Source organism: Thalia democratica, chromosome 9 (assembly GCF_965202585.1).
Source record: "Thalia democratica chromosome 9, ktThaDemo2.hap1.1, whole genome shotgun sequence".
Taxonomy (NCBI): domain Eukaryota; kingdom Metazoa; phylum Chordata; class Thaliacea; order Salpida; family Salpidae; genus Thalia; species Thalia democratica.
In genome coordinates this window covers 18,482,901-18,554,787 of record NC_139173.1, presented here as the reverse complement: position 1 = coordinate 18,554,787, position 71,887 = coordinate 18,482,901, and the positions used below count along the sequence as shown (strand labels likewise).

The 71,887-nt window shown below is 26.2% G+C and overlaps 6 protein-coding genes across 6 annotated transcripts; 2 read left to right on the top strand and 4 right to left on the bottom strand.

The window, feature by feature from the left end:
- Nucleotides 1–92: 92 nt before the first annotated feature.
- On the bottom strand, nt 93–1,433 carry LOC145844876 (adhesion G protein-coupled receptor L1-like). The gene is made up of 5 exons (XM_082952297.1): nt 1,334–1,433; nt 873–1,014; nt 630–808; nt 341–494; nt 93–225 (listed from the first exon to the last, which is right to left on the bottom strand). Exons 1-5 carry the CDS (start codon nt 1,413–1,415, stop codon nt 93–95), a joined length of 690 nt encoding a protein of 229 aa, XP_082808423.1. The 5' UTR covers nt 1,416–1,433.
- Nucleotides 1,434–3,855: 2,422 nt separating this feature from the next.
- On the top strand, nt 3,856–5,198 carry LOC145844532 (adhesion G protein-coupled receptor L1-like). Its single transcript, XM_082951931.1, has 5 exons — nt 3,856–3,961; nt 4,269–4,410; nt 4,476–4,654; nt 4,790–4,943; nt 5,060–5,198. The coding sequence occupies exons 1-5, from the start codon at nt 3,880–3,882 to the stop codon at nt 5,190–5,192; spliced, it is 690 nt and encodes a 229-aa protein (XP_082808057.1). The 5' UTR covers nt 3,856–3,879; the 3' UTR covers nt 5,193–5,198.
- A 14,468-nt stretch (nt 5,199–19,666) lies between these two features.
- Nucleotides 19,667–34,404, bottom strand: LOC145844875 (rhamnose-binding lectin-like). Its single transcript, XM_082952296.1, has 10 exons — nt 34,298–34,404; nt 33,839–33,980; nt 33,594–33,772; nt 33,330–33,483; nt 29,160–29,394; nt 28,644–28,761; nt 20,451–20,592; nt 20,208–20,386; nt 19,919–20,072; nt 19,667–19,799 (listed from the first exon to the last, which is right to left on the bottom strand). The coding sequence occupies exons 1-10, from the start codon at nt 34,377–34,379 to the stop codon at nt 19,667–19,669; spliced, it is 1,518 nt and encodes a 505-aa protein (XP_082808422.1). The 5' UTR covers nt 34,380–34,404.
- Nucleotides 34,405–36,786: 2,382 nt separating this feature from the next.
- LOC145844874 (latrophilin Cirl-like) lies at nt 36,787–38,104 on the top strand. Its single transcript, XM_082952295.1, has 5 exons — nt 36,787–36,868; nt 37,174–37,315; nt 37,381–37,559; nt 37,714–37,852; nt 37,972–38,104. Exons 1-5 carry the CDS (start codon nt 36,787–36,789, stop codon nt 38,102–38,104), a joined length of 675 nt encoding a protein of 224 aa, XP_082808421.1.
- Nucleotides 38,105–41,173: 3,069 nt separating this feature from the next.
- LOC145844528 (actin, muscle-type) lies at nt 41,174–45,177 on the bottom strand. Its single transcript, XM_082951926.1, has 6 exons — nt 45,039–45,177; nt 42,843–42,992; nt 42,299–42,623; nt 42,031–42,192; nt 41,771–41,962; nt 41,174–41,690 (listed from the first exon to the last, which is right to left on the bottom strand). Exons 2-6 carry the CDS (start codon nt 42,972–42,974, stop codon nt 41,365–41,367), a joined length of 1,137 nt encoding a protein of 378 aa, XP_082808052.1. The 5' UTR covers nt 42,975–42,992; nt 45,039–45,177; the 3' UTR covers nt 41,174–41,364.
- An 11,374-nt stretch (nt 45,178–56,551) lies between these two features.
- Nucleotides 56,552–69,334, bottom strand: LOC145844522 (UDP-N-acetylglucosamine--peptide N-acetylglucosaminyltransferase 110 kDa subunit-like). The gene is made up of 21 exons (XM_082951921.1): nt 69,235–69,334; nt 66,428–66,578; nt 65,758–65,877; nt 65,357–65,480; nt 64,804–64,872; nt 62,615–62,731; nt 62,262–62,341; nt 61,963–62,153; nt 61,504–61,832; nt 61,203–61,376; nt 60,863–61,042; nt 60,514–60,672; nt 60,342–60,449; nt 60,034–60,141; nt 59,486–59,656; nt 59,199–59,366; nt 58,948–59,079; nt 58,416–58,568; nt 57,973–58,183; nt 57,580–57,748; nt 56,552–57,263 (listed from the first exon to the last, which is right to left on the bottom strand). The coding sequence occupies exons 1-21, from the start codon at nt 69,302–69,304 to the stop codon at nt 57,101–57,103; spliced, it is 3,147 nt and encodes a 1,048-aa protein (XP_082808047.1). The 5' UTR covers nt 69,305–69,334; the 3' UTR covers nt 56,552–57,100.
- Nucleotides 69,335–71,887: the final 2,553 nt, after the last annotated feature.

Below are 71,887 nucleotides of genomic sequence, written 5' to 3'. Positions count from 1 at the left end.
AGTGTCTAATAACTTATACAATAACAACAACATATAAATGAATTATTTATTTATACTGACAAAGTCATAACATTTTTTTAATGTTAATTAGTTCATGCAGTGCACAAAAAGCGAACTTTAAAGTCTTTGCAGTATTTCGAAAGTTGATTTTTCTGCTTGATGTTTTGGCAAACCAAACCTTTTGTAGGGCTCATTTCTACATAGTTTCCTGATACTGAGATCGGGCTGCAATTTTTGAATTATTATTTGAAAAAAAAGTAGCTTGAACTAAAACTTATTTATTTAAAACGATCACAGAGTATGTAAAAAACTGTGGTTCAATAATTTATTTCAAAATTACCTTCCGTTAGTGAGTTGACCTTCTACTGCAATTGGATTATCACATATTTGTCCAGGATACTGTGCTTTTAGACTACTGAGAGTTTCCCAGTCGCCTTTACCGCTCGGGTTATCTCTATCGAAGAACTTTGTCCAATAGACTTTGCACTTTTGTTCTGAAAATTGTTTTGTATTTAAAATTTTAATAATGCTTGTTTACTTGTTTCTATTTTAGCTTTAAAACTAACTTGTAGTATTTCCTTTATTAATTTTATTTTTAATTTTTGTAAAAGTATTAATTGTCAATTTACCACATCCCCATGTAACTGTTAGGTATTTGTAAGTTCCAACACATGGATCTCCACCTAAAGCAAAGTTAGAAGCAACTAAAACACAGCTGCTTTTACCATCGCAGTTTTTTTTGACAATAGTCGGAGCTGTTTTTGAAACACAACCACCGGCAGGAAACTTGTGGTATTTAGAAGGACATCTGAAAATAAGTCACTCAAGTAACAACTTAAAGTTTATATTATGTTTATTTTCACTTCACTAACGTGTTATGGTTGTTTCTTCCATAGAAAACACTGAAAATTTTTATCTTCTCATTTGCCTTGCAACCAATTTTTAGAGACTTTCCTTCGCAAACAAGACTACTTTGAGAAAAGGGAGGATAAATTGGAAGAGGAAACTTTGAAACTGATAAAGTTGTTTATTGATAAATTATGTATCTTTTTGTAAAATTTACAAAAAATAATAGTTTTAGTGTATGATCAGTAATATTCGTTTAAATACATACATTTATACAAAAAAAAATTGAGTTTCGAATTTGAAATAAATAAATCAATTTAACAGTCTTAAAACAAAAAAAGTTTACCATATTTAATTTTCAATATTTAATTAAATAAAAAACAAATCATCCAAATACATTTAATTAGATGAAAAATCAATAGCATACAACTTGAAAAATACAAATTTATTCAAAGATTTTTCAAAATATTGAAAATATTTTGCTTACTTTCTAATGGTGAAAATAATTTTTGTGAAACACATAAGTTTGCAAAAGCTATAGACAGTATTGTCAGCAAAAATATCTTCATTTTTTATGACTAAATACTATATAAGATAGAATACTTTTATGTAGCATAGAAAAGTGTGTCGTTTATATACTTTTTAAAAGCAACGAAAAAAAAAAAGAGTTCGACCTACTTAACTATTGCCCCTGGCAGTTTCGACCACAATAAAATTTTATTTCTTTAATTAGCTGTAATATTCCTTATAGTATCAATTTGGGTATTTCCTTGTATAATTATACAAATTTAAAAGTAATATGCTATACTTTTTGAATGTATCGTAATTATAAATTTTGAACCAGCTTTATTAGGTTTTTAACTTATTTATAAAATAAAAATTTTATTATAGTCCATTTTTTAATGTTTTATTATCGATGGCTACTTTTGACTACTTAATGTAGAATTTTTTCAACTAACTTAGTACGAGTAAATATAGTTAAATGTTTACAAAAAAAGTGAAAGTTACTATAACATAGTTTGCATACTAGTGTTTGTTCTTTTTCTTAGGAGCTTAATTGTAAAATTTTGCTAAATATTTTGTTTTTATAATAAATTTATAATAGAGCATTTAAACACAATTTTTAACTAACAACTTAAACTAAATATAAAAGAATATTCTTGGATATATACTAAAATACTTCAACGTTTTTGTTTGTGTTGCTAATTACGATAAAAGTTCTTGTTTATCCAGAAGTAAATGTAAAGTACTGAAAAGTATTACACATTTTAAAACTTACTTTTATTAACAAACTATTATAAAGTAAATAAATGTTTTTTTAAATATTTTATAATATTTATGATGCTTCTTAAATATATTTTTTAAACAATGCTACTTTTTTTTTAATTAATGTTGTTCAAACTGAAAAATTATCTGTAAGACTCTCAAAATCATGTTTATACTTTAACAAGTTTAATAAATCTTAAAAAATTATATTAATACGCTTTTTTTTTAAGTTTGTTTCAAGAAAGTAAGATACATTAAATTTAAGAACTATCAATAATAAGTTTTTCCTGTAAGCATTTTTGTAAGATTGTACCGTTTTTCTCAATTTTGTTTAACTTTATTTCTATTTATGTGAAATAATATTTTATAGTTATCGTGTTTATAATCTTCGATTTAAATCTGTTTTTGAAAAATCTAAATAGTTAAATCATAAAAAAAACTAGGTTATCATTAAAGTACAATTTATTTTGTATACTAGCTAGTTTTTTTTTACGTCTAAGGAAATTATTGGCGCATATTTTTTAAGTATATTTTCAGTCTCTTTTCATTGTTTATTCAGTTATAATTAAACTTACAGTCAAATTTTGATATATACAATTCAATATATAATATTAGCTTCAACCAAGTTAAAACTACTTTCTACCGAAAGCACATCGATTTCAGAATTACAGTATGGTCTATATCATAGAACTTATAACAAGATATAAAGTTTAATTATTTTAAGTTATAAGTTTATTATTACTAGCGATTTTTTCTACTATATAAATAGCATTTTTTTATCATTTTAAATTAGTCACATATAAGTTATTTTTTTAGTTTTCTGTTGTTTTTCTTGTTTAACATTTTTATTCAATTTATTTTAATGTTAGTAAAAATAAACAAAAACAGTTTAAATAAATGATTGGTGTGTAGCTCGATGACCGAAAGTTCACTATATAAATCATGTGCTTATAACAAATTTTTGAACGTTGATTTTGTCGTTGTGTTTAAATTAAATATTAATTTCAAACAGTTTTCAGCTCTTAAACTATAAGCTATTTTTTAGACAGCAATAAAACACATATATTCATATAAAATTGCTTTTCAAAGATACTGTAACAAAAGTTATGAAAACAATTGTGGTTGTTTATGTTATACAACTAACTTCATTATTTACGTTACACTGCATTAAAATGCAAACAATCTCGAAACAATTTTTAATAAATTTCTAAATATATTTCGTTTATTTTTAAAATTATAGCTAATTCATTTTTAACATTTTCAAGTTAAATTTTCGAAAGTCTTTTTAATTTAATTTTAATTTAATAAAGAAAATGATTAAAAAACTTAAAACTTTTATAATATGTATTTTTTGATATCTAGTTTAAAAAATTATAACTAAAGTATGTTAAAATGCTGTAACATAGTAAACATTAAAAAACATTTTATCAATAAAACTTAATGGTTAAAATCATATTTACAATAGCTTTCTATAACAAATTAAAAGTTGTTTCTTTGATTTTTTAAAAGACAAAATGTTCTTGTACTTATAACATCTAATACTTATAAATTAAGGGCTAAAGGAGGAAATACCCAAATTGATACTACGTAGAAAAATTAAAGCTAATTAAAGGAGTAAAATTTTATTGTGGTCGAAACTGCCAGGGGCAACAGTTAAGTAGGTCGAACTCTTTTTTTTTCGTTTTTTCTAAAAAGTATATAAACGGCATATTTTTATATGCTTCATAAAAGTATTCTATCTTACACAGATTCAATTAGTCATAAAAAATGAAGATATTTTTGCTGACAGTACTGTCTATAGTTTTTGCAAACTTATGTGTTTCGCAACAACTAATCTCTTCATTAAAGAGTAAGTAATTAATTTTTAGATCATTTTGATATAATAAATGTAAAAATTGTACTTTATAAGTTGTTTGCTACTTCTAATCAAGTTAAGTGCAATTTAATACTTATTTAAGTTTTTTAATAAAGAACAATAAAAAAACTGTTTGGTGATTTTCTATAAAAAATATTTCTATTTAAATCGAAATATATAATTATGTTTTTATTTTTTTAATTTTCATTACAAAAAAAATTAAAATCGTCGCATTAAACAAGTATATTTTATAAATTTACTTTTAAAAAATTAGAAAGTTGCTTATAAACAACTTTAACAGTTCCAAAGTTTCCTCTTCCAATTTATCCTCCCTTTTCTCAAAGTAGTCTTGTTTGCGAAGTAAAGTCTCTAAAAATTGGTTGCAAGGCAAATGAGAAGATTAAAATTTTCAGTGTTTTCTATGGAAGAAACAACCATAACACGTAAGTGAAGCAATAAAAACAGATAATATTAACTTTAAGTTGTTACTTGAGTGACTTATTTTCAGATGTCCTTCTAAATACCACAAGTTTCCTGCCGGTGGTTGTGTTTCAAAAACAGCTCCGACTATTGTCAAAAAAAACTGCGATGGTAAAAGCAGCTGTGTTTTAGTTGCTTCTAACTTTGCTTTAGGTGGAGATCCATGTGTTGGAACTTACAAATACCTAACAGTTACATGGGGATGTGGTAAATTGACAGTTAATACTTTTACAAAAATTAAAAATAAAATTTATAAAGCAAATACTACAAGTTAGTTTTAAAGCTAAAATAGAAACAAGTAAGCAAGCATTATTAAAATTTTAAATACAAACCAATTTTCAGAGCAAAAGTGCAAAGTCTATTGGACAAAGTTCTTCGATAGAGATAACCCGAGCGGTAAAGGCGACTGGGAAACTCTCAGTAGTCTAAAAGCACAATATCCTGGACAAATATGTGATAATCCAATCGCAGTAGAAGGTCAACTCACTAACGGAAGGTAATTTTGAAATAAATTATTGAACCACAGTTTTTTACACACTCTGTGATCGTTTTAAAATGAATATGCTTAGTTTAAGTTAATTTTTTTGTTTCCAATATATTTTTAAATTACAGCCCGATCTCAGTATCAGGAAACTATGTGGAAATGAGCCCTACAAAAGGTTTGGTTTGCCAAAACATCAAGCAGAAAAAACAACTTTCGAAATACTGCAAAGACTTTAAAGTTCGCTTTTTGTGCATTGCATAAATTTATCAACATTTTACAAAATCGTTATGATTTCTTTAGTTGTAAATAAAACAATTTAGCTATACGTTGTTTTTATTTTAGAATTAAACTATTTCTTCGAGTTTAATAAAAAGATAATGTCGACTTTTTAAATCATGATTGACCACTAATAACATATTTTGTCTAAAAGTTTATACTTTAATCATTAGCATTTTTTATAATTTCTAACTACATTCTGTAGTGTAGATTTGCAAGTTAAAAAAGTTAATAATGGCTTTAAGTGAGATATTTTCACTTGAAAGATGTCGAAACAGTTTAAAATAACAAAGGTTTAAAATCTATTAATGATTAATTATTGTTTTTCCTAAATACACAGACGACTCATTTTAAGAACTGTGCTGTTAGCATTATTCTAAGTTCAATTATTTGAAAATAATCTAGATATTGATATAATATTGTTTAAATACTTGCCTTTCTTTAAGTATTGAATTAAGTTTAATTAAAAAAATTCTATATAACGTCATGATTGATATATTTCATACTTTCAGTATATTTTAAAGTATCAACATAATGCATAAACAGTTTATGGGTTCAATTGACAACAGCTCTAAAAGTTATTTACAAGTTAAAACCAAGTGATAGGAAAATAATTAAATTCTATCTATTGCAGTAAAAAAAAAATAAAAGATATACTACTAAGAATTTTTTAAAGTTGAGAAAAAATAGAGCATATTGCATAAGAATGTTGAACAGAACTGGTTCTATTAATTTTCAGTTTTTGAAACTGCTTAGAAAACTTATTATACATTTTAAATCTAACCATGCTTGCTTTTTAACTGATTAGGCTATTTCAATGACGTAATTCACGGTTAGCTTTTTAAAAACGTTTGGAATTTTAAAAAATTCAAACAAATACAGCTTAAATAACAAAGAAAAACAGAATAGCGGATTTAGTTTAATACTGTTGCCTTTACTTATAACAATAATAACTAAATTTTTTGATCTTAAACGTCATCAAAAAATAGTAAATACATTTCAAAAGTGAACCTTTTTAAAAAAAAAAAACATTTGACTAGTCTTCAAAAGTAGACTTAGGTCATCAGTTACGAAAAAACGTTGTATTGTATATACATATATATCTAAAATATTATCACAATAAACAAACTGAAAAAATTGTATTTGGAAAACGTTGTGTTTTACTAATACATATAGATAGAAATAAAATACACAAAATAAACTTTTGCTTGGGACAGCTGTTTCTGCGTTTAATAAGCGTCTTCAGCCAAGTTTTATTCGATGAAAAGCAAACTTGTAAGTACTGCAATAAAACTATACAAAATTATTTATTACGTAATAATAGAATACTTAGTTGATTTTAGACAACATTATCAACCGAGCTTTTAGATAAATTGTTTTCGATAGTGTATACAGCCAGTTTGTAATTCGTTTCTTTTGTTTAGATATTCAGATTTTTTAACTTTTAAAATTTCGGTTATTTTCGCATTGCACAATTTATATCCATTTTTTAAACTATATTTATTTTTCGTTCTTGTTAATATTTACCACTTAAATTTAATATTAACTTTGTTATTTTTTAGTTTCCAAATTTACTGCGATAAAAATGTCGTACTTCTATGTTTTTTGTGTTTGAAGCTGTACTTGTGCTTTGTGTAGCGATTCTTGAACGATAGTCCAGTAGAGCCTACATAAAACTTGGTCTGATTTTCAGTTATGACTGTCGCTTTATATATAATATTTTTTATTAGGAAACTCTCACAAATTCGCCTCTCTTTGTCCTGCGTGTCTAACATCTTTCGATTGTGTGCCATTATAAGTTGTTTCATGTTTGGCATGCAGGAATTTTGGCTTTTAGTGTCTTCCTGTTAAAAACTTTCAATATGGATAGTTTTCAGTAAAGTTTTTGTCCACAATCTCTAGGAAGCACTTCGCAAACCGCGTTGCCACACTTTTACAGAATGGAGCATTGAAGTATAAAATATTCCTTCTTTTCTTGTTCTTACCCTTCTCGTTTTTGTGGCTATAGGCTAACTCGTGATCGTACCCTGTTTCTCTTATAGCTTCCTGGTATTGTTGGGTTATTTCCTTGAAATTGCTTTGACTGCTAGAAATATTTTGGAGGCGGTTATTTACTGCGACCGGTATGTGTTTTAACACATGATCTGGGTGGTTTGACTTGCTATCCACATAAACCGTATGCGCATTTGGTTTTCTAAACGGCTTATGGCTTTCATTTTGAAGATCTAAAGTTACATCTAAGAAGTCTGTTACAAACAGATTAACTTCGATGGTAACATCAAAACCAATGTTTTTAAAAACTTTTCTTAGATGTTCGACTTTTTTCTCCATATCTGGTCCCGGTAGAATGTCCACCACTGCTAAACCATCGTCACGGTATATGCCAAAGTTACCATCTCTAAAGATCTGTTCCAAAATATATAGGCCAACCAGTTCGCAAACTTCTGTGCCATGGAAGCTACCCATTGGTACATCAAAGCTGTTCTTATTATGCTTTTTCGACCATGGTTCACCTTCGTGGAACAGTACTGATTTGCAGCAATGTCTGATTTGCAGCAATGTCTGATTAGCTCTTTTTCATTTTCCGTGATTTCAGTTAGGTCTGCAGCAAAATTGAAGGAGTTTTCCAAAATTGTTGCTGAGATGGCTGGATAAAAGCTAACTATATCAAATTTGATTTATTACGTAATTTATTGAACCAGTTAAATACCTCATAAGTATTTTTCCATTGTATTATATTACTTTTTGATCTTATAAAATTGTTGATGTTATATATATACATACATATGAAAACTTATATATATTAAAGGTTTTATAAAAAGTTCTGGTCAATAGTGCTCGACAAATTAAATTGGAGCTAAATATTTATCTAATAATATAAAAACTATAATTTATACAGCTGTTTCACACATGAAATGTAAAATTTCATGTGATCCTCAGTAAGTTACAGTTTATTATAATAATGAACAGAAATTTAGATTTCAAATTTTTTATAATAATTGTGACGTAGTAATAGTACAGTTTATTGTACGATTAGCTGAATTTGAAATAATACGATGTAATTGTTAATTTATGCTTTTTAGGAAAGTTTAGAAAGGTTATTTTGGAAAAATGTTTTAATCTATTGCTTTAATCCAACATTCTAAAAAAAAATTCTTAATAGATTAAAACATTTTTCCAAAATAATCTTTTTAAACTTTATTAAAAAGCATAAATTAACAATTACAGCGTATTATTTCAAGTTCAGCTAATCGTACAATAAACTGTACTATCACTACGTCACAATTATTATAAAAATTTTAAAATATAAATTTCTGTTCATTATTATAATAAACTGTAACTTACTGAGGATCACATGAAATTTTACATTTCACGTGTGAAACAGCTGTATAAATTATAGTTTTTTATAATTAGATAAATAGATATATGTATATTTATAATATAAAAAAAAACTAGTTTTCAAATCGTTTACTTAGTTTCGATGCTTTATGCATCTCCTCAGAACGATAATAAAGAACAAAGTAAGATTTTTAAAGAATAAAACAAAAAAACACATTGTGACGTTTCAACTAAAATTAAATAATTTTAGTTAGCCTATTTTAAAAACAACTTATGTACAAGTTAGGTTATCTTTGCTTTGTTTGTTCTTGTTTTTAGATTTATTTTGTTGTTATTTTTTTGTTATTATTTAGTGGTTTTTGTTCTTTTGAAATACATATTTTGATTATGTAGGCAGGGTTGCTGCCTTTCTTTTCTTTTATTTAATGATAAATCTTTTTTAATTTTTTCGATCTCGTATTTTTCCAAGCAACATAAATGGCATGTTTTTTGGTTTTGTTTTGGTTCTGCAGAGTATTTCCCATTTTAAATTATAGTCTTTTTTTGCGTCTTTTGATTCCCAAATATAGTTCGGTATTGTGTCTTTTTGATTTGTTGGTAAAGCTTGCTTTATGGTTGCTATATCTGTTTTTAAATGTTGTACTGGTGGAACCTACGTAAAATTTTGTTATATCATCTGTTTTTATAGTTGCTTGGTAGATTATATTTTTTGATAGGCAATTATTATTTAACGGGCATTTTTCTTTCCTGCAGTTGCAGGTTTTTTCTTGTTGTTTGAGGTTTAGGTTGTTTAATATTTTGTTATTGTGTTTAAGAATTTTTGTTTTAAAATTTTCCATACAGCTATAAGAAATTTTGAGTGTGTTCCTGTTAAAGATTTTGTGATATGGGTGATTTGTGTCAAAGTGTTTATTTGTAACAAAATATGCATTTTGTTGTTTTTTAAATGACCGCCAGGGGGCGTTAGACGATTGTTTATCAAATCAACACACAATAAAACTTAAAATATGTCTGTTATTACGCTCAGTTAAGCCATAAGACCGTGCGAGACTCACACGAATTCATTATAAGAACTTTTTTATTATTTTCGTTCTATAAGATCTTGATGCTTATTTGCGTTATCGTATTATATTGTGCTTAGTTTAGCCATCGTTGTGCATGAAGCACGATATATATTAAGACTCTGTATTATTAGTAAGAACTATTTTAGTATTTAAGATTTTAAACACTTTAAGAACATTTCTATTTGTAGAACTTTGTGTTTATTTATTGTGCTTATATTCGCAGTTTTATTCAACTGATTTATTAGCTGCTCTATCATTTCTACTTCCTAATTTTCACATTAACATCACGTTTTTAATAAACTCACTTCATTAAAGAAATTATATATATTAAGTTTATTACATACTTATTAAGTACTAAGTAAAACCTAATGAGTAAGGTATGTTCAGTAAAAGCCTTAAGAGCTAAACGCGCTAAGCGTTTAGCACAAAAATGGGGACTTCCCCCAATTAAAGGTAGTTCCTACCTCAGGCCCTGGAGGACTACAAATGGTGACCCTGTGTTTAATATGAGTTTGCAACCTTCTAATGCTGCTGAAGTAAATAGACTAAATTCTTTAAATTTAAGAAATGCCAATAGTACCATGATGGCTGACCATATACCACCACAACATATTTCTTCCAGAGAAGCATCTCGTTACACAGAAATGCTAAAGCGTGCAACCAGTCCAAAAGAACACAACACCTTGCGACACAGAATGCTTCAAATGGAAAATTACAGCATTGATTATAACTCATACTCAAAATCAATTGATTATGGAGACAGTAGACTCAACTGGCTGAAGTCATTTAAATTTGACATTGATGATTCAAAGGCACAATTTATTTATTTCGAAGAACGCTTAGCTGACCATGGCATTATTGAAAATGCTGAAAAATACTGGGTGATTCGTGAATTTTGGCCAAACAAAGACATGTCAGACTATAATTTGTGCACAGCGCCTAAAGATAGAAACTTTGGAAGTTTACGTAAATATCTTTTGGAAAAAGATGGAGTTTTGCCACAAATTTTACTGCCAAAGAAAGATTTCAAGTCTGTTAGTGGGTACGACCTCAACGCTGAAGTAAGTAGGTGTTTACTCGACTTGAAAAACGACGAAGTACTGCAAAAAATTTTATACTTACACTTAGTACCAAATCACTTAAAAAACAGGGTGTCCAGTAACCTTACACTAAGATTAGCAGATTTCAAAAGGTATGTGATGAACGTTTGTGATATAGATTTAAGACAAACACGGGATAAAGCAAAAAATATAAGTTATAGTTGTAACGGATTTGATAGAAAACGATCTAAATCAAACTACTATATTAACAACCAAAAAAAGTTTAGTCAAAGCAATTAATACAACAACATAATTAAAATTGACAACTATCATGTAAATACCTACACTCAAAACCAAAAAACTTCCGTACATGAAGATAATGACAAAATTGTAAAACACTGTTCGTCCGCTACCAGAAAAGCTCCTTTATTTAGAACGATTAGAACGTTTAAAACAGCTAGACTTAAAAAAACAAGATCTAAAAAGACTTTAGAATCTGGAATTACTGGCCGAGTGGTGTGGTTTAATGTTCGCAAAAGCTACGGATTTACTCATCGTGACGATCAAAACACTAATATTTTTGTCCATCAAACTTTCATTACCAAAAACAACCCAAATAAATTATTAAGATCAGTCGCACAAGGCGAAGTTGTCCAGTTCGATATTGTTATGGGTAATAAGAACATGCCTGAGGCCTCAAACGTATCAGGTCCGAACGGCAAACCTGTCCGGGGATCCAAGTATGCCCCAAACAGATGGCCAAGCTACAGCCAGCAAAGGCCTCAACAAAACAATTATATAAGTAATGGTTATTGCAAACTAAGAAACTATCATCAGTATAAGAGAAGACCAAGCAACTACAGAAGAAGATACACATACGAGCATGATCCTAGAGTAACAAATAAATATTATGAAACGTACGAACAAAACTCCGGCTGCTACGAATCTTCTGAAAACAGTGAATCTGGATATGACTCAGATACCAAAAATTTATTTTACAACTATGCAGAAAGTATAGATTCCAAACCTTATTAGTCTCAAAAGCTTAAATATTGTAAATAATGTTTTTTTATCAGGCAAGCAACCTTAAAACCTTTTTAAATCTATTAAAAAACTTTTAGAAAAACAGGATAAAAATTTCGAGAAACACTCATTAGAACGTTTGACTGAATTTCATTAAAATCAATTAAACAATATTCTATATAAATTTAAACAAGTGATATAGCAACAAATTTGTTGGTTGTGACAATAACTTGTATTAAAACTTTGTTGAATTTTAAAATTTTGAGGTTTTTAGAAGTAGTTCAAGTAAAATGTAGTTTTTCATTAATTTCTGTTACTTAAATTTTTTTTCCTAACCTTCATAAGTTCAATGTTATTTTATTTTAAAAGCTTTCAAACTACAATTTCGAAATTAAAAATAAATTTTAAATATTTAAAAAAAATTTAAACAACTATACTAAGAAAAACATTATCAGTTTAAATTAAAATTAAGTTTTGTTAAAACGTTTTTTAAATTTAATGTATTTTTAAGAATCTATGTAAACCTTAGAACTTTTTAATTGATATTTTAAAATTTCATGGTAATAAGTTTTATAACTTCTTGTAGTGAGAGGTTTTATAAAGTTTTTACTATGAAGTTTGTATGTATTTGAGCAAGTTTATTTTTAAAAACATCGTCTAAAAAAACAATGTATAAAGTTAGTTTTAAACTAAAAGTTTTATGTAACTGAAAGATTTATTACTGCTTACAAGTGCGAGTAATAATGCAGCTGAAAAAAAGTTTCAAAAATGTTTCCACTAAGATTTTGTGAAATAGCAACTCGGTTTGAAAATTATAACGGCTTGTGAAAATGTGTTTTGAGTGTAATTTAGGTCAAACTTTACGACTATTAATAAAAAACTTTTTTAAGCTATTTTAAGAATAAAACTAAGTTCATCTGTATTTTTCTTAAAAAAATGCACCTTTTACCTTATTAAACTTTGGCCATTTAATTTTTTATGTCAATTTTTACAACTTTGAAATAAAAATATGTGTAAAATTATTTTAAACAATAAATTAATCTGTTCTCTTAAGCCAATATCTTTTTGACCTCTAAATTTAGAATGATTAAAAACAAGTTCAAACTTGGTTGCTCAAAATTGAACTTGCTCAGAAGAAACTTGCTCAAAATTGTTTCGTAAAGTTTTACTTTAAAAATTAAATTTTAAAGCTAATTGATTTTTTGCTTAGCGAGCTGGGAAGACGTAAAAGTTTTACAGTTGGCTAATCACGTATTTTAAACTCGGGTAATTAAACTTAACTTGTAGAAAATTTTTACGGAAAGCATTTGCGATTTAAGAAAAAATAATGTTGTTTATTTTGCATTATGCATGGAGATTAAAATAATTAACTTTGCCACAATTAGAATTTGAATTGCTTTCACACATTGTTTTAAAAACTTGTTTTTTATTAATTCGTTTATTTTAATAGTCAAGATTTAAGTCACTTTAAGAGGTTTACTGTATTATGTTCTAATAAGTAACTTTAATAACTTTATTTTTTTGACAATTAAAATTTTAATAACGTTGTTTTTGAGCAAAGCTGTTAACTATTAGAAATTAAAAAAATATTAACACTTTTTTTTTAAATTAACCCCAAACGAGTTTTGAAATATTAAAAGCTAACCTTTTTATCGATATCGCTATTTATGTTCTTTTATTGCTTGCCTTGTGTGTATATAAAAAGACTTTTGTATTTGATTTTTTGTAATTAATGGTTGAGCAAGAAAAACTGTTTGATACACATGATCATGTTATATATTAATCAAAAAAGTTGATTAAAATTGTACAAACCGTCTCATAACGATGCCAGTAAGCAAGACAGTTTATATACGCAAGACGAAAATACTTGCTTTTGTGCACAGCCTAACGGAGAAAACATCAATTACGTCATCAGATAGTAAAAGAGACGCAAAGCAATGTTTCTGAAGTGTGAAGTCACTTGGAGCGGTTACACACCACAGCTGATGTTACAAACAGATCGAACCGAGTTGAAGAGAGGTATACAACAGACAGACAGGCTTAGCGCCTAAAAGTGGTCAGATTGGAGAGGCAGGCAGAAAACGCAGCAGCTGACGGCCGCCGATGGAGTGAACACTTATTAAAATTTTTGACAGAAAGTATTATCTACTTTTTCACTATTGTATAAGCACTTGTAAGAACCACTTGAACTTAAAAATAATACTATCTAAAGATTTCGTACAATTGAAAATTAATACTCATAAATTATGCAATAATAATTGTAAGAAACACTTAAAAACGTTGCAAGACCCCATCAAAGGTCTTTAATTGAAGACTTTTAGATGGGAAAATGTAACAAAATATGCATTTTGTTGTTTTTTAAATGACTGCCAGGGGGCGTTAGACGATTGTTTATCAAATCAACACACAATAAAACTTAAAATATGTCTGTTATTACGCTCAGTTAAGCCATAAGACCGTGCGAGACGCACACGAATTCATTATAAGAACTTTTTTATTATTTTCCTTCTATAAGATCTTGATGCTTATTTGCGTTATCGTATTATATTGTGCTTAGTTTAGCCATCGTTGTGCATGAAGCACGATATATATTAAGACTCTGTATTATTAGTAAGAACTATTTTAGTATTTAAGATTTTAAACACTTTAAGAACATTTCTATTTGTAGAACTTTGTGTTTATTTATTGTGCTTATATTCGCAGTTTTATTCAACTGATTTATTAGCTGCTCTATCATTTCTACTTCCTAATTTTCTCATTAACATCACGTTTTTAGTAAACTCACTTCATTAAAGAAATTATATATATTAAGTTTATTACATACTTATTAAGTACTAAGTAAAACCTAATGAGTAAGGTAAGTTCAGTAAAAGCCTTAAGAGCTAAACGCGCTAAGCGTTTAGCACAAAAAATGGGACTTCCCCCAATTAAAGGTAGTTCCTACCTCAGGCCCTGGAGGACTACATATTTACCAGGTTTAAGAATTCTTTGCCTATTTTAGTTGCTACAGTTAGGGAAAAAGGTGGGTTGAAATAAATAGTTTTTCTTTTTCTTTGCTTTTTTGTTGTTTTTTCATTTGCTTTTTGGTACGTTATGTTGAATTTGTAGTTGGCGGATTTTAGTGCTGATTGATAACTGTTTTTTATACGGTTAAATGATTCTTCGTTACTTGATAAATTGTTTAGTCTTTCGTTAATAGTTATAGGTAATTGTTTTAATATTTGATTAGGGTGGTTTGATTTGTTGTTTACGTAAAGGATGTCCGAGTTTGGTTTTCTGAATGGGATGTATGTTTTGTTGGGTAAGTTTAGTTCGATATCTAAAAAATCTGTTATAATTAGGCATGCATCTACTGTTAAATTATCCCCATTTGTTAAATATTTTGTGTATTTTTTTTTGTGGTATTTTCTATGGTTCTCGGCGATTTAGATTGGATGACCGCAAGGCCATCGTCTCTATATATGCCGAATTCTTCTTCATTGAATATATTAGTTTTTTTTTTATCTCGCTTAGCATGAAAAGTCTTACCATGTCGCACACTTCGGCTCCATTGTAGGATCCCATGCTAACATTAAATAGGTCAGAGGTGTTTATTTTTTCCTATGTTTTGTTTTCGTGAAAGATTGTAGATTTGCAGGAATGTAGTATTAAGTTTTGATCGTTGTTAGTGATTGGTGTGAATTTTTCAGCTCAGTTGTTTTTGTTATAGATGGGTAAAATTCAGTGATATCGAATTTTATGAATCGGGTTTTAGGGGTTATTTTTAGTTTATTGAACCAGTTTATAACGCTGTCAGTGTTTTTCCATTGATTTAGTTTTGAGCCTGTTATTGTTCTTTTATTTATTGTGTCTAGTTTAGCTTTTATATATAAATATATATATATACATGTTTAATGCACAAAACGACTTTTTCCTCGTACGGCTATTTCAGCGCAATACACGCTATTTTTTGTTTGAAACAATTTTCTTAATTATAACGGATAATTAAGGATTAAGTTCATTTTTGATAGAACATATGTTTATAACTTAAACGGTCTTATTATAAAAAGCGCATGCATTATAAGTTTAATATAACTAAGTTTTCTTCATTGACCATGTACATAAATTTCTCAAAAAATTAAGAGCTACTGGTTTTATGAAATTCTTTCATTGAATAAAAATATTTATAAATGAATACCAGCAGTAGTAATTATTTGACGCTGGAGTGATAATAAATCATCTATTAAGCAAAATAAAACTCTTGTTTTACAAATGTTAGCTATTAACTAATAACAATGAAATAAATTAAATTTCAATATACTCTGTTATAAAAACAAACAAATTACAATTTTTCATGTGGTTAATTTTACCATAAACTTAACTTTTATGAATTGAAATACAAAATTTAAGTACTGTAACAATTATACACTAAGCACTTAATGAGAAAAAACAACAATAACAATGAATGATGATAACAAAAAGGAGTTTTCTTCTATTATGATTTTTTTCTGAATACTTTTTGAAGCTCAAAAATGTAACTATAAAAAAGCAAATAATATTTACAAACACAAAAAAAAATTTCTAGGTTTCCTCAGAAAATTAGATTATTTTTTTTAACAAGCTAACTTGAGACAGTAGTCTCAGCTTACCACTTATTTGTATTCCTAACTCTCTGTTAAAAAGTACATTTATAACTTCATTTTTATATGGGCATACTAGAGTAATATATATATGCATATAAAGTAGTTAGTAAATATTCTGAAGTTAGTTCAAAATAATATCTTAATAAACAATCTAAAGAATAGCCAGGTAGAAAATGCTGCAATTTAGACTAAACCACTGTTATTAGACCAAAAAAATCAACTTTAGAACTAATTTTTTTGGTATTAGATGAAAGTTATGATTAAATCCCTAAACAAAAGTAAATAAACAAGTAGCAATAATCTTTTATGACCTTAATAATCTTTTTTTGATAAATGTTTTTTTAATTTCATCCTGGAACTTTCCAAAATGAATTAGATTTTTCAAATATAATATTAGCTTAGTCAACAATTTACTACCTTGGTAAGCTAGCAATTCATACTACTATAACTTTTCATAATTTATGTTGTTTTAAGTCTTAATGTTTGGATCGCCAGCAGTTTTTAATTTTTTTAATATAATGTATAATGTTAACTTCCTAACAAATGAAATTAAAAAGTTAAATAAGATGTTTTTATAAAGTGAACCATAATAAATCAACAAAGGTTTTAAGAATCATTTATGACAATTACTATTTTCCTTAGAAAACACTGACCACTCTTTCTAAGAGCTGTCATCTAAGCATCATAATAAAGTAAGCTTATCAAAAACTCTAACTGTTGATATAATCGTATTGAAGTTTTATCAACTCTAACATACTTTTATATGTTAATCATTTTGATTTATGTAATAGCAGTTTTTAGAAGTTTCAAAACTTTAAACATATCACTTAAGCACTTAATTAATTTAGATGTCAATATGCGTGAGATTTTTAAGTTAAAATCAACTGATTAGAAAACAGATTGACTTAATTAGTTGTGTTGAAAACATTTAAATATTAGTTTTACAAATTATTTAAAAGCGTTAAAAAAAACAGCTTTTTGCACAAGAACTGATCTAGATCTAAAAAAATCAAAAATAAAACTTATAGCAAACTATCGCTTTAAAAATATAATTAAACTTTCCGTAAACGTTTAGATTACGTTATTTTAGTTCTACATAGTTAAACGTATTGGAAAGTTGTATGATTTTAAACAAAAATATAAACAAATGCAACGGAAAGAAAATAACGAATTGTTTTTTTAATACTATAACTGTCATAGTTTCAAACATATTACGATTAACTAAAATATAGTTTTAGCTTATAAGTGTTTTTAGACTTAACTATTATTGTCACATAGTCCAAACAAGTTAAAACCTGTTTATCAAAAAGTATACTTCATAGCTTTTTTGCTTTGTTTTAGTTTAAAACAGTAAACTTTTGACTTTAAATTATTACATAAAACTTAAGTTAAAAAAGCGCTAAAAAGTTATAGCACAATTTTCATTTTAAGGATGATTAACTAATAAATGTAATTAATTATAACGTAACAAGCTCCTTTAAAATTGCTTTATGAAACATTTGTTTTTACTTATTCAAGTTTGATGTAAATATCTAAAAAAAAAATGACTTCAAAGTAAAATTGGTTTTTACAACTTGTTTAACTCTTAGTATACAAGTTGTTCAACTACTTCAAAAACTACAGGACAGTGAAGTTTTTCTTACAACTCGTAAAAACCTTGAAAAAATCACTTTCATAATAAAATTGCAAGCTTTAAAAAACCTTTTTAAATTGACGTAGTTCTGTATAAAAAATACTTAATTATATTTTGTAGCTAACTTTTTTTTTTAAATACATAACTTTCAAAAACAAAAATTTAATTTTTTTCAGAATATGTTTAAAAAAATTATAATAAAAAGGTTGTTTGTAAATTTATAATATAAATTTAAAAACAAATTGTACAGTAATCTTCCTTTATTGTACCAACATATGTTTCTGTGTGTTAACGAATCAACACACTTCAACTGAGTTGTTAATGGAAATAATAACATAAATGTACTAATTATAAAAAATGTATTTATACTGAAGTTTGATATAACTAAGTTTTCTTCAAAGACCATGTACGCTTTTCAAAAATTAAAGAACCGCTAATATGAAGTTATATTTAAACTTATCACTTTAATTTTAAAACATCAGAATTTCTTAAATCTAAATAGATTGCGAACATCACTAACTTGTTTACCGGCTAACAAATTGCTGCTAGTACCAAACACTTCAGGTAAACATTATTTTAAAAACTTACGATAGGCTTGCTAAGTTTTTTAGAAAAAAAAATCTTTTTTTTTCATTTTAACTGTGAAAATTTTAAACATATTTCGATAAATTTAAAATATAACTTTAATTTACAAGTGTTTTTAGACTTAACTATTACTGTCAAACAGTCCAAACTAGTTAAAACCTGTTCATTAAAAAGTATACTTAAAAGTTATTTAACTTTAATTTATTACAAAAAAACCTACTAAACAACGCACCTAAAAGTTATAACAAAATAGTAATTTCTAAGGATGAATAACTAAAAAATGTAGTTATCTATAACGTAAAAAGCGACTTTTTAAATTGCTTTATTAAATATTTGTTTTTACTTATACAAGTTTGAAGTAAATAACAAAAAAAAAATTGACTTCAAATTAAAATTGGTATTTACAACTTAGAGTTCCTTTTAGTATACAAATTATTTAACTATTTCAAAAATTACAGTACAGTTGAGTTATTCTTACAACTCGTAAAAATCTTTAAAAAATAACTTTATTAATGAAATTTAAAGTTTAAAAAAACCTTTTTAAGTTAATTTAGTTGTATATATAACTATTTAATTAGATTATGCGTTTAACTTTTGTTTGAAATACATAACTTTCTAAAACAATTTTTTTTTTTCAGAGTATGCTTAAATAAAGTATAATAAAAAGGTTGTTTGTAGAGTTAAGTTGTCTAAAATTTGAACGAAAAATTCAGATTGAAGGTTAGTTTTTAAATTATCATTAAAATAATTTTTAATGCAATAAACTTTTACGTTAAAAAACTCCTTTAATGTTTAATTATTAGTTGTTTAATTAATTTTTACATTTCTGTACAATTTTAAACATTCTAATGAATGTTAGTATGTCTTGCATAAGTTTAAGTGCACAGAAAAATTAATTTGAAACAAACCAAATTTAAAGTATTTGTGGCAGAGTTTGTATAAATGCCTTATGTTTTTTTATAATAATTCATGTTGGGCACGTTGTTTTGATGCATGAAGTTTATGATCATAACTTTCTATAAACCAGGTCTTAGACCACACTTTTGAAGATCGATTATTTTACAGTGTCTAAAAACTAATACAATAACAACAACATATAACTGAATTATTTATTTATACTGACGAAAACATAACATTTTAAATTTTAATTAGTTCATGCAATGCACAAAAAGCGAACTTTAAAGTCTTTGCAGTATTTCGAAAGTTGATTTTTCTGCTTGATGTTTTGGCAAACCAAACCTTTTGTAGGGCTCATTTCTACATAGTTTCCTGATACTGAGATCGGGCTGCAATTTTTGAATTATTATTGGAAACAAAAAATTAAGCTAAAACTCAAACTTATTTATTCTAAAACGATCACAGAGTATGTAAAAAACTGTGGTTCAAAAATTTATTTCAAAATTACCTTCCGTTAGTGAGTTGACCTTCTACTGCTATTGGATTATCACATATTTGTCCAGGATACTGTGCTTTTAGACTACTGAGAGTTTCCCAGTCGCCTTTACCGCTCGGGTTATCTCTATCGAAAAACTTTGTCCAATAGACTTTGCACTTTTGTTCTGAAAATTGGTTTGTATTTAAAATTTTAATAATGCTTGCTTACTTGTTTCTATTTTAGCTTTAAAACTAACTTGTAGTATTTGCTTTATAAATTTTATTTTCAATTTTTGTAAAAGTATTAACTGTCAATTTACCACATCCCCATGTAACTGTTAGGTATTTGTAAGTTCCAACACATGGATCTCCACCTAAAGCTAAATTAGAAGCAACTAAAACACAGCTGCTTTTACCATCGCAGTTTTTTTTGACAATAGTCGGAGCTGTTTTTGAAACACAACCACCGGCAGGAAACTTGTTGTTTTTAGAAGGACATCTGAAAATAAGTCACTTAAGTAACAACTTAAAGTTTATATTATCTTTATTTTCACTTCACTAACGTGTTATGGTTGTTTCTTCCATAGAAAACACTGAAAATTTTAATCTTCTCATTTGCCTTGCAACCAATTTTTAGAGACTTTCCTTCGCAAACAAGACTACTTTGAGAAAAGGGAGGATAAATTGTAAGAGGAAACTTTGAAACTGATAAAGTTGTTTATTGATAAATTGTGTCTCTTTTTGTAAAATTTAAAAAAGTAATAGTTTTAGTGTATGATCAGTAATATTCATTTAAATACATACATTTATACAAAAAAAAAAAAGTTTCGAATTTGAAATAAATAATTCAATTTAACAGTCTTAAAACAAAAAAAGTTTACCATATTTAATTTTCAATATTTAAATTAAAAAAAAACAAATCATCCAAAATGCACTTAATTAGATGAAAAATCAATAGCATACAACTTGAAAAATACAAGTTTATTCAAAGATTTTTCAAAATATTGAAAATATTTTGCTTACTTTCTAATGGTGAAAATATTTTTTGTGAAACACATAAGTTTGCAAAAACTATAGACAGTATTGTCAGCAAAAATATCTTCATTTTTATGACTAAATACTATATAAGATAGAATACTTTTATGTAGCATAGAAAAGTGTGTCGTTTATATACTTTTTAAAAGCAACGAAAAAAAAAAGAGTTCGACCTACTTAACTGTTGCCCCTGGCAGTTTCGACCACAATAAAATTTTACTTCTTTAATTAGCTTTAATATTCCTTATAGTATCAATTTGGGTATTTCCTTGTATAATTTTACATATTTAAGTGTAATATGCTTTACTTTTTAAATGTATCGTAATTTTAAATTTTGAACTAGCTTTAATAGTTTTTAACTTAATTATAAAATAAAAATTTTATTATAGTCTTTTTTATAATGTTTTATTATTGATTGCTACGTTTGGCTACTTAACTTAGAATTTTTTGAACTAACTTAGTACGATTGAATGTTTACAAAAAAAGTGAAAGTTACTATAACATAGTTTGCATACTAGTGCTTGTTCTTTTTTTTAAGAGCTTAATTGTAAAATTTTGTTGAATATTTTGTTTTTATAATAAATTTGTAATAGAGCATTTAAACACACTTTTTAACTAACAACATAAACTAAATATAAAAGAATATTCTTGGATATATACTAAAATACTTCAACGTTTTTGTTTGTTTTGCTAATTACGATAAAAAGTTATGTTTATCCAGAAGTAAATGTAAAGTACTGAAAAGTATTACACATTTTAAAACTTACTTTTATTTACCAACTATTATAAAGTAAATAAATGTTTTCTAAAATATTTTATAACTTTTATAATGCTTCCTAATTATATTTTTAAAACAATGTTACTTTTTTTTTTAATTAATGTTGTTCAAACTGAAAAATTATCTGTAAAACTCTCAAAATAATGTTTATACTATAACAAGTTTAATAAATCTTAAAAAATTATATTAACACGTTTTTCTTTTAAAGTTTGTTTCAAGAAAGTAAGATACATTCAATTTAAGAAGTATCAATAATAAGTTTTTACCTGTAAGCATTTTTGTAAGATTGTACCATTTTTCTCAATTTTGTTTAACCAAATTTTCGTAAAAATGTTATTCTATAGTTATCGTGTTTTTAAATCTTTAATTTAAATCTGTTTTTGCAAAGTATAAATAGTTAAATCATTAAATAAAACTAGGTTATCATTAAAGTACAATTTATTTTGTATACTAGCTAGTTTTTTTTTACGTCTAAGGAAATTATGGGCGTATATCTTTTAAGTGTATTTTCTGTCTGTTTTCATAGTTTACTTAGTTATAATTAACCTTACAGTCAAATTTTGATATTTACAATTCAATAAATAATAATAGCTTCAACCAAGTTAAAAATATTTTCTACCGAAAGCACATCGATTTCAGAAATATGGTTTGGTCCATATTTTAGAACTTAAAACTAGATATAAAGTTTAATTATTTTAAGTTATAAGTTTATTATTATTAGCGATTTTTTCTACTATATTAATAGCGGGTGGGTGTCACTTTTGCACGAGCGTCACTTTTGCACGAGCGTCACTTTTGCACGAGGGGACACTTTTGCACGAGGGTCACTTTTGCACGAAGGGTCACTTTTGCACGAGGGGACACTTTTGCACGGCGACACTTTTGCACGGAGGGTCACTTTTGCACGAGGGGACACTTTTGCACGGCGACTCTTTTGCACAGAGGTTCTCTTTTGCACGAGGTGACACTTTTGCACGGCGTCACTTTTGCACGAGGATACAATTTTGTACGGCGACATTTTTTCATGATGACAGTTTTTTACGGCAGCATTGTTGCACAGCGTCACATTTTTACGATGAAATTTTTGCACAGCGACATTTTGGCACGATGACTTTTAAGCATGGAAAATCAATTTTGCATGCAGGCCGATTAAAAGTTTTTTAGCTACTACCAAGTCTGTAACCTAAAAAGAAACTGAAAACTAATATTAAGTAAAAGTTTATGTTAGAAACAAACTAACGAAAAGATAAAATAAAAATATTTATAAAAGATTCATACCAGGGACAATAAAGTTAATTTATTTAGAAACTAGGATAAAAAATACTTTAATTGTAAGTAAGTTGTTCTAGTTTATTTTGAATTTTAATTTATTAATCAACAACTATGCCTTTTTATATATTTTACTATACGGTTACAAGTTTATTGTCCATATGATCGATGGCATCAAAACCTAGACCACTTAAACTGGAAGACACATAAACAAAAAATAAATTAACACAAATAGTTTATTTATTATAACAAAGATAAAAACATAACTTGATAAAAAATTTATAGCTTAACATAAAAACCAAAATTTTAACCACAAACTTATATGTACTTACGCTTTGATGTAGAACGATCAACATCGAGTATTTAAATGCAATACAAAATAAAACCTAACGCTCCAAGGACATTAACGTTAGGCTCTTATTGGCTTATTTCATGATCATGAAATGCTGGTGTAAGCAACTCTTGATACTTTTGATGAACATAAGTTCAAACTTCCAAATGTTACTCTCTCATTGGCTTATCATGATCATGAAACATTATTGTAATGAAATAATTTAAGTTTAAATCATGAAAAATGCGTTATTTTATTTCTTTTTTTTTTCTCACGCTAAATTAAAAAATTAAACACCAGGTAAAATTTGAAATACCTTACACTTCATAAACTAACTAAATCTTTTTTTTTTAATTTAACAATTGTTTGAAATAAAAATAAATTAAAACTTTTTTTTTAATAGCTATATAAAACTAATTATAATATCAAGAGAAAATAAGTAAAAATAATACTTAAAATTCGTGTTTTGAAGCCTTACTAAATTAAGTTTAACTTTCTTTTTAAAAAGTAACAAAATTCAGATTATTTTCATTTAATGTATTCAAAGTTACTTTTATTTAAATTTAAAAATCTGTATTCAACTATTTCATTTAAATAAAGCTATTAAATCTAAATTAATGAATTGTGGTACATTATTATATTGTTCTACGTAAAACTTAAAATAACAACTTTACATTAAAATTTCATTAAATAATTACCACATTTTATTTATTCAAAACAACTTGCGTTTAAAAGCGAATATTATTTAAGTTAATTTTTTTTTTTTAATTTTAAAAGTGTCGCCGTGCAAAAGTGTCACCTCGTGCAAAAGTGACCCTGCGTGCAAAAGAGTCGCCGTGCAAAAGTGTCCCCTCGTGCAAAAGTGACTCTCCGTGCAAAAGTGTCGCCGTGCAAAAGTGTCCCCTCGTGTAAAAGTGACGCTCGTGCAAAAGAGTCGCCGTGCAAAAGTGTCCCCTCGTGCAAAAGTGACCCTTCGTGCAAAAGTGACCCTCGTGCAAAAGTGTCCCCTCGTGCAAAAGTGACGCTCGGGCAAAAGTGACGCTCGTGCAAAAGTGACCCGTTCCCATAAATAGCATTTGTTTTATCATTTTAAATTAGTCATATATAAGTTTTTTTTTTTAATTTTCTGTTGTTTTTCTTGTTTAACATTTTTATTCAATTTATTTTAATGTTAGCAAAAATAAACCAAAACAGTTTAAATAAATGATTAGTGTGTAGCTCGATGACCGAAAGTTCACTATATAAATCATGTGCTTATAACAAATTGTTGAACGTTGATTTTGTAGTTGTGTTTAAATTAAATATTTAATTCAAACAATTTTCAGCTCTTAAACTATAAGCTATTTTTTAGACAGCAATAAAACACATATATTCATATAAAATTGCTTTTCAAAGATACTGTAACAAAAGTTATGAAAACAATTGTGGTTGTTTATGTTATACAACTAACTTTATTATTTACGTTACACTGCATTAAAATGCAAACAATCTCGAAACAATTTTTAATAAATTTTTAAATATATTTCGTTAATTTTTAAAATTGTAGCTAATTTATTTTTAACATTTTCAAGTTAAATTTTCGAAAGTCTTTTTAATTTAGTTTTAATTTAATAAAGAAAATGATTAAAAAACTTAAAACTTTTATAAAATGTATTTTTTGATATCTAGTTTAAAATATTATAACTAAAGTATGTTAAAATGCTGTAACATAGTAAACATTAAAAAACATTTTATCAATAAAACTTAATGGTTAAAATCATATTTACAATAGCTTTCTATAACAAATTAAAAGTTGTTTCTTTGATTTTTTAAAAGACAAAATGTTCTTGTACTTATAACATCTAATACTTATAAATTAAGGGCTAAAGGAGGAAATACCCAAATTGATACTACGTAGAAAAATTAAAGCTAATTAAAGGAGTAAAATTTTATTGTGGTCGAAACTGCCAGGGGCAACAGTTAAGTAGGTCGAACTCTTTTTTTTTTCGTTTTTTCTAAAAAGTATATAAACGGCATATTTTTATATGCTTCATAAAAGTATTCTATCTTACACAGATTCAATTAGTCATAAAAAATGAAGATATTTTTTCTGACAGTACTGTCTATAGTTTTTGCAAACTTATGTGTTTCGCAACAACTAGTCTCTTCATTAAAGAGTAAGTAATTAATTTTTAGATCATTTTGATATAATAAATGTAAAAATTGTACTTTATAAGTTGTTTGCTACTTCTAATCAAGTTAAGTGCAATTTAATACTTATTTAAGTTTTTTAATAAAGAACGATAAAAAAACTGTTTGGTGGTTTTCTATACAAAACATTTCTATTTAAATCGAAATATATAATTATGTTTTTATCTTTTAATTTTCATTACAAAAAAAATTAAAATCGTCGCATTAAACAATTATATTTTATAAATTTACTTTTTAAAAATTAGAAAGTTGCTTATAAACAACTTTAACAGTTCCAAAGTTTCCTTTTCCAATTTATCCTCCCTTTTCTCAAAGTAGTCTTGTTTGCGAAGGAAAGTCTCTAATAATTGGTTGCAAGGCAAATGAGAAGATTAAAATTTTCAGTGCTTTCTATGGAAGAAACAACCATAACACGTAAGTGAAGCAATAAAAACAGATAATATTAACTTTAAGTTGTTACTTGAGTGACTTATTTTCAGATGTCCTTCTAAAAACAACAAGTTTCCTGCCGGTGGTTGTGTTTCAAAAACAGCTCCGACTATTGTCAAAAAAAACTGCGATGGTAAAAGCAGCTGTGTTTTAGTTGCTTCTAACTTTGCTTTAGGTGGAGATCCATGTGTTGGAACTTACAAATACCTAACAGTTACATGGGGATGTGGTAATTTGTTATTCAATATTTTTACAAACTTTTAGACTAAACATAAAAACATAACTAATAAAGCAGTTATTACTTTAAAAGCTAAAATAGAAACAAGTAAGCAAGTATTATTAAGTCTTTAATGAAAAATCTATTTTTAGAACAAAAGTGCAAAGTCTACTGGACAAAGTTTTTCGATAGAGACAACCCGAGCGGTACAGGTGACTGGGAAACTCTCAGTAGTCTGAAAGCACAGTATCCTGGACAAATATGTGATAATCCAATCGCAGTAGAAGGTCAACTCACTAACGGAAGGTAATTTTGAAATAAATTATTGAACCACAGTTTTTTACATACTCTGTGATCGTTTTAAAATGAATATGCTTAGTTTAAGTTAATTTTTTTGTTTCCAATATATATTTAAATTACAGCCCGATCTCAGTATCAGGAAACTATGTGGAAATGAGCCCTACAAAAGGTTTGGTTTGCCAAAACATCAAGCAGAAAAAACAACTTTCGAAATACTGCAAAGACTTTAAAGTTCGCTTTTTGTGCATTGCATGAATTTATTAACATTTTACAAAATCGTTATGATTTCTTTAGTTGTAAATAAAACAATTTAGCTATACGTTGTTTTTATTTTAGAATTAAACTATTTCTTCAAGTTTAATAAAAAGATAATGTCGACTTTTTAAATCATGATTGACCACTAATAACATATTTTGTCTAAAAGTTTATACTTTAATCATTAGCATTTTTTATAATTTCTTACTACATTGTGTAGTGTAGATTTGCAAGTTAAAAAAGTTAATAATGACTTTAAGTGAGATATTTTCACTTGAAAGATGTCGAAACAGTTTAAAATAACAAAGGTTTAAAAAACTATTTATATTAATTATTGTTTTTCCTAAATACACAGACGACTTATTTTAAGAACTGTGCTGTTAGCATTATTCTAAGTTCAATTATTTGAAAATAATCTAGATATTGATATAATATTGTTTAAATACTTGCATTTCTTTAAGTATTGAATTAAGTTTAATTAAAAAAATTCTATATAACGTCATGATTGATATATTTCATACTTTCAGTATATTTTAAAGTATCAACATAATGCATAAACAGTTTATGGGTTCAATTGACAACAGCTCTAAAAGTTATTTACAAGTTAAAACCAAGTGATAGGAAAATAATTAAATTCTATTTATTGCAGTAAAAAAAAAAAAATATATACAACTAAGAATTTTTTAAAGTTGAGAAAAAATAGAGCATATTGCATAAGAATGTTGAACAGAACTGGTTCTATTAATTTTCAGTTTTTGAAACTGCTTAGAAAACTTTTTATACATTTTAAATCTAAACATGCTTGCTTTTTAACTGATTAGGCTATTTCAATGACATAATTCACGGTTAGCTTTTTAAAAAAGTTTGGAATTTTAAAGAAATCCAAACAAATACAGCTTAAATAACAAAGAAAAACAGAATAGCGGATTTAGTTTAATACTGTTGCCTTTACTTATAACAATAATAACTAAATTTTTTGATCTTAAACGTCATCAAAAAATAGTAAATACATTTCAAAAGTGAACCTTTTTAAAAAAAAAAAACATTTGACTAGTCTTCAAAAGTAGACTTAGGTCATCAGTTACGAAAAAACGTTGTATTGTATATACATATATATCTAAAATATTATCACACTAAACAAACTGAAGATCTGTTCTGTTTAACATAATAGTGAAACAATTGTATTTGGAAAACGTTGTGTTTTATTAATACATATAGATAGAACTAAAATACACAAAATAAACTTTTGCTTGGGACAGCTGTTTCTGCGTTTAATAAGCGTCTTCAGCCAAGTTTTATTCAATGAAAAGCAAACTTGTAAGTACTGCAATAAAATTATACAAAATTAGTTATTACGTAATAATAGAATACTTAGTTGATTTTAGACAACATAATTAACCGAGTTTTTAGATAAATTGTTTTCGATAGTGTTTACAGCCAGTTTGTAATTCGTTTCTTTTGTTTAAATATTCAGATTTTTTAACTTTTAAAATTTCGGTTATTTTCGAATTGCACAATTTATATCGATTTCTTAAACTATATTTATTTTTCGTTCTTGTTAATATTTACCACTGAAATTTAATATAAACTTTGTTATATTTTAGTTTCCAAATGTACTGCGATAAAAATGTCGTACTTCTATGTTTTTCGTGTTTGAAGCTTTACTTGTACTTTGTGTAGCGATTCTTGAACGATAGTCCAGTAGAGCCAACATAAAACTTGGTTTGGTTTTCAGTTATGACTGTCGCTTTATATATAGTATTTTCCATTAGGAAACTCCCACACATTCGCCTCTCTTTGTCCTGCGTGTCTAACATCTTTCGATTGTGTGGCATTGTAAGTTGTTTCTTGTTTAGCATGCAGGAATAGGACATTTTTAGTGTCTTACTGTTAAAAATTTTTAATATGGATAGTTTTCAGTAAAGTTTTTGTCCACAATCTCTAGGAAGCACTTCCCAACCTGCGTTGCCACACTTTTGCAGAATGAAGCATTGAAGTATAAAATATTCCTTCTTTTCTTTTGTGGCTATAGGCTAACTCGTGATCGTACCCACTTTCTCTTATAGCTTCCTGGTATTGTTGGGTTATTTCCTTGAAATTGCTTTGACTGCTAGAAATATTTTGGAGGCGGCTATTTACTGCGATCGGTATGTGTTTTAACACATGCTCTGGATGGTTTGACTTACTATACACATAAACCGTATGCGCATTTGGTTTTCTAAACGGCTTATGGCTTTCATTTTGAAGATCTAAAATTACATCTAAGAAGTCTGTTACAAACAGATTAACTTCGATGGTAACATCAAAACCAATGTTTTTAAAAACTTTTCTTAGATGTTCGACTTTTTTCTCCATATCTGGTCCCGGTAGAATGTCCACCACTGCTAAACCATCGTCATGGTATATGCCAAAGTTACCATCTCTAAAATCTGTTCCATCTTCAATATATCTAAAATATATAGGCCAACTAGTTCACAAATTTCTGCGCCATGGAAGCTTCCCAGTGGTACATCAAAGCTGTTCTTATTATGCTTTTTCGACCATGGTTCACCTTCGTTGAACAGTACTGATTTGCAGCAATGTCTGATTAGCTCTTTTTCATTTTCCGTGATTTCAGTTAGGTCTGCAGCAAAATTGAAGGAGTTTTCCAAAATTGTTGCTGAGATGGCTGGATAAAAGCTAACTATATCAAATTTGATAAACCTTGAAGTTGATTTATTACTTAAGTTATTGAACCAGTTAAATACCTCATAAGTATTTTTCCATTGTATAAATTACGTTTTGATCTTATAAAATTGTTGATGTTATATTTATATATACATACATATGAAAACTTATATATATAAATATATACATGTTTAATGTACAAAACGACTTTTTCCTCGCACGGCTATTTCAGCGCAATACACGTTATTTTTTGTTTAAAACAATTTTTTTAATTATAACGGATAATTAAAGGATTAAGTTCATTTTTGATAGAAGATATGTTTATAACTTAAACGGGAGAAAAATCGAGGAGCGAATTTATATCGTCTTGTCGACATATGAAAAAACTCCTCTTAAAATACAACAAATTTTGAAGTATTTTATAGTCAATTAACTGTTGTTTTCGTTAATTTTGCTTGTTTGATTAGTTAGATGGTAGATCGATTTTTATACTGAATATTTGTAATGTACAATGTTCAATTCTTACGTCATATTGTTTTTGTTTTTTTGTAAACTTTCGCATCTTTGTTTACCAAAGTGCTTTTTATTTTAAATTTGAACTGGCTGAAGATTAGAGACAATCTTCTTTGATTTATGAAACATATGTTCAAGAATTTTTAAAATCGCCATTTCAATAAATTATATATACATATATACATACATATGAAAACTTATATATATAAAGTAGATGTTTATATACAAAACGACTTTTTCCTCGTACGGCTATTTCAGCGCAATACATGCTATTTTTTGTTTAAAACAATTTTTCTTAATTATAACGCATAATTAAAGGATTAAGTTCATTTTTGATAGAACATATGTTTATAACTTAAACGATCTTATTATAAAAAGCGCATGCATTATAAGTTTAATATAACTAAGTTTTCTTCATTGACCATGTACATAAATTTCTCAAAAAATTAAGAGCTACTGGTTTTATAAAATTCTTTCATTGAATAAAAAAATTTATAAATGATTACCAGCAGTAGTAATTATTTGACGTTGGAGTGATAATAAATCACCTATTAAGCAAAGTAAAACTCTTGTTTTACAAATGTTAGCTATTAACTAATAACAATCAAATAAAATAAATTTCAATTTACTCTGTTATAAAAACAAACAAATTACAATTTTTCAAGTGGTTATTAATTTCACCATAAACTTAACTTTTATGAATTGAAATACAAAATTAAGTACTGTAACAATTATACACTATGCACTTAATGAGAAAAAACAACAATAACAATGAATGATGATAACAAAAAGGAGTCTTCTTCTATTATGACTTTTTTCTGAATACTTTTTGAAGCTCAAAAATGTAACTATAAAAAAGCAAATAATATTTACAAACACAAAAAAAAAATTTGAAGGTTTCCTCAGAAAATTAGTTTTTTTTTTCAAGCTAACTTGAGACAGTAGTCTCAGCTTACCACTTATTTGTATGCCTAACTCTCTGTTAAAAAGTACATTTATAACTTAATTTTTATATGGTTATACTAGAGAAATATATATATAAAGTAGTTTGTAAATATTCTGAAGCTAGTTCAACATAATATCTTAATGAACAATACAAACAATAGCCAGATAGATAATGCTGCAATTTAGACTGAATCACTGTTATTAGACCAAAAAAATCAATTTTAGAACTAATTTTTTTGGTATTAGATGAAAGTTATGATTAAATCCCTAAACAAAAGTAAATAAACAAGTCGAAATAATCTTTTATGACTTTGATAATAATTTTTTGATAAATAATTTCATCCTGGAACTTTCCAAAATGACTTAGATTTTATGGTAGCTTAGTCCATAATATACTACCTTGGTAAGCTAGCACTTCATACTACTATAACTATTCATAGTTTATGTTGTTTCAAGTCTTAATGTTTGGATCGTTAGCAGTTTTTTAATTTATTAAGTATGTTGTATAACGTTAACTTCCTAACAAATGAAATTAAAACATTAAATAATATGTTTTTATGAAGTGAACTAAAATAAATCAAAAAAAGTTTTAAAAACCATTTATGACAATTATTATTTTCTCCAAAAACAACTGAATACTTCTAAGAGCTGTCATGTAAGCATCATAATAAAGTAAGCTTATCAAAAAACACTCTAGCTGTTGATATAATCATATTAAAGTCTTTGCAACTCTAATATAATTTTATATGTTAATCATTTTGATTTATGTAATAGTATTTTTTAGAAACTTCAAAACTTTAAACATATCACTTAAGCACTTAATTAATTTAGATTTCAATATGCGTGAGATTTTTAAGTTAAAATCAACTGACTAGAAAACAGATTGACTTAATTAGTTGTGTTAAAAACATTTAAATATTAATTTAACAAATTATTTAAAAGCGTTAAAAAAAAATACAGCTTTTTGCACAAGAACTGATCTAGATCCAAAAAATCAAAAATAAAACTTATAGCAAACTATCGCTTTAAAAATATAATCAAACTTTAATTAGATAACGTTATTTTAGTTCTACATAGTTAAACGTATTGGAAAGTTGTATGACTTTAAAGAAATATAAACAAATGCAACGGAAAGAAAATAACGAATATTTTTTAATACTATAACTGTCATAGTTTCAAACATAATACGATGAACTAAACTATAGTTTTAGTTTATAACTGTTTTTAGACTTAACTATTATTGTCACATAGTCCAAACAAGTTAAAACCTGTTTATCAAAAAGTGTACTTCATAGCTTTTTTTGCTTTTTTTAGTTTGAAACAGTAAACTTTTGACTTTAAGTTATTACATAAAACTTAAGTTAAAAAAGCGCTAAAAAGTTATAGCACAATTTTTATTTTAAGGATGATTAACTAAAAAATGTAATTAATTATAACGTAACAAGCTCCTTTTTAAATTGCTTTATGAAACATTTGTTTTTACTTATTCAAGTTTGATGTAAATATCTAAAAAAAAATGACTTCAAAGTAAAATTGGTTTTTACAACTTGTTTAACTCTTACTATACAAGTAATTTAACTAATTCAAAAACTACATTATAGTGAAGTTTTTCTTACAACTGGTAATAACCTTGAAAAAATCACTTTCATTATAAAATTGCAAGCTTTAAAAAAACCTTTTTAAATTGACGTAGTTCTGTATATAAACTATTTAATTAGATTTTAAAGTTAACTTGTTTTTGAAATACATAACTTTCAAAAACAAACTTTAAAAATGTTTCATAATATGTTTAAAAAACTATAATAAAAAGGTTGTTTGTAGATTTAACTTGTATAAAAATTGGACAGAAATTCTGTACTAAAGGTAAAAGATGAATTAAGTATTAATAACGTTTTTCAAAATATATAAAATTTTACTTTTAAAAACTCCTGAAATGTTTAATTATTAGTTATTTAATTAATTTTTACACTTCTGTACGATTTTAAACATTCTAATGAATATTAGTATGTCTTGCATAAGTTTAAGTGCACATAAGAACTAAGTATAAATGCCTTATGTTTTTTTATAATAATTCATGTTGGGCACGTTGTTTTGTTCATAAAGTTTATGATCATACCTTTCTATAAACCACGTCTTTAGACCATACTTTTGAACATCGACAGTTTTACCGTGTCTAAAAACTAATACAATGACAACAGCATACAACTTAATTGTTTTATTTGTTACTGACGAAACTATAACATACTTTTAATGTTAATTAATTCACGCAATACACAAAAAGCGAACTTTAAAGTCTTTGCAGTATTTCGAAAGTTGTTTGTTCTGCTTGATGTTTTGGCAAATCAAACCTTTTGTTGGGCTCATTTCTACATAGTTTCCTGATACTGAGATCGGGCTGCAATTATTGAAATATTATTGGAAACAAAACATTTAGCTTAAACTAAAACTTATTTATTTAAAACGATGAAAGAATATGTAAAAAACCGTAATTCAAAAATTTATTTCAAAATTACCTTCCGTTAGTAAGTTGACCTTCTACTGCGATTGGATTATCACATATTTGTCCAGGATACTGTGCTTTCAGACTACTGAGAGTTTCCCAGTCGCCTTTTCCGCTCGGGTTATCTCTGTCGAAGAACTTTGTCCAATAGATTTTGCACTTTTGTTCTAAAAATTGATTTTTATTTAAAATTCTTTTTAGCTTTAAAAATAACTTTTACTACTTGCTTTATAAATTTTATTTTTAATTTTTGTAAAAGTATTAATTGTCAATTTACCACATCCCCATGTAACTGTTAGGTATTTGTAAGTTCCAACACATGGATCTCCACCTAAAGCTAAATTAGAAGCAACTAAAACACAGCTGCTTTTACCATCGCAGTTTTTTTTGACAATAGTCGGAGCTGTTTTTGAAATACAACCACCGGCAGGAAACTTGTGGTATTTAGAAGGACATCTGAAAATAAATCACTCAAGTAATATTTTTAAGTTTATATAGGTTTTTTTTTTTTGCTTCACTTACGTGTTATGGTTGTTTCTTCCATAGAAAACACTGAAAATTTTTATCTTCTCATTTGCCTTGCAACCAATTTTTAGATACTTTCCTTCACAAACAAGACTACTTTGAGAAAAGGGAGGATAAATTGGAAGGGGAAACTTTGAAACTGATAAAGTTTTTTGTTGATAAACTATGTCTCTTTTTGTAAAATTTATAAAAAATAATGTTTTTTAGTATATGATCATTGATATTCATTTAAACACATTTTTTTATACAAAAAAAAACTTTAAGTTTTGATTTTGAACGAAATACTTTAATTTAACAGTCTCAAAACAAAGAAATTTTACCATATTTAATTCTTAAATAAAAATAACATCAAATTATCCAAAATGCACTTAATTAGATAAAAAATCGATAGCATATAACTTAGAAAATACAAATTTATTCAAAGATTTTTTAAAATATTGAAAATATTTTGCTTACTTTCTAATGGTGAAATTAGTTTTTGTGAAACACATAAGTTTGCAAAAACTATAGACAGTACTGTCAGCAAAAATATCTTCATTTTTATGACTAATTGAATCTGTATACAATAGAATACTTTTATGTAGCATAGAAAAGTATGCCGTTTATATACTTTTTAAAAGCAACGAAAAAAAAGATTTCAACCTACTTAACTGTTGCCCCTGGCAGTTTCGACCACAATAAAATTTTATTTCTTTAATTAGCTTTGATATTCTTTATAGTATCAATTTGGGTATTTCCTTGTATAATAATACATATTTAAGTGTAATATACTTTACTTTTTAAACATATCGTAATTTTAAATTTTGAACCGGTTTTAATAGGTTTTTAACTTAATTATAAAATAAAAAGGTTATTATGGTCTATTTTTTAATGTTTTATTATCGGTGGCTACTTTTGGCTACTTAATTTAGAATTTTTTCAACTAACTTAGTACGAGTAAATATAATTAAATTTCCATTAAAAAAGTGAAAGTTAATATAACACAGTTTGCATATAATGTTTGTTCTTTATTCTTAAGAGCCTAATTGTAAAATTTTGTTGAATGTTTGTTTTTTATAGTATATTCGTTTAATATAAGAACTTAAACTAAATATAAAAGAATATTCTTGGATATATACTAAAATACTTCAATGTTTTTGTTTGTTTTGCTAATTACGATAAAAAGTTATGTTTATCCAGAAGTAAATACTGTTACATGAAAAGTATTACACATTTTAAAACTTACTTTTTTCTACAAATTATTATAAAGTAAATAAATGTTTTTTTAAATATTATAAAATTTTTATAATGCTTTCTAATTATATTTTTAAAACAATGTTACTTTTTTTTTTAATTAATGTTGTTCAAACTGAAAAATTATCTGTAAAACTCTCAAAATAATGTTTATACTATAACAAGTTTAATAAATCTTAAAAAATTATATAAACACGTTTTTCTTTTAAAGTTTGTTTCAAGAAAGTAAGATACATTCAATTTAAGAAGTATCAATAATAAGTTTTTACCTGTAAGCGTTTTTGTAAGATTGTACCATTTTTCTCAATTTTGTTTAACTTAATTTCTATTTATGTAAAAATATTATTCTATAGCTATCATGTTTTTAATCTTTAATTTAAATCTAGTTAAATCATAAAAAAAAGTAGGTTATTATTTGAGTACTATTTATTTTGTATACTAGCTAGTTTTTTATTTACGTCTAAGGAAATTATTGGCGTATATTTTTTAAGTGTATTTTCTGTCTGTTTTCATTGTTTACTTAGTTATAATTAACCTTACAGTCAAATTTTGATATTTACAATTCAATAAATAATAATAGCTTCAACCAAGTTAAGAATATTTTCTACCGAATGCACATCCATATCAGAATTACGGTTCGGTCTATATTTTAGAACTTATAACAAGATATAAAGCATAATTATTTTAAGTTATAAGTTTATTATTAGTAATTGTTCTACCATATAAATAGCGTTTGTTTTATCATTTTAAATTATTCATATATAAGTTTTTTTTTTTTAATTTTCTGTTGTTTTTCTTGTTTAACATTTTTATTCAATTTATTTTAATGTTAGTTCAAAACAGTTTAAAAAAAAATTGGTGTGTAGCTCGGTGACCGAAAGTTCATTATATAAATCATGTGCTTTTAACAAATTGTTGAACGTTGATTTTGTAGTTGTGTTTAAATTAAATATTTAATTCAAACAATTTTTAGCTCTTAAACTTAAACTATAAGCTATTTTTTAGACAGCAATAAAACACATATATTCATATAAAATTGCTTTTCAAAGATACTGTAACAAAAGTTATGAAAACAATTGTGGTTGTTTATGTTATACAACTAACTTCATTATTTAGGTTACACTGCATTAAAATGCAAACAATCTCGAAACAATTTTTAATAAATTTAAAAAATATTACTTTAGTTTTTAAAATTGTAACTAATTCATGTCTAAAATTTTCAAGTTAAATTTTCGAAAGTCTTTTTAATTCAATAAAGAAAATGATTAAAAAACTTAAAACTTTTTTAATATGTATTTTTTGATATCTAGTATAAAATATTATAACTAAAGTATGTTAAAATGCTGTAACATAGTAAACATTAAAAAACATTTTATCAATAAAACTTAATGGTTAAAATCATTTTCACAATAGCTTTCTATAACAGATTAAAAGCTTTTCTTTGAATTTTTAAAAGACAAAATATTCTTGTACATATAACATCTAATACTTATAAATTAAGGGCTAAAGGAGGAAATACCCAAATTGATACTACGTAGAAAATTAAAGCTATTTAAAAAAGTAAAATTTTATTGTGGTTGAAACTGCCAGGGGCAACAGTTAAGTAGGTCGAACTCTTATTTTTTAGTTTCTTCTAAAAAGTATATAAACGGCATACTTTTATATACTGCATAAACGTATTCTATCTTATACTGAATCATTTACTCATAAAAATGAAGACATTTCTGCTAACAGTACTGTCTATAGTTTTTGCAAACTTATGTGTTTCGCAACAACTAATCTCTTCATTAAAGAGTAAGTAATTAATTTTTAGATCATTTTGATAAAATAAATGTAAAAATTGTACTTTATAAGTTGTTTGCTACTTCTAATCAAGTTAAGTGCAATTTAATACTTATTTAAGTTTTTAAATAAAGAACGATAAAAAAACTGTTTAGTAGTTGTCTATACAAAATATTTCTATTAAAATCGAAATCTATAATTATGTTTTTATTTTTTAATTTTCATTAGAAAAAAAGTTAAAATCGTCGCATTAAACAAGTATATTTCATAAATTATGTTAAAAAAATTAGAAAGTTGTTTATAAACAACTTTAACAGTTCCAAAGTTTCCTGTTCCAATCTATCCTCCCTTTTCTCAAAGTAGTCTTGTTTGCGAAGGAAAGTCTCTAAAAATTGATTGCAAGGCAAATGAGAAGATAAAAATTTTCAGTGTTTTCTATGGAAGAAACAACCATAACACGTAAGTGAAGCAATAAAAACAGATAATATTAACTTTAAGTTGTTACTTGAGTGACTTATTTTCAGATGTCCTTCTAAAAACAACAAGTTTCCTGCCGGTGGTTGTGTTTCAAAAACAGCTCCGACTATTGTCAAAAAAAACTGCGATGGTAAAAGCAGCTGTGTTTTAGTTGCTTCTAACTTTGCTTTAGGTGGAGATCCATGTGTTGGAACTTACAAATACCTAATAGTTACATGGGGATGTGGTAATTTGTTATTCAATATTTTTACAAAATTTTACACTAAACTTAAAAACATAACTAATAAGCAAATATTAGCTTCAAAGCTAAATTAGAAACAAGTAAGCAAGTATTGTTAAGTCTTTAATTAAAAATCTATTTTTATAACAAAAGTTCAAAGTCTATTGGACTAAGTTTTTCGACAGAGATAACCCGAGCGGAAAAGGCGACTGGGAAACTCTCAGTAGTCTGAAAGCACAGTATCCTGGACAAATATGTGATAATCCAATCGCAGTAGAAGGTCAACTTACTAACGGAAGGTAATTTTGAAATAAATTACTGAACCACAGTTTTTTACTTACTCTTTGATCGTTTTAAAATAAATAAGTTTTAGTTTAAGCTAAATATTTTGTTTCCAATAATATTTCAATAATTGCAGCCCGATCTCAGTATCAGGAAACTATGTAGAAATGAGCCCTACAAAAGGTTTGGTTTGCCAAAACATTAAGCAGAACAAACAACTTTCGAAATACTGCAAAGACTTTAAAGTTCGCTTTTTGTGTATTGCATGAACTAATTAATATTAAAAAAATGTTATGATTTCGTCAGTAATAAATAATTCAGTTATATGTTGTTGTCATTGTATAAGTTTTTAGACACGGTAAAACAGTCGATGTTCAAAAGTATTGTCTAAAGACGTGGTTTATAGAAAAGTATGATCATAAACTTTATGTACAAAAGAGTGTGCCCAACATGAATTATTATAAAAAAACACAAGGCATTTATATAATCTCTGCCACAAATACTTTAAATTTGGTTTGTTTTAAATCAATTTAAGTTCTTCTGTGCACCTAAACTTATGCAAGACATACTATTATTCATTAAAATTTTAAAATCGTACAGAAGTGTAAAAATTAATTAACTAATAGTTAAACATTACAGGAGTTTTTAAAAGTAAAATTTTGTATATTTTGAAAAATTTTATTAGTACTAAATTCACCTTTTACCTTTAATACAGAATTTCTGTCTAAGTTTTATACAAGTTAAATCTACAAACAACCTTTTTATTATAGTTCATTTAAACATATTTTGAAAAAAAATTAAAGTTTTGTATTTGAAAGTAATGTATTTCAAAAATAAAGATAACTGCAAAATTGTGCTGTTAGCATTATTTTAAGATCAATTATTTGAAAATAATCTAGATGTTGGTATAATATTTTTTAAATAATTGCAACTCTTTAAAGTATTGAATTAAGTTTAACATAAAAAATTGTATGTAACGTCATGATTGATATATGTCATACTTTTAGTATATTTTAAAGTATCAACATAATGCACAAACAGATTATGGGTTTAATTGACAACAGCTCTAAATTTTTTTACATACAAGTTAAAAACAAGTGATGGGAAAATAATTAAGTTATATTTATTGCGGTAATTTTTTTTTTTGAGTTATACCACAAAGATTTTTTTAAAGTTGAGAAAAATTAGAGCATATTGCATAAGAATGTTAAACAGATCTGTTTCTATTAACAATCAATATTTAAAACTGCTTCGAAAACTGTTTATACTTTTTAAATCTAACCACGCTTTTTAATTGATTGTGCTATTTCAATGACATAATACCTGGTTAGCTTTATAAAAAAGTGTAGAATTTCAATGAAATCCAAACAAATACAGCTTAAATAACAAAGAAAAGTAGAATAGCGGATTCAGTTTAATACTGTTGCCTTTACTTACAGCAGTAATAAAAAAAATTGACCTTAAAGGTCTTCAAATACATAGTAAATATATTTTCACAAGACAACGTTTGTTTTTTGAAAAAAATGTTTGACTAGTTTTCAAAAGTAGGCTAAGCTCGTCAGTTACTTTTTATTTCACAAAAACGTTTTGTTATCTATACATATATATATATATATATATATATAATTTGTTAGAAAAATAAGATTTTAAAAATACTGGTACACGTGTTTCATAAGACTAGACGCCTTAATCATCAGCCAGCTAAATTTAAAATAAAAATCACTTTGCTAAACATAGATGCAAAAGTTATACAAAAAAACAAAAAACACTATGACGTAATTTGTGCATCACAAAAATTCAGAACAAAAATCGATCTACCATCTAACTTTCAAGATTCTATATTATTATTATTATTCTAATAATAGAATTCTATTTGAATAAGAATTGAAAATGTTTGTTTTTTAATAAACGAAAAATCTCTTCAAAGCGTTTGTATAAGACTGAGACTGATTTTTTTGATAGTTCTAACCAATTTTTATTTTTATTTATCTAAATTTTAATCATGTCCGGTATTTAAAACTAAAAGAGGAAAACTACCTTTATCCCATTTTAATTTATAAGTTTTTTTCATTGACTATGTATATAAAACTCTCAAAAGTTTAAGTGCTACTGGGTATTATAAAACTCGCTCATTGAATAAAAAAATAATAATAAATCAATAAAAGTATAAATTATAAATAAATACCAGCAGTAGTAATTATTTGAAGTTGGAGAGATAATAAATCACCTATTATGCAAAATACAACTCTTGTTTTACAAACGTTAGCTATTAACTAATAACAAGCAAATAAAATAAATTTCAATTAAAAAAATATCTTACTCTGTAATAAAACCAAACAATATATTAGTGTAATATTTTCTAGTTTAATTAAAAATTTAAAACACTTCACTGATTAAATTCTAACAAAACGTTTATTTTAATGTAAGTTATGAGTGTTTGTAGACTTTTAAATGAAAACTAAATTTCCAAAAAATAATCTCAATTTTTTTAAAACCTTCTATTGTGTGTTGGTTTGTTACTCAAATTATTTTTGTTTTGTGTCAATTTCAAAAGAAACTCTTTTTTACTTTAGATGAAACATCATAAAAAATATTTATGTTACAGATGTTGATTTTAATATCTTAGTTTGTGATTTAGAAATTATAAATTTGTAAAGAAACTTAGCACTTTTCAAAACGTTACTTTTATTAAATATTTTTAAAGAAAAAAATAACAACTTTAGATAGATGAGGTTCTTAGACAACGTGTTAAAGTTTAGCTTTACTTAAACCTTAAACAATTAAGATGCCTTAAAAAGGTAAATATTGTCGTATTGTATTTTTTATTTATAAGTTGTTTTCATAACGTTTCAATATAAGTTAAAGTTGGTGTAATGAGAAACCGCAAGCAAATTTATACTTACTAATACTTAGCAAAAGTAGAATTTTTAAAAACATTTAGTTAAAAAAATAGCAACGGTTAGTCTAACTTTTATTACTAATTAGAGAATGTTTTAAAACTTTTTAAAAGCTTTTCATTTTTTTTAGTCTAAGAAATTTTTTTGTTAAACTTAAACTTTAATCGTTTAGTTTTACAAATTTATTTCAAAAATGCCACTATTAACTAAAATGTTAGTTTTCAAATAGCAATGCTACTTTAGTATTATTCTGAATACAAATAAAGTTGTTTATTCTAATTTTTTTCTTTAAATATAAACTTAGGTATCTATCTCTTAGTTTATAGTTTTAAGTTGAATAACATAACCAAAAAACAAATATTTATTGACTTTATATTGTAGCTTAAAAATCTGTACTAAATATATAGTTTGTTTTATTTAAAATTATGGTACATAAGAAAGCAATTTTTCACTGTAATTTATTGGTGTCTGGTCGACGAAAAAGAATAAGAAGGTAAAAAAAGGAGAAAATCAAACTACGCTAAATTACAAAACAACAATAACGAATATAAGTGTCGGAACAGCGATTTTTTTTGTGTCTTGGCGACTTTTTGTTCTCTTTCTTGCTTTGTTTTGTGGATTTGCTGCGACATTTAGAAGCACTTCCTGTGGACGATGGATGGACCGGCTTCGTCGTACTCTTGCTTTGTGATCCACATCTGTTGGAAGGTGGACAATGAAGCGAGGATGGAGCCTCCGATCCATACGGAGTATTTCCTCTCTGGTGGAGCGATGATCTTGATTTTCATGGTGGACGGGGCGAGGGCAGTGATTTCCTTCTGCATTCTGTCGGCAATACCGGGGTACATGGTGGTACCTCCGGAAAGAACGTTGTTGGCGTACAAGTCTTTACGGATGTCAATGTCGCACTTCATGATGGAGTTGTAGGTAGTTTCGTGGACACCAGATGATTCCATACCTAAAAGTTGATATAAGTTTAGTTGGTATCATTGAAAAACTTTTATGCGAAAAGCAATTACAATTGTATGTAAAACTTACCAATGAAAGATGGTTGGAACATGGTTTCTGGACAACGGAAACGTTCGTTACCAATGGTGATGACTTGACCATCAGGAAGCTCGTAGCTTTTTTCGAGTGAGCTGCTTGAGGCGGCGGTAGCCATCTCTTGTTCGAAGTCAAGGGCAACATAGCAAAGTTTTTCTTTGATGTCACGGACGATTTCACGTTCGGCTAAAGAGGTAAATTGAGTTATAAAAACCGAAAACTTATAAATTTTTACAGTTAAAACCAGTTCTTACCTGTGGTGACGAATGAGTAGCCACGTTCAGTCAGGATTTTCATCAAGTAATCAGTAAGATCGCGACCAGCAAGATCGAGTCTCATGATGGCATGAGGAAGAGCGTAACCTTCATAGATTGGGACGTTGTGAGAAACACCATCACCAGAGTCGAGAACAATACCTATAAATTTTTATTATAAAATTATATTTTAATGCAAACATGTAAGATATTTACAAGTATACTATTTGTTTCAGTGCAAAAAAAAAAGATTTAATAAGATATTTACCGGTGGTACGTCCAGAAGCGTACAATGAGAGGACAGCTTGGATGGCAACGTACATGGCTGGGACATTGAAAGTTTCGAACATGATTTGGGTCATCTTTTCACGGTTAGCTTTTGGGTTGAGAGGAGCTTCAGTGAGGAGCACGGGATGTTCTTCAGGTGCAACACGGAGCTCGTTGTAGAAGGTGTGATGCCAGATTTTTTCCATATCGTCCCAGTTAGTAATGATACCGTGCTCGATTGGGTATTTCAAGGTGAGGATACCTCTCTTGCTCTGTGCTTCATCACCGACGTAGCTGTCTTTTTGACCCATACCGACCATGACACCCTAAATTAAAAAACATAAGTTTAAATTAAGATCTATATAGCATACTTTAGTTTTGGCAAAGTTAAAATTATTTAGCATGAATACAAATGTATATCGATGAATTAACATAAAAAAGATTCTAATGCTTATGTTTTGTTAAATCATGATAAAAGTCTAAAAAAGTTTTAGCCAGAAAACTTTAAAACTAGTATATTCTTGAAAGTATATAATTCTATTAACTTGATGGCGGGGACGTCCAACAATGGATGGGAAGACGGCTCTTGGTGCGTCATCACCGGCGAAACCGGCTTTTACCAATCCTGATCCGTTGTCGCATACCAGGGCGGTTTGTTCTTCTTCTTCATCAGACATTGTTGCAGATTATTTTATCTGAAAGTGTATAAACAGCTATAGACAAAGTAAGTCACTAACTTAAATTAACTGAAAAGTATTTTTGCTAAGCTTAATTATTTTGAAAAACATATAAAGAGAAAAAAGTTTTTAGATTTGAATAACAATATTGAGTCGCAGCCTTAATTTATATAAACAATCAATTTAAAAAAACAAAGCCGCTTATGTTCAACAATATATAAGCATTATCAATGACGTCAGATTACGTAGACAATCATGTCACTTATTGATAATGGAGATACGAATTCCCAGCAGACATGCCACCGCATCAGCTGTCTTTTACTACACTTCCCTATATGGATAGTTATAAACGTTAAATGACGTAAAGCGTGCAGTTCGATGTATGCGTCTAATAATAGAAGGCATCACTTGACCCGTTAATAATTACATAATACGGTTTTTCCTATAACGTCTTTTTATATTACTTAAAAATAAAGTTGAAAAACGGAAACATCACACAATATAATGTTTTTTATTCAAGTGTATTTGAGTTTAGTATGTCCCAAATAATTAAAAACCTAAGCTACTTAAAAATTTGTCGTGTGACAAGAAAGAATAAATGGTGTTGATTAAAATTAGTTAAGCTAAGCTACTTAGTACAATTAAAAACGACAGAAAACATATTGAAAATGATAAATTTCAATTGAAAATTTTATTTTGCCTTTGTTGCTCAACCTATTAAATATGCATGTTCTTTTAAAAAAATATCATTTTTAAGTCTTAACTGTTCCGTAAATTTTTCGGATGTAACATTAAACAAGTTAAAATATTTAAAAACTTTATTTATTAAAAACATTAAAAACTAATACCTTGATTATTTAAACTACACATATTTTTGACGTAGTTTTAAATTTAATTAGCTTTAGCAATTAAAATACATCGAAAGAGTAACTATTTTAAAAAAATTATTTATCTATTAAATTATTACTAATGAAAAAATATAACAAAACTAGCGTAAAACTTTTAAAATAGTTCTTAATCTATTATATTTTTAATTTTGAACAATAGAAAAATTAGTAGTAAAATATTGAAAGCAGTAACAGTTTTTATCGAACATTAAATGACTTATAAAATCAATTCAAGCTCTAGACAAATAGTTTTACATAATGTGATAATCTTTTTATTTAGTTATACTATTCAAATTAAATACTCTAAAAGCTAGTACTACGTTATCTTATGATTAATAATTTTAGGAAACGCTATAAATGAAACTGTAGTGGTGTACTTTTTGTTTTAGTTCTAAATATTTTATTTGTGAGAAGTAACCTAGATTTAATAATAATAGCAAAAACTTACAGTAAAAAAATAGATGAAATTTAATACCAACAGTTTTATTATTACTTATGTATATATAATTTTTGTTTTCTTTTTGTTTTACTAAATATTGTTTGAATATATACTCTTTAAGTTAGAAAAATATCGATTTAATTCTTTAAAAAACAGTTACTTGTATTTAGATCGCTAATAAACTTTAAAATTTAACAAAAGCTTTGCTAATAAATAACTTTAGTTGACAAGTAATGTAGTTCTAGTTTTCTAAAACCGTTAGTAGATAATGAATATTAGTTTTTTAAAAAAGAATTTATTGTAAATTCAACTTGTAAAACGTATACTACAACTTTGTATTGTTCTTATTAATTATCTAAAAACAATTAAGTTGCCTTTAGCTAAACTGACAACTATAGTAATTATTTACAGTATCTAAATAATGAAACAGTTTTTTTTTTTTTTTTAACATTTAAGTATTAATTTAAATTAAAGTTTGAAATAACTGTATTAAAGATACTTTTTTAAACATTCTGTTGAAGAAATCATAATTACTAGCATTAAAACTTTAAGTTTGAAACAAATTGTTCTTTTTCTTATTCTCATAAAACTTTGTAGAAATATTATCAAAATACTCCTAGCAAAAAATAAATAAATACAAGCTAAATCTAGGCAAGAGTTTCAATATCTAAACTAAAGTTTAAGCTCATCGCAGTTACTTTCATAATTTTTCATTACAATCAACAACAAACTGCTAACCGATAAACGCAGGAAGGAAAGAGGCTTGAATGCTCAAATACCAAGTAGATGGATGATATGAGTGCTGCTAGTCACCCCAGCACCGCTTTTATACGGCCGTCGAGAAAAGCGGCTGTCTCTCGTTTTGGCCTTGAGTGAGCTGGCGATGACACGCCAGTCTCTTCAGCCATATTTGGGATCAGAGAGGCTGTGTAGAAGGCTGTAGTTAACACAGACAAATAGGGTGGATGGCGCTCCATACGCACCGTTATCTCGTTGCTCTGCGCGCTGGTGAGAACGCCGCTTCCTTCTAAGCATAATTGTTTTACAACGTATTATCAAGCGTTGAACTTTTGTTTTAAATGACTTTAAAAATTAAATAGTCTGATTTTTTTAATCAAAAATACCAAAAAAGCCAAATAAAAGTAAAGCTGAATAAAAACCTTAATAAGAGCAAATTCATGGTTTAACCTTATAAACTTTAATAAGGATGTTCTTCACTACTAAGTTGATTATCACGGTCACAACGCAAAGCTATTTTAGTTAAATACAAAGCCTTTGCTTTTGTTTAGTTATGGCTATTTTTAAACGTTACAAAACATAAAATTCAGCAAAAAAATGAACTAGCACAATTATTACTTGTTTATATATTAAGTTAACTTTTTATGAAACTATGTAAACTTTTTTTAAAAGTTTAACTGTTAGTATATTTAGAAATTTCTGCAGTTTTCACTATTTTATAATCATTATTATATTTTTAATATTCTTGTACGGCTGTTTTATTGTACATCATTTAAAACAAATTAATTAAAAACAAAAAAATAAGAGAAGCTATGTTATAGCTTGCAAAATACATATCTCACATTAAAAATTTTTAACTAAAAAGCATTGAAAAACGTTTAAAAAATTGTATTAATTTATAAGTAGTTTAAAAATGTTACACTTTAATTTTCTCATAGTACTTTTTTAGTTAACAAAAATTGTTCAAAATAAAAAAAAAGCTGGTTTAACCATTTAAAAATCAAGAGTTGGCTAAATTAGCTTTTTAACACTTTTAAACTAAATTCAATATATTACCTGTTAACCTACATCAATTTGTTAAAGATATATTTTGATTTATAATTGGTTTCTACTTTTCAATCGATTTAGCGAGTGTAAAAATATATTAAAGAAATTACAGTTTTTTTGACTGAAGCCAAATTGATAACATAGAGCAAGACTAACTAATTAGTTTTCATTTCAACAAATGTTTTTTATAAGCTTTTTAAGTCGAAAATATTTAATAACTTATTATTGACTTTGTTCTCCAAAGTTATACAAGCTCTTTAAATTACTTTTAAAACGGTAACTAAATAACTACATATTTAAGTTTACTACGTTTTAATTAAGTTAGGTGTTTTTGATGCTTGTTATGCTAATAAACTATATTTAAAGCTTAGTTATTTAAGCTCTAACAATACAATACTATTTACTTTTAAATTAGTTTACATAAACTACAAAATAAACCTCTTCTACTATTTTTTTCTCAAGTACAAACCAGATGATTACTTTTTTTTACAAACTTGAACTACCATAAAAAATATTAACTTCTTATTGTCAATGTTTAAACAAATATTCTCATGAAACTAAAAATTAGCTTGAAGTTTAAATTCGTACAACAAATCGGTACAACTTTAGTATAACTTAAAACAATTACATTCAAGTTGAAGATCTGAATGACTTAAATTGTCAACTAGACTTTGTTTTGGTATAGTCTTAAATTGTGAAAAGACTTTTTATTCTTGTTCAAAACTATCAACTTCATCACATTAAAACTAAAAACAAGAGTGCCGGAACTGATTCAGATATTTACATAACATGTTTGTGTACTATTTATGTAAAGTTAAACCATTTATTATAAAAATAAGCTAAGGCTTTTTTTCTTAGTTTTATAACTTTTCATATGCTGTAAAATATAATGTCGACTTAAATATAAGTATTTATAGCGATATCTGAACTTGATATCAAAAATAACAATTTTTTGTTACTTTAAAATAAATAAAAAGTTTTGGTCAAAGACCTTTGACCGAAACTTAGCTTGTAAAATAAATTCTTGAAAGAATAAATTCATTATTTCTCCTCCAGTAGTTGAGATCTCTCTATTTGTTTTCTTAAAACCAAAACATATAATAAATAAAAAGTATATAATTTACTTCACGTTCTTCAATCGTTATTTAAGTTTCAGCTGTGTTTAAACATCTGACATATTTTTGAACGCTCTTGAATGTAAATTTGTTAAGTTTTTAAATGAAGGTTTTAATTTTGAACGTTGTATAAATTATAAAATTTATCTTAGTTAAGAGTATACAAAACTATCATTTCAATGTACTTAAACTGATAAGTAATATAAATGCCACGTTTCTTTATTATCTGGTATGATACAAACCAGATAGCTTTGACAATAGGATTTTTTAAGTTATTATATTTTATAAGTTAACGACACTAACAGTCAGTTTCGTAATTAATATTATTAAGTTTTTGTAAAACTTTCAACTTTAGTGTTGTTTGTACTACAGATGAGTAAACCTTCGAAAAAAACGGAACTTAAGTGAAAATGCACTACTTAACCTAAGTTTTTCGAACAATATTATAAGTTTTTAAGTTTGCGTTTAAATTAAGCGATTTGAAACTAGTTTAAAAAAAAAAACTTAAATAGAAAATTATATTTGAAAAAAGTTTTTATTTGTTCTAGCAAATCTATAAATTAAAAAATGTACGTAGTTTATATATTTTTTCAAACTTGTTAACATATTAATTTTAATACAAATGAAAATTCAACCTATTCTTTTAATAAGTGATTAGTTTTATTATACATTTTTATACTGTTTAAACAAACTTTAGTAAATAGTTTAAAAAATCTTTAGCCAAATTAATTTTTTAAGTTAAGAAACATATAAAGCTTTTTATTTATAGTTACAATATCTACTACATATAAAAAAGGCTACAAATATCTATCAAAACTTAATAGTTAATTCTCGCCTTATGTTTTTTAAGCAATCAACTTAGAACTAGCTAATAATTAAATTCAAATAGTTTGTGAAACTTATACTAAAATTTGATTTTAAACTATAGATGGTTGATAAGGTCTAATTATAAAATTAAAATAAATACAAATAAATTATGTTTGTTTCTTTATCTGTTAATAAAAGTGTTTAGAAATTTACTCTTCATTAACAGTTTTTTTAAATAAACTAGAAAAAATAAGGTTAATAAGGACATTTTTGTTTTAATATAATCCGAATTTTCGTGATTTTTTATTTTATTTTACGTTTAGTACCAACCTTGCATATAAAAAAAAAGTATCAATATTCAATACATTCTTAGGCGTGTTGAAAACCTGTTTAAAAATTTAGTAATTTCTGTAAATTCAAGAAAGTAGAAAATGATCCGTTAATACTTCTTCTTGTTCTTCACATTTAGAATTACTTTAAAAGTTTATTTAGTAATTAAAAAAAAAATTTAATCATCTTGTTTTGTGTAACTTTTTTAAACTACAACATTTAAATCAATCAAATTCTACGATAGAAACTAAAGAAATACGTACAATCTATTTTAGTTTGAAGCAAACAATCCCGTGGGACATATTATTTCTAACTGCTCTCAAACGGCATGCCTTTTGTAGATATTTATTTTAGTAGCTTTATGTATCTGTAAGCTGTCGTTTACAAAACTTTGATTTATATCAAATTTAGTTCAGCTTTGCTGAAACACGATTCAAAGTTTTTAATGTTATTCAACAACTTTGCTTGGTTTGAATGATAATGATTTTAATTAGGTGACTTTTTGTAATAACTTTTTAAATATATTATTGAAAAATACAGTAGTTTTAAGTTTAATGTATTGCAATTAAAGAATTTAAACTCTACTATGCTTTAAAATCTTCAGGTAGTATTTTAATGATTATTACAGCAACTTCTTTAAATGGCCATTTGTTTTAGTTTAATTCATAATTTCGTTTTTTTGTATTAGCAATTTAGTTATATTCAAAAGGTTGAGAAAATCGCTATTGATCAAAAAAGCAAATTTTATTTAACATTATTGTATGTAACAGTAGTATTTCTGGCCAACTCAAGTTTAAAATTTAAATTGTTATTATACTTCCAAGTCTTTAAGCTTACTAGTCTTTTTTACTTAACACTTAATTTAACTTAAAGTGTAAAAAAACTGGAACAACAAAAGCTAATGTAGAAAAAACTGAAAACCTTAAATACTTTAAAAAAAACTTTGAGTATTAACTTTCTTTTTTTTAATAACTTTAAAGCTTAAGTAAAATTTACCGTGCATATATTCCAAAAAGTTTTAGATAAATACGTTTATTATTTAAATATGTGGTAAGTTTTTATTGTTTTGTTAAAAACTTATTTTATTATTATATTATAAAATAAATAACTTTAAAAGTATATTAGAGCTTTTATATTTTACGTATAACTTTTACCTGGAAAAAACTAGACTAAACAAAGTAAAAATCTTAACATTTATATGGTAAATTTTGAAATTAAATAGTATTTATTAGATCTGTAATGAAGGGTTTTACAACCTTAGAAATAAGAGATATTAATTTACTGCTTCGACTTAAATTAAGAAGTTAATTAAGAAATTTGATAATCTTCATTAAAAATTATGTCCAAGTTTTTGTCTTAACATAAACCTTAATTTGTATATCTTATATAGCTTATACTATAGCTTATAAAACATAAATTATTTTATTAAAATCAGCACTCTCCTAACTCAACGATTTAAGTCAATCATTAGGAATTGTAAGTTAAAGCAGTAAAGTTTTTTTACTAGCTTTATTTAAATTTAGACTTTTTCCTGTTAACATTATACCTTTATATATTTATACCTTACTTCTTAACTAATAGCAACTAGGTGACAAAAATAATACTGCTAACTTAATTATAAAAAAATGAACTTAAGAAAGTTCATAGAAACAGCTAAAAAAATCATCAGTTTATTTAAAAAATAATCAAAAGCTGTGTAACTTTTGATTAAGAACCCTAAAACGTGACATAATTTGAAAAGTTTACTTTATTAAATTTCAAAAAAGCATTCAAGTTATGAGTTTACTTTTTAAGTGCTACCTTTAAAAGTTTAAACAAACAAAACCTTACAAATACTTTTACATTTTAAACATTAGTACTTTATAATTAACTCAACTTGTTTTACTGAAGTTTAACTTTTTCTGTTACTATTAAAAGCTTTTAATAAATTCTACATTTTTTTAATTCTTAAAAGAAATAAAAAAAAAACTATTAGAAATAATTACTAAAGTATTTTAGCTTGAAAATTTAAAAACCTTATGATTAATTAGTTATAGTAAAAAGATCAATAAGTTTGTACGGATTTTTTAATGTAAGAAAAATTAAAATTTTCTGTACGACTAGTATTAGAAAGAGCACTTGGTTTAGTAAGAGTCTCTTCACAGTATTCTTCAAAAATAAGATGTTTTTGTTACGGACAAATAATGTTTCATAAGTAAATACTAGCTAATTTTTTAAATTTAAATTAAAACGAACAGATTTTATTTTTCAAAAGTTACAAACATCATATTCAATTTATAAAGTATCTGTAAAGTTCTTAATAACTAGTTAAAAAAATTAAAAAACTAAAAATTTTTTAGCTGAAGTTAGACGGAATACATTAAAAATTTAAACATCGTTAACCTACTTTATTTAATTGAACTAAGATTAATGTTTTTATAATGAAGTGGATGGTTTTTTTTGTCCGTGTCTTAACACGATATATATACACCATATATACCATAGTAGATAAATAATTTTAACAATAACTTTGTATACTACATTACTATAAATTTTTTTAAGTTTGATAGATAATAAATTTGTATTTAAAGTAAGAGGTGAACTTAGATATTTTGTTTGGTCAGAAGCAATATTGTCGAAAATAATAAAAAAACGAACTAAGTACAAACAGTTAAAAACTGCTTTTTTAACAATTATTTCAATATTCTCTCGTTATTATGGTCACGTTACTTAAAGGTAAAAAGGCTTTTATGAGCTAATAGACATTTTCTCAAAAAAGTAAAATTTCTTGATTTTTGAATAAGTTTATTTTGTGGAATCTTTAAAAAATACTCTTTTTAATTGGGTCACCTGTTTTGTTTAATTAAGTTTTCATTACATTTTTTTATCAAGTACTTTGCAAACAAGTGAACTTTATTTTGAAAAAACAGTTTAATAATGCTGTTAAGTTATTTACAGTATAGCAAAAAAAAATCAAACGTTTTTATAACAACTTTGTCAAACTTATAAAAAAGAGGTTTTTAATAAAGTTTAACAGTTAATACTAATCAATACAAATATGAATTATATTTCTACTTTATTAAAGAAAACAATTTTCCTAGTTTAAATGTTAGAAGAACAACAAAGAGCTTTTTTAAAATTATACTATACCGAGTTTGTTAAACTTTCACCTGTGATTTCTTTACCCGAAGTAATTTTTGGTAGCTTTTTGAAGCATGTTAGTTTAAGATTATTTTTTAATTTATTCCGATACAATAGTCTTTTGTATGTAACTTCAACACTCTAGTCACTATTTCTGGATTGCAGAGATATTGTTTATGAACAGTAAGGTAAGATTTGATGTTGGACCTATTTTATATGTCAACTCTTACATTATTTTTTACTTATGTAAAACAGTCGTTGTGTAAGTTTGATATTGTAGCTTATTTGATAATAAAAATTTTACAAGCTACCAAAAACTATATGCCTATTGCCGCTCCAGAAATACATAAGATAAGTATGAAAACTTAACGATTGTTTTTATATCAGGGTATAGTATTTAAAATGTTTTCAATATAAGGTTTTTACACAGTCTCTAGTTCAATATGTATAATAGAAGGTACGTAAATAATTTATTTCGGACAGAAAAACTTACTTATTTAGTATATAAACAAGTCTGTGATGCAAATATTTATGTAACTGTTATACTATAATAGACAATAATTAAGTTGAAGGAAAATGTGTGCTTTGTGCTTAAAATTGATCATGTATGTATTTTATTAAAGATAATAGAATGTCAACTCTCAAAAACATGATCAAGGAACCTGGTATGGAGAAAAACCTTCATCGAGCTACACACCTCGTATTTTAACTTTTTTAAGCTATGTAAACAATTAATAAAAAATGCAAAATTTCTAATTTAAGAAGAGAAAAGAAAAAATATATAAACTAACAAAAAAAAAATTCTAAACAATGCGCCCCTCGAGCAATTCTTTTTAGAAAAATTAGCCTGCGATTTGTAAAAGGCTGTCGTCCCCTGACTTAACATAAAAAATAAATAGTAGAAAAAAAATTACTTTGCATAATTAATGGTTTTTAACTCAAAAAATAAAACATAACAAAATAAAAGTTAAATCTATGCGCTTCCAGTAAAAACAATTTTTTTATACTTGTTTTGAGATACTAAATTCTTACAACTGTAAATGTATATACTTATCTTGACATTCAACTATAAAGAGATAAATTATGTAAACACACACAAAAGGTAAACAACTTAATCATTATAATTTGTAATACGAAAACAAATGTAAGAATTAGCTAAATTGCTTTCGTTTTTTTTAATTTAAAAGTAGTTTCAGTTAATGGTTTAACTATCCAATTTTCCATTAACGACTATTTCATGAACTTTATAACTTAACCTAAACAAAAGGTGTTATATATTAATTAAAATTCTCACTAATAGTCTAAAATAAAGGTATTACAGTAATTGCTACAATCTAGAGTCTAGAAGACTAAACCATTGTCATCAAAACCCAATTATTATACTTGATAAGGACTATCCTCAGATATAAAACAATTACAGTATTTTCCTTTGCTACATAAAAATAATAACCCAATTTAGCCAATTTGTACTCTATTTATTTAGTTGTTTAATACTTTATAACTTTAAATTCGTACAAGGAAATTTTAAAAGTAAAAAGATTTTAAAGCTACATATGTCCTACTTATTACCTTTATTTTAGTTTGATATGTTTATCAGGAAAGTTTATTTACATTAATAAAAGGGTCTTACTAGTTATTACAACTTTAATCAAGTAAAATTATTCATTTTACGACCATAAAATATTGTGATGTATAGAAAATTTAAGTGTGTATCAAATTAAAGTTCGTAAAAAATTAAGCACAGTAGTTTTTAACTGTTTGTTGACTGTTTAGTTTTCAGTAATTAAAAAGATGACAGAAATAAAGTAATATATAGGATATAAGTATTAATTACAAGTAAAAAATTGAAATATCTACATTTTTTAAAACTTATTAGAGTTATTTTAAATATTACATTATCCAAGTTTCAAAACATAAAGTGAATACAAATTACAAAATACAAAAAGTTCTCTAAACCTGTAAAAAAAATCATGATACCTGCAAAATACAAATTATTAAGTATTCTGTTTCGTAGTCAGGGTTTTTTGAGTTAAAACCAGTAACCGCTTTTCTTTTTTAACTACAGTAAGTTTAATGGAAAAAACGAAAAAAACGAAGATGCCCAAAATTTTTGGATTAATAACCTTGGTGTACAAAAAGACCTCTTGGTCGTCAAGTCGTACACCACATACAATTTAAGCAATTAATTAGTTTTTTGAACACAAAGTTTCACTTTATACATAAATTTACAAAAAACTAAATATGATTATTTGTATTTTGTACATAAACAAAGTGCTGTACTAACTTTAACTGTATCAAAACTATGTTTTTAATAACTTAATATAACTTTTATATGTTCTTTTGTTTTATCCATACAATGAAGCAGTGCTTCTATACGGTTTTAAGAAAAACAATTGCCATAAGACCACACTTAAATATTTTATTAGTTAAAACTTTGTTTAATGATACTATTTTCATTCAAGACTTTCTGTTTACGTAACTTGGTTAAATTTTTAGCTTATAGAATGCAACTATCTAATTTAGTGACAGTATTTATGTTAAATATTGTAAAATTGCTCATAATACCATCGAAAAAACTAAATAACGTTTTTTGACTGCATTAAAAAGGAGTCGAAAACTAAAAATGCGAGATAATTATTTTAATAGGTATTATACAATTTTTTTCTCAAATTTAGTGAATCAACTATAAACTAATAAAATGTTATAAGCTTCCTAGCTAAGCTTGTGGATTTTTTTATTTTTAAAAAATAGGCCTAAAATATTTAAACATTACTTTAAAATATGTTTTGTTTTTTTTGGGTCCAGAATAGTTATTTTTGTAATTAAACTAACAGTTAGTTGTCTTTCTTAGAAGATTCTTATGAATTGTCTAAACTATTTATACTTACATCCAAAAACATACTAAAAGCAAATAGATTTAAAAACTAACGTTTTTGTAAACCTTTCTTGCTCTAAATAATACAAATAACTTTAATTTTCATAAAATTAAAAATTAACTGTTATACTATTCTGATCAACTTTTAATTCTACAACACTAAACTTTAAAAAAGGGATAATCAAAGTGTGCGCAAAATATATTTTGAGGTGCACGAAATCTATTTTGGGGTGAATAAAAAGTTATTCTTAAATATAAAACTAACACTAGATGTTCTGGAGTACTTGATGAAAAGCAAAAAAAAAGTTGTGTTATTAAGGCTAATTTTGAAACTTACACTACATATTCTTAATGAATAGCACATATTATTTTTTTTGCGATTTAAGATGCACAAATTTTGATTAATTTGATAACCACTGCTCTAAAGCAGTTATCTTCAATCATTTCAAAATCAGTGCACAAGTATATTTTTACAAAAAAAAAAATCTCTGCACAGCAAACTAGACAATAAAACTTAAATTTATTTAAAAATATATTTTTAAAAACGTTTTCATATTAAAACAAAATGTTAAAGACAGTTAATTAATGTTATAATTAGCTTTTACTAAAACAAAAAGACAAAACCAACTTAGTTTCACATAACATTTTTCTAAAACTTTTTATTCACTCTAAAATATTTTCTATGCACATTAGTGTGCATACTGTGAAGACCACTGCTCCAAAAGAATCATTTAGCTAACTTAGTTCAATGCTAGTCGTATGATTTTATTAGAAAAGTTTGGTATTTTATTATCTAAACTTGTTTCTAAACAAGGAGACAAGGGTAAGGTAATATCCATAATGTGAACAGCCAAGTAGTGTTAATTTGTTTGAGTTGTACTTTGTTAAGAAAAGTTCAACACAAGATTTACAATATATAAAAGTAGTTATAGTTATTTAGTGAAAAACGTTTGATTTTAGTTTAAATTGTACAAAGGGATCCAAAACTGTAAGGTAGTATTAGTCAAAAACTATTAAGGTTTTTTTGATTTCTTGTCCCATTTTGAAAACAAAACAGTCCGTGTTATAGTAAACTACTTCAAATTGAAAAGAAAATCGAACTTGTGCAAAATAAATTTAACTTTTCCAAATTTTGAATCAAGCCAAATGAAAGCCCTTTATATTTTTCATGTACATAATAAACTTAAGTGTAACTATTCTTATTGTTTGTTTTTCTGCTGTCAAGTTATAAATAAAAAGTTTAATTTAGTGTTTTCAGGGGTTAATTTAACTTTTCTAGGGCAAGCTTTATATTTCTTAAATTTTTAGATTATTAAGTTATTTATACTTCATCGTTATCAGTGTAAGGAATACGAGATCGTAACTTTTGATAAGTAAAATACCGTTAAACAGTTTTACCTAAATAATTTAATTTCAAATAATTATCAATATTAGATCAATGAAACAATATATAGATCAGAACTTTTATAACTGCGGACTGCAAAGCAAACATTTACGGTCCTCGATAGACTTATGAGCTAAAAACCTACTTTTTTTTTAATAAAAAATTTTCAAAATTAATATACCTGCATTTAGTCGTAAGTAAACACACAAGTACTTTGCTATTTTAAAATTTATCAGACTTTAGTCTCAGTATAGTATTTTGTTATTGAAAGCTACAATTAGTTTAATTCCTGCAGCTCATGGACTTCTCGTATGAAGTAATATTTTACAAATGACGTTATTTCCCTTATTGAACAAGTAAGAAAAATAGTAGTAACAACATTATTTATCAGTCTAATGTGCTGTGCACATTTAGAAACACGCAAGTAGACTTGTGCTTAAAATAACTCCACGGTTTTTTTTTTTTGCTGAAATTGTCGAACTCCAGGTTTTGTTGCAACCCTGATATACTTGTTGTTACATTTTATCGAAAGATATTTTACTGTGAGATATAATCTAGGGTTTTTTTCTCGTACCTACTATATAAGTTTTATTTGATGCTCATACTAACTTAGTCAAGATGATTTTTTTAGCTCAACTTGTTGGTCTTTTAAACAATACATAGATTACCTTTTTTTTGTTTAGTTAGCCAAAACTGTTAGCTTTCAGACTCAAGTCGCTGAACAATTTTAAATAATTAAATTGAAAAAATTATTATTATGCTAGTTACGGACCCCTAAGATATTTTCTATGGAAGTCAAGTAAAACATTGCTTTGTAAGTTAAATAGAACACTAACACCGTTTAATAATTTATTAAATAAGTAACAAAATAATTTATGTTAATGAAATTCCATTAGAATCCATAAAATTGGATGATAAAACAAAATATCACAAGCACATAATAAAAAACATAATCCAGAGAGCAAATTGAATTAATATTAACAAAAATAAATAAATAGTTTCTAAAATTTTAAGAACTTTCATATCAACTTATAAATAAAAATTCACGAATCTTAATTTCTTTTACGTAAAAATGAAAAGCAAAACTATTGTGCTTAATCCAAAGAGCATATTAAATTAGGTAACAAATGCAAATAATCAGCAATAAGTATAATTTTTCTTTAATTTAGATGATTTAAATAAACTCAGATCAAATTACAATTCTCATAACTTAAAATAGAAAAACAAGACTACTGTACTGAAAAATAAACATTATGTTCTTTAACGCAACATTATTTTTCCTCTGATAAATCTTGCCAACCTTAGGTTAAGGCGTACCAACTCCTTCGTAATGTTCGGCTCAAAAAACAATTTTTTGACTTCATGCAGTCATTTGTTATTTAATTTACGCGCTACTCACATCCGTTATGTGATTGGGTTTGTCTCCTCCCTCGTACTTCTTCCACATTTTCATCAGAAGTTTTTCCAGATCGCTGGCGTAGTGACGCACGTTGAAGAGGGGACTCGCCGTTCGCTGGTGCCACACCTTCGCCCTCATTTTCGCCAAACTGTTGAGTTTATTTTTTGTTTGATATCACATCATTAAATGTTGGTTTTTTATAATATTTCAAATTTTAATCCTTTAACTTTTAAATTTAGTTCTTTATAAATTTAACTTTGTTTATGTTTAGTTTTTTATTTTCAATTGTTAATTATAGTTAGTTTTAATTTTATTTTTCTCTTTTCTTTTTGTGAGTCCTGTTTAAGTGGCTCAGGTTTTGATGCCGGAGTAAAACATTGTACAATAAACAATAAATAATAAAATGTTAAACCTAATTTTATCTGGTTAAATTTTAAGTAAACAATTGGGAGTTTCGGACTTACTATTGCTTGTCTGTGCCAAGTTGTACGGCAATATCTTCGTAGTTTGCTGCATCTTTCGCGATCAGTTCGGGGCAGCCAAGTGTTGCAAGCTGTGATGATGCCACACGAGACGCGAGAGTTTCTTTCGGCAACGTCACCATCGGACATCCGGCCCACAAAACATCCATGCCTATTTTAAAATATCAGTTTTACAGTCGCAACTAACTCAATTTACTTATAACTATAAGAAGGTTTATACTTAATTTTTGAATTATTTTAGTTATACAAAAAATTAAATTTGTTTTAAGAATTGAACAATTTTTTCTAAAACCAATGAAAGTATAAGAATAAAAAAGTGTCAATAAAAGTTGTTTGATTTTTGAGTTATTTGTGAATACTTATGACAATTCTTACCAGTTGTATGTCCATTGCAAAGCGGGGTATCAAGACATATGTCAGCCAACTGGCCTCTTCTGACATGCTCTTCCTTGGGAGCAACCGGGGAAAATATAATCCTGTCCGGATTTAATCCACAAGTTACTTTGGCAAAATTTTTAACATTTGCTTCTCCGACAGCTGGAAACCTCAGCAGCCACAATACGCTGTTTGGTACCCGCTTCAAAATCTGAAACAATATTTATAATAAGTAAAAAATTAACAAAATTGTATAAATTTAAACATACTAATAAAATTTTTGTTAAGCATTAACTACTTCGAGAAAACGTGACTTTATTTATCTTATAATTAAAAATGAGATATTGTCCTGTGAATCCACTTGTTGATTATTGAAAATATACTAATTGAAAAAATAGGTTAAATATATCACTTGTAGTTAGTTGTCTTTTGCAAATACTTACATTACACCACATAAAAAGCGTGGATGGGTCTATCTTATACAGCTGGTTGAAGTTGCAGTAAACGATGGCTTTGGGAGGCAATCTGTATTGAAGTCTACCAGAAGCTACGACTTCTGTTGGTGGTTTTTCACCCGTAGCAGTCTTACTTTCAATCTGGTAAAAATTAACTTAATTTACAACATAATTTTATTCTAAAATATCCTATAAAAGTTTAAGTATTATCATGAAAAGCGACGAAATTTAGAGAAACAAATCAGGCTTTTAAAATTAGAAAATGGGGACTTTTCAGTCAATTACATTATTAGTCAATGTTTAATTTTAACTTGTTCTTTTTATCTTCTTAATATATATTAGCTAATTTTAAATCTAATAAAGTAAATTAAACGAAACAAATTTTATTCTCAATTTAAAAATTTTTAAAATTATTCTTAGTCATTTTAATGTTAAATATCTACACGAGTTAACCACAGCAAGTTACATTAGTGACATTTAATAATTAGAATGTAACATTTAGTCATATACAAATACAAACCTGCACCATAGCAAGACCATTCAAAACTTGCTTCAAAGTCGTATCATCTAATGTTGAAGTCATCTGTGAGTTTTTCAACATACTTTCAATTCTAAGAGTTTTCTGACTGTACGGCACAATGGGAGTCAGTACCTATAAACATTAAAAATTATTATTAATTTGTAAACTAAGTGTACAACAATATTACTTGGAAGTACTTGTTTTTATTTAAAAAGATAGTTTATCAATACTTTCAAAAAAAAGCAACTTACATGTTTTTCTTCTTGATCCTTAACAGAATGCTGTATAAACTTGTAATCTCCAAAGAAATCTAGCAGCTCTTTGGTATTAGTGGTATTCAATACAATAACTTCATCTTCAGTTAGCTGACCTTGGCTTAAATTTTCTTTCGATGCTGGCACGTCAACCAAGATTTTTTCCTGTTATATAAATTGATTATACTTGTTTAATGAAATAAATCGATAGTCTAGATTTAAACAAAGAGGAATTTATTTCTATTTTACTAACACAGTGTTTCAAACTCAAACATAAAACTTACGCGAAGATGAGGGAACATTTGGGCGTGATCACCAATGAAAAAAGTGTTTGGCATGTAGGCAAGCTTTTCGCAATACTGATCTTTCAAATCTATGGGAGATGTCACCTTGTCAGTAATTATGTAATCCATGAAGGTTGCACCTGACGTACCTGGGTATCCTAACCACATAGCCTGCAAGTGGAAAGTAGTTTAATTGTTCAGCTCATTCTTCTATACAATTACAACATTTATAAAAACACAGAGATACTATATTTCTAGTTAATAGATTTTTAACCTAAACATTTTATTACATATAAAATAAAAACGTTGTTTTTACAAATCAAAGTTTTTTTTTAATTTAGTATACACTTGTACAGTTTTCAAGGAAAAATAAATGCTTCTTGCGTTTTGGTAACAGATCTATATAATTCTAACTATTAATAACTAGTTATCAATTTTTGATAATACCAAAAATACAAGTAATACTAGTTTTGTAACTTAATGTTGAAACACTCAAGTCATTATTATCTGTCAGACTAAAGGCATAACAGACTATTATTTTTAAATACCTGTACAGGCGCTGGTCTAAGAGCAAAGATTTCATTACGAGCTCCTTTTGTATATCCATTCATATTTAAAAGAACATGAATTCCATCTTGATTGATCTTGTCTGCAGCCTATAAGTATTTTTTTTATTTCTACATTTATGCGACATACTAATGAATAAATACTAATAACATCAATGAATAAAAATATTATATACATTTTAAGAGATGTCATCACACAAAATATATTATTCAACTTCAATAAAAGCAGTTGTTACATAACTAAAAATCTTCGGTTACTTAAGCGTTTTTATGTATTTAAGAAAAATTACCTGCTTATTGCAAGGAATTTTTGATAAATCAATAAAATGATCAACTTCAGAAGATACTTTCTTGCGGAAATTAGTTCCGTCATCTGGGCTAAGTGCATAACAAAAGACCTGATAATTATTAATTGTTAATTTTTAGCATTCATAAAATCTTATTCAAAATTTAAAAACTTACTTCGACGTTATTACGGTTATGAACGCCTGGAATACTTTGCATTAAATGAGAAGTCGGATGGTTACCAAAATCAGAACTGACATAACCAATCCTCAATTTACCTTCACTTCTATCCAAGTTTTTAGGGTAGGTGTATGGTTGCTTGTGGTACACGTTTATCTGAAAAAGTTTTTTTTTAATAAACTATATAAGGAATTTAAATAGTGGGTATTAAACTTATTTTGTATGTTATTTAGTAGAAATCCAAAAAATAAAATTAAATAATTAAATATGTATCAATAATTAAACTAATATTTGTATCATAGTTTACTTAGCAATTATATCTTTATAAAATTCTAAACTAACTTACTTTGTCAATACACAAGGCACCATGTCTAGCTGCAATAGCTTTTCTGAAATCGTGAGTTAGTGGATACAGCATAGAATGATGAGGATGAACTGAAGGTAGCCTACTTTTAGCTAACTGGTCACCAACTGTTGTAACTAATTTCTTCATGCGATCATCATAATCTTTCCAATCACAAATTATCTGCGGGTAAAAACATTAATTTAGGATAACTTGAGAAAAAAATATTTTTTTAGGTCTTCAAATACTTGTTATACTGTTTCGTAGTCTTTGCTTGATTTATATCATATTGTTGATTAGATTTAAAAAAAAATTTTATTCTAAATAGCATGAGATCTTAAACCTGAAGACAATGAGCAAGATTGCAATAGGCATCGGGGAAGTCAGGCTTAAGCTTCAAAGCAGTTCTGTACGACTGAATAGCAGATGGAATACTACCGCTGTCTTTGTGAACTGATGCCAAGTTGCTGTGTGCATCTGCAAATCCTGGATTAATCTGGATGGCACGTGTATAGCACTGAAAGTAAATAGAGGGTTTGTACTTATACTTATAATAGGTATAACAATTTCTATATTTTTTTTTGATTGCATGAGAGTGTACTACAGATTTGGAAACATAAAAGGAAAAAATATCTGATAATTACCTGGATGGCTCCTTGTACATCCTGCATTTCTTTCAAAGTATTTCCCATGTTGGAGTATGCATCAGCAAATGTTGGACTGATTCTAATTGCATCTTTGTAATGAACCAGAGCTTCGTTTAGTTTTCCCTGTTGTTGCAACACAGAAGCCAGGTTTGAATGGGCCGCTGCAAACTCGGGGAATACTTCTAAAGCTTTGGAATATAAAGCGATTGCCTCTTCAATCAATCCTTGCTCTCTTTTAATGTTTGCTAAATTGTTGAGAGAATCAGCATGGGTCGGGCACAATGTCAAAGCCTCGTTATAACAGTTCTGAGCTTCCTCGACTAATCCTGCGATAATGGAGGAATAGTTTTAAATTAAAATTTAATAAGTGCTGCTTATATTAAACCTATTTAGATGTTACATAGCTAAACAATTAAAATATTTAAACACTAGATTATTCTAAACATTAAAACTAACCTTTTTCTTTCAAGGCATTAGCCAAATTGCAATAGGCATCTGGAAAGTGTGGCTGCAATTCAATAGCACGTCTATAAGTATCGATAGCTAAATCAACTAGACCCTGCTCATAGTACACACAAGCCAAGTTTCCATGGACTACAGCGTGAGTCGGAGACAAGTTCAACGCTCTCAAGTAAGCTGCCACAGCTCTGTTCAATGTAATATATAAACTCATGAATGCTTACTTGTTATTTTATTTAAGCATAAGTTAGCAATGTTTAATTCAAGTTAATAAAAATTAGTACAAATGTTATTACCTGTCAAATATACGTGCTTCTTTCAAGACGTTTCCCAAGTTAATGTAAGCATCCAAGAAGTTTTGATCAAGTTTAACAGCCTGTTAAATAAACACAAAACGTTATTTTTTTGCAAATTTATTTAAAAAATTACATCTTTATTTCCATTAAAATTTGACAAATTTTTTCAAATATATTAGTTAAAACATATATTGTTCAAAAATTAGTAAGCTAATTGAGTTTTATTATTGGATATTTGTAGCATACTTCAGAAGTTACAAAATCAAAACCTTAATGTGTATTAGAAATACTGATACCAAAATATCTAAATATTATTATAAATGATTATGATTATCAATTAACTTAAAACAAACCTTTTCAAAATGATGAATTGCCAGCCAAATCTCATTTTGACTGTTAAAAACACAACCCAAGTTGCTCCAAGCAACAGCAAAGGTTGGTTGAGTTTCGATGGCTTTCAAGTAGCAAGCCTGTTAGTTTATTAAGAGCGTTTAAGTACAAGAAAAAGTATTTAACATTTTGCAATGCAGTGAATAGTTTTTTGTAACAAAAACAACATTGTATTCTGCTGGCAGCACAAACAATGATTTTATGGTTATCAGGAACCATATTCGTAACACAGCTAAAGTTGTGGTTATTGGTAGAAGGAAAAGAAAACGCTGAAATGCCTGCTATATTTTGCGCCGCATAGCTTTTGCACCAGTTTTAAACCATTGGTTCAAAGTAGACTTCTTGTCTAAGTTAGTTAACTTTTTTTAATTACACAAAAAAAATGTTAATACTCAAAAAAAAATTGTTTCTTAAAGATTTAATTCCAAAGGTTTTATGACTGGTGCTAGCATATGCTTAATATAGCTTTTCAAGAAACAACAGTCATTGTCTTTCTGATTTTTTTTTTCTATTTTATGACAAAAAACTTAACCTTCAAAGATATTTTATACAAAAAATTGCTTCAAAAAGACAATGAATGAACAAAGATAAAAGACGCATAAGCGCATTAACTAATTCACTGCATTATTCGCTGCTGCGCTGCTATAAAGAAGACAGTTGTCATTCTTTATTGTTTTATACTATACCCAATTGAATCCAATAACAAAAAAGGATAAGGATGTTTAAAATCATTTTAAAGTCTTAATAAAAATTTTCCCAGTTTAATATTTTTTATAACTTTATAAATGTTTCCCTTTAACTTTTAAACTTTTTAAAACATTACCACAATTTACAATAGTAGCAGCTTATTTGGCCTCAATGGAACGTTTTGCGCTCAGTTGCAGCTTCAGTCCGGTTTCCTTTGGCTCCTTTTGTTCACTCACAGCAGGTTGGCACTTGGTAACAGCTAGCTTTAATCACACAAGAAAAATGATAATGGTTAGTAATATTTTTCAATGACGTTTTTTTATCCATAAACAAATAAAGTTTACTATTTCTATTTAAATAGCTAATCTAAATATTGCGTAAATTGTATAACGAAAAACAAAGACTGTGTCACATGGCTTAAAAACCTTAAAAACAACGATTGATGTTTTTTTAACTTCAATATCAAAAAAAGATTTGAACAACTTAAGATATAAATTATTTGATAAAGCATTTTTAATAAAGAACACTTAGTATTTTTTAATAAAATAAATATACGGTAAGCATTAAGGCAAAATATTTTCGCTATAGCGCTATGTCTGTATCTGTCAATAATATGTAATACAATAACACAAGCATTAAGTTTAAAATTTAAAAATTGATATCATTTAAGCTTTTAAAACAATATACTTTTAAATGCAAAACTTTATTTTTTAAGCACAGCTGCTCTTGTGTCAGCTTAATAAAGCACAAAAATGGAGCTTTAAGCGTGTAATCGCTTAATCACAGACATAATTTTCGCAATTTAGCAATCGCTTTAAGAAAATAGCTGAGTTTTCATAAAAATTAAATTGAATTTAAAACTTTATTTAGTTAACTATTTATTAACTTTAAATTGATCAAAAACAAGAAGTGTATTATTATATTTCAAGTAAACATTTTTGAAGAAATATATTTACTTAAACTTTGTTGCAACATAAAACAAAACAAAAAATGTTACATCAATATATAGACCAACCAAGTTTTATAAGTTAACAGAACTTGCTCTAAAAATTTTAAATAAAAACTTGAAAAATTTTTATTTGTTTAAGAAGTTAAGTGTAGTCTTTAAAGTAAACCTTTATATATTTTAGAGAGTGGTTGAACTAGATGATGTTATAAATTTTGTTAACAATTCGCATGAAATGCAGGCTATTTTGCCATATGCTTCCGTGTAAAATAAAAATTCGACTTGTACATTTGTTAACACAGTCTTTGAATATAGAAACAACAAACATCTATTCAACAGACATTTCTAGTGCTCACCAAACAGATGTGATAAGATTATTTCAATTATTAGTTGAGATTGATGTTTACTTTTTAAAAAAATGAGAATTAACCGAAACAAAATATTAACTTAAAAATAAAATATTTAGTTAAACGTAGTCATAGGACTATTTGCATGCTTTATTTCAGACGTACAAATTACCTTAGCTTCTTCTAATCTGCCTAAAGCTTTCAATAGATTCCCAAGATCACTTCGAACACAGTAAAGTTCCTATAAAAATAATTAGATAAGTTTAAAAACAACAAAAAAACAAAATAGACTTCACAAAAGATATACTAAAATGTTAGGTGAGATAAGTGTTAACCATATTTTAGTAAAATATTAGTTAGTGATTATTTTAAGCTAACTTCAACTATAATTCACTTACAGATTGTTGAATTCATCTGCATACTTAAATAGTAGTGAATAGCTTTGTCTACAGCTATAAGTCAGAAATTAATTAAAGAAAGAAGCATATTGTTAAATTAATATCAAATCAAATTGCTTTATAGGTAATTGAATTAAAATCATTGAAAATATCCAATTTCTTTAAATACTGGAAATCTTTTGACTTATTTTACAAACCAATGAAACACATATTGCTGATAAAATGAATTTTATACATTGTTAAATAGTTTTTTAATTTAAAAAACATACAACAAAAAATAAACAAAATAAATGAGATACCAATCAATCTTCAAAAAAGTCAACTTACTGGGTTTATTTGTAAAGCTGAAAAATACGAGTGTACTGCTCCTTCAAGGTCGCCAGCAGTCACTAATGCTGCAGCTAAATTTATGTAGCCATCAATGAAATCAGGCTTCAATCTAACTGCGTGTCTAAACATGTATATTATTTAATTTCTAAACATATTTTAATGTATGTAAATGAGTAATACTCAATTCATTCATTTTAAAAATTATCTTAGTTTTCTACAAAAAAATAGTCTTCTTATGTTCTAACAAAACACAACTTATTCTAAAAATAGCTCTTTATAAACTCATTGCAGTTTATCAACTTATGTTATCAATAATCAGAAAACATAAATTATAAGTATTATTTTTGCTCAATTTTGTGTCATTTTGACTTTGATAAAATCTGTGCTTAATAAGATACCTGTAATGATCAAGAGCATCCTGTAGTTGACCTCTTTCCTTAAAAACATTGCCTAAATTTGAATATGCTTCAGCAAGCATTGGGTTAGTTTTGATGGCATGTTTAGAGAAGTAGGCTGATCTAAAACAATATAGGTAAACTAAGTAACAGATTTTTTTTCTGATTTCAGTTTGCATCAATTTAGAATAGATATTATTTAGATATGTATTATCAAAATGGTGAGAAAAAAATCATTATCAAGTGTAAAAGCACAAATCTTTTAAAATTTATAATTAGGGAGATTTAATTACATTTACACTGCATTTTAAAGTTGGTATTTCAAATTGAAAATAAGTTTACTTGCTAATTATTAAAAATTGTTCTAGATCACAGATTAGCAAACTATGACCTGCAGGCCAAGTTTAATACTCTATATAAATAAATTTAATATTTTTTCATTAAAATTTGAAGTGTTATTAGTTTAAAAACTAATGTCTGTTTAAAAAATCTATTAAAACACTTTTCTTAAGGATTATAATAAAGTTTACTTTTTAACCTGTTGTAAACACAGAACTTCTAGAGCATTAATGGTTAATAAAGTAAGTAGCTACATACTTGAATATGATAGTGACAATGGCACTTTAACTTTTTTAATACTGTCTAGCTTAAAAAAGTTCTAAAACAAACTAACTTATCTAAACGCCTACATTGAAAATGAATGGAGCTGAGTAGTAGCAAAACTCCTGTATTGTTGGGTTCTTGCTGCCACAAGCTCATACAATATTGTTCAGCATCAGTGTAATTTCCAGCTTGATATTCTCTATGGGCTAATTCAGCAATAGCTAAAAATTTAATAAGTTTGAGTTAAATTTTAGTTATGTAAGTGGATACCTTTTTTAATAATGCTTAGATTTATAATTATGCTATACTAATAATGTTAGGACATTTTTTATTAAAAAAACATGACTTTTATCAACTTAAAGATTAGAACTAAAATAATGAACACTTTATTCATGTTTAGCATAACTTTTAATCAACTGTATTTAACAGGACAATTTTTGGTTCGATTATTACATCTAACTAAACTTAAAAAATACTAATAAATAGGAAAAATTAATTATTCAAATTGAATATGTTTATTTTCGTTTTATTAAAGACAATTATGACAACTTTAAAACAAACCTTAAAACATATATAAAAATGTATAACAGTAGAATGATTCTATATTTAAATTGGGCAAGGTTTCAAATAACTTGTTGAATTTGTTAAAAAAAAATACTAATTTTTGGTCTTTATCTGGTAATGAGTATTTTGTGTGAATGTTAAAGAGGGTTGCACTGAAGAGTTAAATACAAATGTTTAAAAGCTCACATTTAGATTGAACATGATTGTGTCCAACATATAAACATTTTAAGTGCAACCTTTCATAACTATCTATATTAAAGACTATTTTTACTAGTTAATACTTTTTTGTGCTTAATCAAATTTTATTGCTTTAAACATAAAAGTTGATTAAAATCATAGGTTAATTATATTTTTTTAACTTTTTTTCAAACTAATTTAAAATATTTTTCAACTACATTACTAATTTAATATATAATCATTATAATTAACTGATTAAGAATAAGAAGGAAGTTTCAGATTCACAAATAAAAGTTAAATTTTATGTAAATAGAAAAAATGTGAATTTAAGTTGGTATCTATAATTAAGGGCATAGGGGGGGTAAACACCCTTTTTTGGTTTTTGATCTTATTTTATATAGTTTTTACTAAGCTACAAGATGCTTTTTACAGATTTAAAAAATTCAAAATAACTTTTGAGATATAGCCGGTCAAATTCGGAGCCAACAATAGGATCCTTATGGGAGGCGCAAACTAAAACGGCAAATAACTAGAAATCACTAAAATTCTATCTCCTCCTACGTTTTTTGAGATAACTACCTCAAATTTTTAGAAAATGTTCTTTGCAGTATTTAGAAAATTCTGTCAGAACAGAATTTTAAAAAATTAAAAAATAAAATTTTTATAAAAAAAAAACTTTTTTTTTGTTTATTTTTTATATAAAATTTTTATTTTTTTTTTCAATTCCTTCCAACAGCATTTTCTAAATATATCAAGGAACATTTCCTGAAAGTTTGAGGTAGTTATCTCAAAAAACGTAGGAGAAGATAGATTTTTAGTGAAATAGTCTATTTTTGCTGTTTTAGTTTGCGCCTCCCATAAGGAACTTATTGTTGGCTCCGAATTTGACCGGCTATATCTTAAAAATTATTTTGAATTTTTTAAATCTGTAAAAAGCATCTTGTAGCTTAGTAAAAACTATATAAAATAAGATCAAAAACCAAAAAAGGGTGTTTACCCCCCTATGCCATTAAATCATAATATGATGACTTAAGGTAAATACTAATGGTAGATTTAACATTTATATATTTTGTACAAACAATGTATAAAAGGAGTTTTACTAACATAAGCTGCAAATGAGGATAAATATAAAAAATCTCAAGTGCTTAAAAAGATGAGCTTAACTTTTAGTTATTTATTTTTGTTGTTTTTAATTACATTTGTGTCTTTCTGTGAAAAATAGACTAAGTGTTTGAATTATTGAAACTAAAAACGATTCCAATATATATGAAAAATGTCTGGCAGTAATTTTAACTAAAAGTCTTAGCTTAATAATAATTCATTCGACTTAACTTGAAATATTTTAATAGTTAATTGGTTTTGATGTTTCTGAAAGGAAATTTTGTTGAAAGTAATTTTATAATAGTTATATTAAGAATGCTATAAATATAGAAGTTCACTTCAGTCTTGGAATATGTATACATATGAAAAAGGTCCTCTTAAAATACAATAAATTTTGAAGTATTTAATAAATAAAAACAAATTATACAGTAATCTTCCTTTATTGTACCAACATATGTTTCTGTATGTTAACTAATCAACACACTTCAACTGGGTTGTTAATGGGAAAGATAAAGAAGTATTTCATAGTCACTTAACTATTGTTTTTGTTAATTTTAGTTGTTTGAAAGTTAGATGGTAGATAAATTTTTGTACCGAATTTATGTAATACACAATATTACGTCATACTGTTTTTTGTATAACTTTTGCATCAATGTTAAGCAAAGTACTTTTTATTTTAAATTTAACTGGCTAATGATTAAGGCATCTAGTCTTATGAAACATGTGTACCAGTATTTTTAAGATCTTACTTTTCTAATAAATTATTTAAAAGCCCTTCAAGTGGACTCAGTAGAAGGTGTTCAATTAATTAATAACCTTACATGTATATATATATATAATGATTATTATTATTTAATAAAATCTTATTTAATAAAAAAAAGTTAAGAAATATAATTTTTTTTAACCACAAATGCAAGAAAATACTACACAATTAACCATTTTTATTAGATTTTAGTACATCAAGACATTTTTAAGGAATAACTTTTTGCAATACACTTTTAAACTAGTAATTAAAAATATTTATATAAGAATCACCTGTTGAATCCTGAATACTTGGCATACTGAGTTCTTTAGGGATATCTTCTTCCTTAGCAATTTGATACATCACATATATTTCACAGCAAATTTTCCACTGTTGAATGAAGTTTTGTGAACATTTTTATCAAAAGCCAAAATGAATGCAAACACAAAAATAGAGCTTTACATAAACTCATCCGCGAGACCTCAAAACTGCCTTACAGTACAAAACAAAACATTTACATTTCCTTTCACAAATGTTAATGTAAATACTAAAACATAGTGATAAACTTGTTAACACTTTTTCTTAAAGATTTAATTCAACAATTTTAAAAATAATGTATAAGTTAATTTTATCAAAGCATATTTAATTTAAAATACTTACTGCAATTTTTCTCTGATTATAAAACTGAAAAATCAGTATTGAATTCAATATTTTTTTTAATAAATATTTCTTCCGTTATATTTAATACAAGTTATTGTTGTGTTAGTTTTTTTTTGTAATATAATGTAAAATATTTATACTTTTCAAGTTAAATTATTAAATAAAATAGAAATTACCTTTTTAGCACAAAATACTTGAAAAATTATTTCGTAAAAATCTTTCAGCGTATTACATTTTACTTTCTTTAGAAGGTTGTAAGTGTAACCTACAATTCAAATATCCACACGTTTGCTATTAGTGTTGTTTATCTCCTTTTAAAAGTTAATTTAAAATTATATATATTTTTTGGTTTTTATGTTACTAAGCAAGATTCATAGTACATTATCAAACACAAAATTCAATTAATTTTCATTCAGTTTTATTTTCTTTCGTTTTTCAATTTGTTTTACTAGTAAAGATTTAAATATTTAAATGATAAAAAACTATGTGTAATAGCTCGTAAAAAACTTTTTAAGCATGTGGTGTACGACTCGATTACCGTAAGGTTCCTTTTACACCAGGCCAGGTCCTTAGAGCAAATATTTTTGAGCTTTTTTTCATCGTTTATGCTTGCTCAAAATAGAAACAATAACAAGTTTTAATTTCCATATATTAATTAAAATAAGTTAAGGATATTTTTTATTTTCACATTAACTTGTACTGTTGAAGCTGAGTTTTAAATTTTCTGCAAATATAACTTATTAAAATGTTTTGATTTATGTAAATATAATTATTCAAATTGCAATTTTGTATAAAAATATTTACAAGGTAAATGTTATTTATCTTTCACGTTGTTGATATTAAGTTTTTTTTTTATAATTTTGCATAATCTACTTTTTTCAACTTGGTTTTCAACGCAGGATGTCGTTAAATAACTTTAGTCTTTTTAAAAAATTTAGTGCAAACCTTACTTCGTACACTACACATGTGGTTAGTGTGTCATAAATTGCGTTTTTATTACAAAAACTATTGATAACGCTTAATATACATTAAAATAGCCTTAAAAATCTTTTTATATTATTATTTAAGAAGTTCTTTTTTTAGTTTGTTTTATGTAAACTTTTGTCTTTTTATAAAAACTTTTAAAGAAATTTCACTAGACAAGTTTAAAAGAAGTTAATTTACTCTTAAAGAGTGTTTTGTTTTTTAATATTTTATATACCAGTCGTTCTTAACATTTTAAAAAGCTGGTCTTAGTAAACTACCAAGAAAGAAAATTTTTGCATACTAGAGTCTACACTTTAAAAATGAAAATTATTAACTTAATAAAGTACTTTTTTACTATCCGAGTCTCTTAATATACAAATAGTGTGTTAGGAACTGTTTGTTTATACTATAAATAGATTTTCTAGTACAAAATAACCGTCTTTTATAAAGAAACTTTTGTTTTACTTAATTTGCTGTCCACAAAACAATAATTTTAACGCACACCGTGAAAACCACTGATTAAGAGAAAATTTGTAATAAGTTTATACTGATTCGTACTTTTTTATAAATGTCATCTACAAAATTTATCATTAAGTACTTGCAGTTAGATTGTTACACCTAAATTTAAAGTGAACAGATGACATATATTGTGTAATAAATTTTTAAAAACATGCTTGTTGTTAGTTTGATGATAAATAAAACACAAGAAAATATAATTTCTATTATACCAAGTCCATCGTGAAAAGCAAGAATTAATTACGTATGTTTGTTTAAAGATGACGCCTTTAAAAAATATGTTTTTAGACTTATCTCTTACAAGTAATAAGTTCAGTTCAGAATGTTTTTAAATTTGAAAAGTAAAAGCTTACAATTACCTGAAATTTCTGTATCTGTATTCTTAACACTTGAACATTATTCTGTAAAATTACTTTTCATAGATATACTGTTAAATTTAATTTAAAATGAAATAAAAATTTGTATCTTAATCAAAAACTTGGTATAACAATTAAATAGTTTATTGGAATATCCTTTTCTTAACTTTATAAACGTTCTTAAACGTCCAGAGAAAATTTAAAACGCGTTGAAGTAATGCTTCGTACGTATAAGTTGAATATTTATCAAGTGTCATCAGAAATTAATAAGAAACAAATAAAAATACAATCAAAGTTTGTTATTCTTGATTCAATTGTTTTCTAAGACTAGTAGAATTGAATTTAAAAAAAAAAAGTTTTATATTAAAAAAGTTATACCCTAATTACCTTCAAAAAGCTAAGCAACAAACTTATTCTATTAGTAAAAAGTATCGAAAAACTAATTCAA

Excerpts from the sequence above, each read along its gene's own strand:
- LOC145844876 (XM_082952297.1), bottom strand. The coding sequence starts at position 1,415 with ATGAAGATATTTTTGCTGACAATACTGTCTATAGCTTTTGCAAACTTA. Across the intron at positions 809-872 it reads GGAAGAAACAACCATAACAC|ATGTCCTTCTAAATACCACA; the intron begins GTTAGTGAAGTG and ends ACTTATTTTCAG. Across the intron at positions 495-629 it reads AACAGTTACATGGGGATGTG|AACAAAAGTGCAAAGTCTAT; the intron begins GTAAATTGACAA and ends AACAATTTTCAG.
- LOC145844532 (XM_082951931.1), top strand. The coding sequence starts at position 3,880 with ATGAAGATATTTTTGCTGACAGTACTGTCTATAGTTTTTGCAAACTTA. Across the intron at positions 4,411-4,475 it reads GGAAGAAACAACCATAACAC|ATGTCCTTCTAAATACCACA; the intron begins GTAAGTGAAGCA and ends ACTTATTTTCAG. Across the intron at positions 4,655-4,789 it reads AACAGTTACATGGGGATGTG|AGCAAAAGTGCAAAGTCTAT; the intron begins GTAAATTGACAG and ends ACCAATTTTCAG.
- LOC145844875 (XM_082952296.1), bottom strand. The coding sequence starts at position 34,379 with ATGAAGATATTTTTGCTGACAGTACTGTCTATAGTTTTTGCAAACTTA. Across the intron at positions 29,395-33,329 it reads GGTCAACTTACTAACGGAAG|GTTTATCAAATTTGATATAG; the intron begins GTAATTTTGAAA and ends ATCAACTTCAAG. Across the intron at positions 20,593-28,643 it reads GTGGCAACGCAGGTTGGGAA|TTTCAAAGTTTCCTCTTACA; the intron begins GTGCTTCCTAGA and ends CAACTTTATCAG.
- LOC145844874 (XM_082952295.1), top strand. The coding sequence starts at position 36,787 with ATGAAGACATTTCTGCTAACAGTACTGTCTATAGTTTTTGCAAACTTA. Across the intron at positions 36,869-37,173 it reads ACTAATCTCTTCATTAAAGA|TTCCAAAGTTTCCTGTTCCA; the intron begins GTAAGTAATTAA and ends CAACTTTAACAG. Across the intron at positions 37,316-37,380 it reads GGAAGAAACAACCATAACAC|ATGTCCTTCTAAAAACAACA; the intron begins GTAAGTGAAGCA and ends ACTTATTTTCAG.
- LOC145844528 (XM_082951926.1), bottom strand. The coding sequence starts at position 42,974 with ATGTCTGATGAAGAAGAAGAACAAACCGCCCTGGTATGCGACAACGGA. Across the intron at positions 42,193-42,298 it reads CGCTTCTGGACGTACCACCG|GTATTGTTCTCGACTCTGGT; the intron begins GTAAATATCTTA and ends AAAAATTTATAG. Across the intron at positions 41,963-42,030 it reads CTACTCATTCGTCACCACAG|CCGAACGTGAAATCGTCCGT; the intron begins GTAAGAACTGGT and ends TTACCTCTTTAG.
- LOC145844522 (XM_082951921.1), bottom strand. The coding sequence starts at position 69,304 with ATGTATCAAATTGCTAAGGAAGAAGATATCCCTAAAGAACTCAGTATG. Across the intron at positions 64,873-65,356 it reads CAGCTTTACAAATAAACCCA|GAACTTTACTGTGTTCGAAG; the intron begins GTAAGTTGACTT and ends TTATTTTTATAG. Across the intron at positions 61,043-61,202 it reads ATCTTGCTCATTGTCTTCAG|ATAATTTGTGATTGGAAAGA; the intron begins GTTTAAGATCTC and ends TTTTACCCGCAG.